The sequence below is a fragment of the Ipomoea nil genome, unplaced genomic scaffold, assembly GCF_001879475.1.
Source record: "Ipomoea nil cultivar Tokyo-kokei standard unplaced genomic scaffold, Asagao_1.1 scaffold1043, whole genome shotgun sequence".
Classification (NCBI taxonomy): Eukaryota; Viridiplantae; Streptophyta; class Magnoliopsida; order Solanales; family Convolvulaceae; genus Ipomoea; species Ipomoea nil.
Window position 1 is genome coordinate 8,283,448 of NW_017617471.1, and position 72,089 is coordinate 8,355,536.

Consider the following 72,089-nt stretch of genomic DNA (forward strand, 5'->3'; position numbering starts at 1 on the left):
TTTCAAAAATCTCTAAACCTTTAACTCAATTGCTTTTAAAAGATGCTAACTTTGTTTTTGATGATGCTTGCCTTGAAGCTTTCTGCAGATTGAAGAAGGCATTGACAACAGCTCCCATAATGTCACCGCCAGATTGGGACTTACCTTTTGAGATTATGTGCGATGCTAGTGACTACGCTGTGGGGGCCGTCCTTTGTCAAAAGAAGGGCAGGTGCCTACACCCAATTTACTATGCAAGCCGTACTCTGGATGCGGCTCAGGTTAATTATGCCACAACAGAAAAGGAGATGCTGGCTGTGGTTTTTGCTGTTGATAAGTTTCGGTCCTACATAAACGGATACAAGGTCATTGTCCATACCGATCACTCGGCATTGAAGTACTTGATGAGCAAAAAGGAATCCAAGCCAAGACTGATGAGATGGACCCTTCTGCTTCAAGAGTTTGACCTGGAGATCTTAGACAAGAAGGGAACGGAAAATCTTGTAGCTGATCATTTGTCCCGATTAGAGAATCAAAACGAAGTGGCTGAAGGAGAAAAGGTTCCAATCAATGAGTACTTCGTGGGAGAGCAACTGATGGCTCTTCGTGCTTTTATGCCCTGGTATTCGGACTTGGTAAATTATGTGGTTTGCCAACAATTTCCACCAAACGCTTCTAGGTCATTGAAGAAGAAATTACAAACTGATGCAAAATTCTATCTTTGGGATGAACCGTTTCTATACAAGAGATGTGCAGATGGAATATTAAGAAGATGCTTGCCCGAGGACGAGGTGGAAAGTGTCTTAAAGCATTGCCATTCATCGCCTTATGGAGGGCATTTTGGACCTTCTCGAACCGCGCAAAAGGTTTTACAGTCAGGATTTTATTGGCCCAGTATATTCAAAGATTCACATGCTTTCGTAGCTCGTTGTGATAAGTGCCAAAGAGTAGGCGCGGTGGGAAGGAGAAACGAGATGCCTCAACAAAGTATTCTTGAGGTGGAACTATTTGATGTCTGGGGTTTGGATTTCATGGGTCCATTCCCCAAGTCTTTTGGTAATGAATACATCTTAGTGGCAGTAGACTATGTCTCCAAATGGGTTGAAGCCATTGCTTGTCCTACTAATGATTCCAAGGTTGTTATTAAGTTCATCAAGAAGAATATTTTTGCAAGGTTTGGGGTACCAAGAGCTTTGATCACTGATAATGGGACACATTTTTGCAACAGAGCGTTGGGGAAAGTTCTTGAGAAGTATGGAATTCATCACAGACTCTCCACACCATATCATCCCCAAGCCAATGGTCAGGTGGAACTGTCAAACCGAGAAATCAAATCCATTCTTGAGAAGGTGGTCAATCCATCTCGAAAAGATTGGTCCGCAAAGCTCGATGATGCATTGTGGGCATACAGGACCGCTTTCAAGAATCCTATTGGAACTTCACCTTTCAGACTTGTTTATGGGAAACCTTGTCATTTGCCCGTGGAGTTAGAACACAAAACCCATTGGGCAGTCACGACGCTCAACATGGATTTGCAACTCGCAGGTGAGAAGAGGCTGCATCAACTAAACGAACTTGATGAATTCAGGCTCGAAGCCTATGACAATGCGAAAATCTACAAGGAGAAGACCAAGAGGTGGCATGACAAGCACATTCTAAAGAGAGAATTTGTCCCAGGAGACGACGTCCTTCTATTCAATTCAAGGATGAAATTATTCCCAGGAAAATTAAAATCCAAGTGGACTGGGCCACACAAAGTGATTAAGGTACATCCATCGGGTGCCGTGGTGCTTCAAGGAACACAAGATGAATTCACGGTCAATGGGCAAAGGTTGAAGCGCTACTATTCACCCGAGGAACCTAGGGTAAATGTGATACATTGTCTTCATCTCCCGACCTACATGTGACACCTGAAAGGAGGTACAGTCGAGCTAGCGACGTTAAACTTAGCGCTCCATGGGAGGCACCCCATGTTATCTTTTAATTTATCGCAATTTTATTTCTTGCTAATTACTTCGTTCTAGTTCGTTTTACAAAATTTGAGTGTTTTTTCTGGTATTCTGTGGCAAACAGCGGTATAGGGGATGTTTTCGGCTAAGTAAAAAGGCAAAAAATCGACTTAGGCGGGAATTTCCACACTGGAATTTTTCGACGCGTCGAGACCAAGGCTCGACGCGTCGAGCTCCCACTGGTTTGATGGAATTCCCTACTGGAATTATTCGACGCGTCGAGCCCAGTCCTCGACGCGTCGAAACCAATGCACCTCGAAAAATTTCCCTACTGGAAATTTTCGACGCGTCGAGCCCAGTCCTCGACGCGTCGAAAACCATCGCGTTTCAGCAATTTCCCTACTGGAAATTTTCGACGCGTCGAGCCATAGGCTCGACGCGTCGAGACGCGACAGAACAGAAGGGTTAAAATCGCGACCAGTGGTCCGTCTTTTCTCCCCAAACTCATAATTTTCTCTCAATCTCTCACTCGCCCAAGGTACCCCAGGTCCGAACCCTCTAGTTCTCCTCTCCATTCACTTCCTAAACCTACAAGGTAACAACAATCACTCTTTTCTACTTTTAATTTCTTGATTTGGTGGTGCATTTTTGCTCTATTCTTGGGTAGGAGCCCTACCCACGAATTTTTCCCCTGATCTTAAATTTTTAGTAGATAAATTGCCCATTGTTGATTACTAAAGATTGATTGTTGCTATATACATGTTGTAATTGTTGCATTAGAAACCATTGCACTCACATTTTGATTCTATTTTCTAGGTTTCTTCGTTGGTTGTTTAAGCTAAATTTCACTTTGTTTTGATAATGTTAATTCCTTATTTTAGTCTAGGATGGTTGTAGACCTTACTTCTGATGATAGGTATCCATGTTTTGTTGTGTGGTGAACTTGTGGGATGAATTTGATATGTCAATTTTACATAACACTAGTGTTAAAGTTCATGCCCACATGGTGTTTGATTAAATGCCCAAGTGAAGTTTGTGCCCTTGATTGAAAAGTTTGAAATCCTTGGACTCACTTTGGATATTTGTTTTACTATTGAGTCTTGTAGGTTTTTCCTATGGCACCAAGAGCCCGTCAACCGTCCAAACGGCCAAGAGCCGAATCTTCGCAGGTCCGGGAACAACCACAACGTGCTGCACAATATGAACGTTTTGTAACAGACGCAGCGGCTCAACGGTACCATCAGTTGATATCTGCCCGGCCCGTTCTGAAAGAACGTGGCGCACATATAGTGGTCCCGGAAGCGTGGAATTGGGCGCCCCGATTCCTTGCTCAACCCGGAGATGCATTTACCAATTTGGTGAGGGAATTCTATGCGAATGCAAAGGATGGCCTCGAAACCAATGTTTGTATTGTCCGGGGCGTTCCGGTCGACTTCTCGGCAGAGGCCATTAATGCGTACTATGGTACGCGTAATTACATGGGCGATGATTACTTTAACCGAGATTTGCGTCGTGGCCACATGGACCAAGAGTTGCTGAACCGTATTGCACAATTCTTCCACCCGAGGGCCGAGTGGAATATCAGGGGGGGTGTAGCCTCCCACATGGACTACAAGTATTTTCAGACTGCTGACAGGGGAATCTTGGACTTCATCAAAGCGAGGCTTGTCCTAAATTCTCACAAGGGGACTGTCCGAAAGGACTTAGTGCTCCTTACCTACTGCATCCGGCAACACAAGTCTATTGACATTGGCCATATCATCAACGGCAATATCCGCGAAGCTGCCTATGCGAAGGGTCGATTCTACCTCGGCCACTCCTACCTCATTACGCATCTTTGCCAGCTGGCTGGGGTTCCTATTGATGAATCCCAGGAGGTCAGGTTAGCTCCACAAGCCTTCATATCCGAGCATTACCTAGAGAAACGCTACAAGACCGGTCAGCAATTCGGGGAGGAGGAAGACGATGAAGATGATGAAGAAGGCGATGATGTGATTGCCCCACAGATGGCTGCACCCGCCCCTGCACCTGCCTTCCCTCATGATTGGCAGGATTTCATGCGCAGAACTGATGAGGTGAATTGGTTCATGGGCACCTCCATACACCAGCAGAATCAGGCCCATCTCGGCTTCCAGCCGAACTTTCCACCACCACCACCTTGGCTGCAAGATCCTCGGTACATCCCGGACTTCTATCGAGGATACTACCCACCACCACCACCTCCGGATACCGACCAGTAGAAGGTTCTACGGCAATACTCCAACTCCTTTTCCTTCACTTAATTTATTACATTGGGGACAATGTAGTTCTCTAAGTATGAGGGGGAAGGATTGAAGTATTTCCTTTCTTTTCCTTAGTCTTTGCACTTTTATTTTATTTTCCTTGCACTTTAATTTTATTTAGTCTGTTCTCGTATTCCATTTCGCTCCCTTCACTTGAATTCTTGCTTGAATGACTCATGTGCCTCTATTTCCATTAAACTGTTGGTCTTGATACTTAATTGCTCTCGCTCTCTCGTGTCGGGTAGTGGTCTGTTTTGGTGGAACTTGCTGCATCTCATTATGCCATGGATGAAATCATAGTGTAACACTTCAGTGATTTATTTCCCTTGCTAATATACTTGTCACCCACTCATAATCGGACTAATTTCTTGATCTAGTGGTTAGTGCATGTGCTAGTGAAAGTTTATGTGGAATTCCGACAATTAGTTGGCTTACGAAGGCTTGTCTCATTACTCCTCAGGTTTAGTCTAATTTTCGCATATATTGAAATGATTTAGGCCATCCTTTGTAGCTCATAGCCTTTAAACCTGTCCCTACGTATGTGTTATCCTTTGTGTCCCCTTTGAGCCTCTTATTTTCTTTATAATAAGTGCTAAGCACTTATTACCCCTTTGTGATTGTTTTTTCTATGATTTACCCCATTATCATAACCCTTAGCCCTTGGCCAAATATTTCCCATCCACCCTTGAGAGAATGAAACTTTTATCTTTATCTTTTCCGTAAGAAGAGTTTTATGGAGTTGTGCTACGATAAAAAGCAGCTAGTGTTACAAATGTCCAAGTGTGGGGGTCATGAAAGTTTGGATTGAAATTATCTTGCTATATCCAAAAGATGTCCAAAGACAAAGAAAAGTAAAAAAAAAAAAAAAAAAAAAAAAAAAAAAGAGTGATTGAAAGCTTTTGAGTTTGGATCCCCACTTTACCAAAGAGTTGCTAAGTTCTTAAAAGGAAGTTGCTCCTTGGAATTATGATTATCTCATCTCTTCCAGATTTTGAAAAGCTATAGATAATTGTGTCATGCTCTCCCTTTGTTATCATTCCTTACTTTTTTTTTCCTATAAACCGTGACCCTTAGCCCCATTACAAGCTTAATAAAGACCTATTTGATCTCTACATGCAATGTTGGTTCTATTCAGGAGGAGTAGGAAGGGCAAGCCCAGGATGTTTTTCTGATGTCGTGTTTTGCATAAACCTAACTGAGTACGTGTGCACACTAGATTTCTCACTACTAACAATCTGGGTGCTTGTATGTTGGCTTGGGAGTAGAACGCGGGTGCCAAGCAGAGATGATTCCGGAAGCATGTGTCCTGCAGTGAGTTGGCTTGTGGTTTTGCTAAGTTGTGCACGAGAAATTGGGAGCGATCCTTGTGTTTTGACTTGCGGTTTGATTTAGTGTTTTGCTTGAGGACAAACAAAGTCTTAAGTGTGAGGGGGTGATGTTATCACATCTGTGCATGTTTTTATAGCTTTTCTGATTCATTTTAGAAACAAAGTTATTGAATCATGTCCATTTATTGCTTGTTTTCCTTGCTTTCTCGTTAGATTATGTTTTTACACTTGTTTTGAATGTCTTACGGTGTTCGGTAGTGTTTTTCTTCACCATTACAGGGTGAGCGTGAAAGCAAGGGAAGAACTTCAAGCACGAAATGATCAAAAGAGGAAGAAGCCGAAGCATCAGCAATTCGACGCGTCGAGCCCATGCCTCGACGCGTCGAAAATTTCCAGTAGTCTCAAACATCGCACAGGCTGGAGGCTCGACGCGTCGAGCAGACTTTCGACGCGTCGAGGTCGCGGGCAGCTGTTGACTTAAAGGACTCCTAAATTGATGCCATCAGGGTTCGACTATAAAAAGACCATCTTCTATCAACCCTAGTCTCTCTCTTCTTCTGCGATTTGGGTGTTTTGAAGGCAATCAAGAGCAAAGCACAAAGAGGACCAACTTGAAGATTTACAACTAGCTTTGGAATAGAGAATTAGCTAGAAAGATTTGGGAGAACTCTTTCACTCTTACTCTTATCCTCGTTGGTATTTGTTTATCTTTGAGCATTGAATTAACTGTTATTATGGCCATGAGTGGCTAGATTCTTTAGGGATTTTTTGGGTGAATTTGTTTATGAACCTATGTGCCTTGTTCGTTAGTTTCTTAATATATTTATGTTTGGTTTTATGATTTGTGTTGCAGTCTTGTCTTAACCTGTTGTTGTTGGTAATTAGAGGCCTAAATTACTAGCTTCATAGTCATATTTGTGTCACCAATGGGAATTGGGGCATAAACTAGGGCACACACGATTGCACCTAATGGTTGGTCCTTGGGAAAGGGGAACTTATTAGGGGAAGTTTATTCTAGATTGTTGCCAATCGGGAGATGGTAGTAATTAGGAATAATTGAATGCTGATCTTTGATCTTATTGGGTGTTTAAGCCATGGGAGTGGAAATTCACTAGGAATAGAGATTACGGGAGTAATTCGATTCCACTTTGCATTCCCATACAAATCTTAATTCCAAACCAAATATTACAAATGTTAATTGGCACTAGGTGATTAAACATTGTGATCCCAAGAATCCTATTTTGCTCTATTATCTACAAAACCTTGCTACTTATTTTATTTTGCTTGTTATTTTATGCAATCAATCAACCTTCAAGTTTTGTTCGGACTAGTTTCATATGAGTAACCTAGTAGCTAGTGATTAGTACATCACCTCTCTGTGGTTCGACAACCCGAATACTCCGGGTATTATTTGTTTGCCCCAAATTACACCAATCAGTAGCGAAACGGCAAAGAGGAACGTTGCATGCCTAGTAACCGTGACATTGCCGCGGTCCTTTGGCTAGAGCAGTGCTTAGAAGTTACAAAAAAGCTTTTGTTGTAGTTGATTTTCTGACCGGACCCTGCCTGATAATCCTTCAAGAGCTTCGATAACTCCTTTAACGAATTCGATGAGCCATTAACTAGGATGATGATGTCATCTGCGAAGGTCAAGTGGGAGATTAATGGACACTGCAACCCCGAGGAATATGGGGAAATCAATCCTGTACCCACTTTTAGAACCAGCGAACGTGACAAAGCCTCCGAAGCAAGTATGAAAAGAAGGGGCGATAGCGGATCCCCTTGTTTTACACCCCTTGTCGGTTGAAAGAAGCCACAGCTGACCCCGTTGACCAAGACGGATAACCTTGTAGCTTCCAGGTTGTTCAAGACTAAACCGATAAACCCGGGTGGGAATCCAAACCTGGTAAGGGCTGCCTTTAAAAAAGGCCACGAGACTCGGTCGAAAGTCTTCATCATGTCCAACTTAACTACAACATTTGAGCCCCGGCATATCTTATCAATATATTGCAGGAGCTCAAAGGCTAGCAAAACATTGTCCTGTATACTGCGCCCTTTAACAAAACTAGCCTGCTCACTCGAGATTAGCTTCGGCAAAATGGGACTTAGACGGCTTGCAAGGATCCTAGTAAAAACTTTGCTGATGAAGGTGCAAAGACAAATCGGCCTAAAGTCCGCAAACGTGTCTGGATTATTCCTTTTGGGAATTAGCACTATTTGTGCACTGGCTAGTGCTCGTGGAATCGGAACGCCTGCAAAGAAGTCCAAAGTTGCTTGATAAACATCTTCATGGATAAATTCCCAGCAGTGTCTGAAAAAGGATCTATGAAACCCATCCGGACCGGCTGCACTGTCAGGGTCGAGCATCCACATGGCCTTTTTAACCTCTTCCCGCGATATCGGCGAGGTCAAAGCGATCACATCTGAATTTTCCAAGCAAGGCGGAAGACACATCAAAAGGGAATCCATACCGGGGCAATTTTCGGCCGTGAATAGGCTGGAGTAGTACTGGACTGCCTCCGCTTGAATTGCCTCAGGGGTCGACAAAATAGAACCCGAGCTATCCTTGATGGAGTAAATGGCCTGCCTTCGATGTCGATCTTTAACCATCGCATGAAAGACACGCGTGTTCGCATCCCCCTCCCTAAGCCATTTGATCCGTGCTTTCTGCTTCCAGTAGGCCTCTTCCTGTTTGAGAGCAAGCAAGAGGTCTGCTTGGAGCTTATGGAGGGAGGTTCTGTTTTCAGCTGATGGAGAGTCCTCATAAATTCCTTCTGCTTCTGTCACAGCAGTCTCCAAATTACGAACCCGGTCAAAAACGTTCCCGAAAACCTCTTTGTTCCACGATCGTAGGGCTTGTTTAAGGCGTTTAAGCTTGAAAGCCAAAGCACGCATGCCACCCCCATCTGCAGGCTCGGCCCAGTTGGCCCGTGCGAAATCTAAGAAGTTGGGGTGGGTCTTCCACATATTTTGAAAACGGAACTGCTTTGGAAACGTCAAAGCGTTGTTCGACCCATTAAAGAGCACGGGGGAGTGATAAGATGAGGTACGACCAAACACAGAAATTCGGATACCCGTGAAGTAATCCCGCAAAGTCGAGTTCATTAAGAAGCGGTCTAATCTTTTCCAAACTGCCCCTGCGCTATGAACCCCGTGCCAAGTGTAAAGACCTCCGGTTGTTGCGAGGTCGAGTAGGCCATTATCGTTAATAAAATCAGAGAAATCTGATATGCTGCCCAGGTTTGGAAATGCATTGCCTCTGTACTCAGAGATGCTCGAAATCACGTTGTAGTCACCGCCCATAAGAGTAGGCCTGTTTACATTTAGTCCTGTTGCAAGTTGTGCCCATAGCTGTGCCGGTTCCAATCTCGTATGCTTCGCATAGATAGCTATGTAGTCAAAGGTAAACTGCCAGGGGGAGTAGCAAGCAGTACAAGAGATAAATTGTTCACAATCCTGGTCAATATTTATTTGTAAAGAATCACTCCATAGTAAACAAAATTTTGAATTTTCTGAAGCATAGCCACCTACAAAGTTAAACTCTTGCATGTAACTGTGCAAACGATCAGCTGGTAAAAAAGGTTCAATTATTGTGACCAAATGGATGCCCTCACGACAAATTATTCGTTTCAGCCTGCGCCGTGAGGTGATGAGGCCTCTAACATTCCAGATGAGCAGATTCATTTGAGACGGTGAGAGAAGGATACTCGAGCGATTTTCCCCGCAGCTAGTCGGGTGGTTACTGAGGGGGTATTTGCAGAGTAGTCTTTCCGAGCCCGACTCTTTTTCTTGGTTACTGTTATATAGTCATCCGGGCGCGATCTCCTAATCTTGGAGGCAAAAACTTTACTCGCTTCCTTCCATGACCCTAGCAACGATTTTGAGAAGCTTTGAGCTTCGAAGACTTCATCACCCTCCGATAGATGTCCTGGCTGGGAGTCGAGATGAGGAGCGGACACCATGATCGTCAATGAGAACTGGCCCAAGCGAAGCGTTGGCATCTGGGATGGACTCTGGTAACGCAGAGTTCCCTGAGTCATTTAAAACTGGTTCAGTTGGTGCATTTGCAGAAACATTGTCTTGGGGTTCAGCTATCAAGATCTCAACTGGTCGCTAGCGTTTTCTAGGAGGAACAATATGAGGTTGACGGGCAGGTAGAGTGATTGTTTGCGGGGGATCCTTAGGGGGTTCCCGATATGGTTCTTGCGGGCGATCATCAACGTAGTTGCTTCTACAATCTGACCAAAGATGCCCAAATTTTCGACATCCCATGCAATATGGTGGGATGTATTCATAGGTTACTTTTTGATTGAATCCACCGTAAGATCCATTTGTGATCCAGACCTGATTCGGAAGGCTTTGGCTAACGTTCAACTCTACACAAACCCTGGCCAACGACGGTCTGTTGTGCAAAAGAGTTGAAGAATCCACCTTGAGCGGGGTTCCTATGAGGTTGGCGATAGAGTAAATAGCCCTTTTATCCTGCAGGTGAGCCGGAAGTCCATCGAAAGCAATCCATACAGGAACGATTGGGGATTCTATATCTAGTCTGAAGTCCGGTGACCATTTAAAGATCCTCATGATGAAGCCTCGAACTGACCAAGATTTTCGGAGCCAACACCTCTGAAAGTTAGTTTCTAGATCAAAATTGATGAGTACATGCCTTTGATCTAGAAGACCGAGTGAGAATGCTCCACCAAAGCCAATCTGATCGAAAGTCATACGAAGCTCAGCCATAGATGGACGTCCTTTAGAAAATTTACCCACCAGCGCAAAACGAAATTTCTGGGGAAATTGCTGTATGTCTTGATCTGTGAAAGAAATCGCTGGCATTCCTTTGTATCTTCCTGGTGTTCGTAGGGGGGGGGGATCAGAAGAAGTTTTCGAGAGAACATCTGCGAACGTGTGTGGTGGGGGCTCCGCGGTCCCCGGCGGTGCCGCCATCGGAAACGAAAAGCGTCAAAATAGCGGAGGATTTGTAACTAACTGAGAGAGAGCGTTTTTTGTATAATAAATTCGCAGTGTTTTGATTTAGAAACACAATTTATATTCTAAAGGTTTATAATTCCAATACTAAAAACAATTTATACGTTGTCTAAGACCAATGTCGACCTTACAACAAGGTGGACCTAGTCCATGGTATAACAACCCCTATTTACTTCAATCGTTATACCCTACACCACGACGCGCGTAGCACTGTGCGCCGCGCGCCTCCCAAAACGACGTCGTTTTGGGGTCGTTTTGGGAGGGGCGGTAGGAAGTTGTTGTGATTATGTATATTTGTTCACACAATTATGTATATTTATTCATACAATTATGTATATTTGTTCATACAGTTATGTTCATTTTTTATACAATTATGTACATTCTTTTTATACGATTATGTACATTCGAATCAGAAAATTTGTGTGTATTATGTTAAGAGTTGATGTGTATTATGTTAAAAGTTTATGTTTATTATGTATTATGTTAGATTATGTGTATTATCTTTTAAAAAGAGTATGTATATTTTGTTATATAATTATGTACATTCATGTATACAATTATGTGTATTCTAGTATAACATTATGTACATTTTTGAAAATGGTTTTTTTTTAAAGAAAAATTAACTGTCATACACTGGGGCGGGAAATTTCAAAAAAATTAAAACGACGTCGTTTTGCATCTGGGCGCACAGTGCAACGCGCGCCGTGGTGTAGGATATAAATTGCCTACTTACTTCTTTTGAGCAGCACACACTAGTCATTTCACTTAATGGGTCGCAAAGTCACAGTGAGTTACACTTTCACTATTCTGTTGGGCTGGAGAGTGCAAATAGTTGGGCTAGAGAGTGCAAGTTCTGAGGGCGAGAAAATTTCACCTTTTGTTGCAATGTAATCTTTTTTTTTTTTCCTTTTTATATCTAAGAGATGGCCAAGCCCTTTGTCTTATATATAACACCCTATAATGATTTCTCGGTTACATAACATCCCAACCTTATTCATGGGATCTTTTGGGGTTCAATGAAAAATTAATGACCTATAATAATTGGAGTGTTTCGTTGTCTTCCAATAGATATATTTATAGAAATACAAAAAATATCTCCAATTAGGGTCCATTTGGAAAGCAGAAAAATGAATTCTGGAAAATGAGTCATTTTTTGGAAAATATTTTTCTTTTCTCGTGTTTGGTTGCATTTGGAAAACTGTTTTGGTGTGTTTGGTTCATTTTTTGGAAAATGAGTAGAATTGTATAATTAAATATTTTAATTATTTTATTTTAGAATATAAAAATACATTATATATGTTTGAAACTAAAAAAAAAAAAAAGAAAAAGGGTTCGGGTATGCGTTTGGTTTCCGGCGGAACTAGTTTCGCGGTGGTTTCGGCGCCATTTTGGCGGAAGTCATTTTCCGTCGAAATGGGCACATTTTTCCCAGTCAACGGAAATGTTTTCCATTGACTGGATTTTCCAAGTGTTGCCGAACACCAAAAATTCGGAAAATGATTTTCAGAAATCATTTTCCGGGTTTCCAAACACAGCCTTAATTGAAAATGATAACATAATCTGATTGAAGTTGATGATTTTATTAAACCAAAATCCATCATGTTGTTGGGGTAAAATTGGTAATGAATCGCAACTATTAAATAAATTATAGAGGTAATTTCTAAAATGTTCCTCCGACTATGGCATTTTCTCAAATTTTCCCTTTGACTTTTAATTTTTTCAAAATGATTCTCCGACTTTTGAATTTTAAGCCAAAATGGTCCTTCGTTAGCTTTGGCGTTAAGTTGGTGTTAAAATAAAGGGTAAAACTAGAAATTTAGATTTTCACTCCAATTTAAAGCAATTTATGATTCCTTTCAGTAGTCTGCGCACATATTTCATCAAATTAGGTTTTTGTTCTCCTAAATCTGCAATCAAAATGTGGGATAATCAACTAGAAGGCCAGAAATCTTTGCCTTGAGAAATTTATGGATGAAGTTGAAGATGAACTTGTTTGGTCTTCTAGTTGATTATCCCACATTTTGATTGTAGATTTAGGAGAGCAAAAACCTAATTTGAAGAAATATGTGCGCAGACTGGTGAAAGGAATCACAGATTACTTTAAATTGGAGTGCAAAACTTAAATTTTCAATTTTACCATTCATTTTAACACCAACTTAACACCAAAGCTAATAGAGAACCATTTTGGCTTAAAATCCAAAAATCGAAGGACCACTTTGAAGAAATTAAAAGTCAAGAAATCAATTTGAGAAAATACCATAGTCGAATGACCATTTTAGAAATTAACTCATAAATTATATGTTGGGACACAAGTGCTCTTTCAATATGTAAGAAATAATATTGAACATTCAGAATATAATAATGTTTAAAGGGAAATTGAGATCTTCTATTTATAATATTTATAATATGTGATAGAGCAAGTAACTTTCAAAAAAAAAAAAAAAAAGTTAAAAATAGCAAGAAACGAGTGAACAACAAACTCTAGAAATCACAAACTAAACATGCATTACACAATTGTGATTCACTACTTTCCCTTTCACACACCCGTTGGCTGCCCTGCTTTTACCAGCGCGAACTCGCGGCCAGGCGCGGGGTACCAATCGGGCTGCCCCACCAAACCACCCATTTACTGATTTACCCCTTCTTTTTATTATTTGCACATTGGACCCTATAATTTATGTTTTCCACGCAGTGACCCTTAAACTTTCCCTCTTCTTCACCTTATACACCATCTATGTAGTCTTTGCACTCTCATCTTCTTTATCTTTGATCCTTAGCCTAATTCACTCCTCTAGCGCAAATTATGTCGTGGAAACGTGTTCACCATGCTTGGTGAACACGTTTCCAAACGACGTCGTTTTTGGTGTCTTTAAAAAAAAATACAGTGTTCTATTAACGGCTTTAGCACCGAGTTTAAAGGCAGTTCTGATTTGGTAGTTTCACAATTCCTTGCGGTTGATTCGATCCGACATTCGCGATTCTTTCCTATTCGCGATGGAGGAGACGGAGGTTCGAGGAGAAGATTCCACCGATCTGATTTCTGCGATTCCAGGTTAGTTCGATTTTATGCGTTTGATTTCGTTTGATTTATGAGATATAGCATGTTGAAGATTTAGTTGTTTTTATTGGTATTTGTTCAGTATCTATGCAGTTTGAATGTTCATAATGTCGTAATTGTGTATTAGTACCATGTTCCTGTTATGAATTTTACAATATGAGATATGAGATTATGTATTTTCTGTTACGCAATTATGAATTTTGATACTCTGTTCATGCATGTGGTATGAATATTCATAATGTAATAGTACTATGTTCATAACATATTAACTGGTATGTTACACTGTTTGCATATACTCAGTGAATGAAGACTTTGTTGGTGATTCAATAAGCACTGATCAAGCAGAGTTAAACATTGACATTGCTGGCTCGTCTTCAAGTCCAGGTTCTTTTTATTAGTTTGTGCATCATGAATGTGGTTTCTGGTAGTTGTAGGTACTGATTCATGGTGATTATATGCAATTTGAATGTCAGTAATGTTGTGATTGGTATTAATACTCTGTTCATGTTATGAATTTACAGTTTTGAGGTTATGAATTTTCTGTTATGTTGTTATGAATTTTCTATATGAGATTATGAATTTTATGTTATGAGATTATGAATTTTATGCTATGAGCATATGAATTATGTGTATCTGTTATTGATGGACAATATGTTCTTCTTATGTAGAGCATGGCTGGATTTATTCGGCATTCCCCGTCCCCCCTCTACTTAAATGAATAATATATTTCCATCAAACTTATTTCTGTTATGATATTTTTCACTATCTATGCATCTTTGAATGTCCATAATGTCACAAATGTTATTGATACTGTCTCTGTTATGAACTTTCTGATATGATATTATGAATTTTATTCTGTGTGATTATGAATTTTCTATTGTAGCATATTATATTCATTATAGGTGAACTGCACATTAATATTTTAGTAGTTGGTATAGGTGTGGTTATATTTTTGTTGCAATTGCAGTTGATGAAGACTTGGTTGGTGTTGTAGTAAGCAATGGTGATGAAGCTTTTGAGTTATATAATGGATATGCATACAGAGTGGGTTTTAGTGTGAGGAAAGGCCAACAACGTTATAAGGCATCTACTAAGTCAATTCAGATGAAGAGGTTCTTCTGTGCTAAGGCTGGGTATAAGGAGAAACCAGATAGTGGTGTTAAGCTTTATTCAAAAATTGATACAAGGACCGGTTGTGGTGCACTTGTTCAGTTTGATGTGGGGGGTGATGGGATGTGGACAGTTACAAAACATGTGAAAGAGCACAATCATGAGTTATGTTCATTTGGCAAGAGTCATCTGCTCCGTTCGCATAGAAGAGTGGGAAATAATCATCTTGAATATTTAAAAGATATGAATAATAGTGGTGTTGCATTGGCGGATGGTATGAGGTTTTTGAAACATCAGTCAGGGGGTTCTCCATTGGTTGGCTTTACCAACCGCGATGCTTACAATTCGATGGCTTCTGAGAGTTTGAAGTGTTTGGATGGAACTGATTCCAATTCTTTGATTGAAATATTCAAGAGGAGGCAATCTAATGAGACTGATTTCTTTTTTGATTTTGAAGTTGATTTGGATGGAAGATTGTGTAGTTTTTTTTGGAGGGATGGTCAAATGAGAAGGGATTATGAGGTGTTTGGTGATTTGTTAGTGCATGATACAACATATCGCACTAACAAATATGATATGATTTGTGGTCCTTTTGTAAGGATGAACCATCATTGCATGAATGTAATGTTTGGATGTGGTTTTTTGATGAATGAGAGGATAGAGTCATTTGCGTGGTTGTTTAAAGCGTTTTTAAGATCCATGGATGGCAAGTGTCCACAGATTATCATGACGGATCAATGTTCAGCTATGGCTGCTGGCATTTCTATGGTGTTTCCTACATCACGCCACCATCTTTGCATATGGCATATTGGTGAGAATTCGAAGAAGCATATCAAGGCATTAAGGAATCAATCATAAGGATTTTCTGGATATGTTCAATTGTGTGTTGAAATACACCGAGACTGAAGCTGAGTTTGAAGTTTATTGGACAAGGTATGTTATTATTTACTTTGTTCATTGGGTACAGTATCATATTTTGGTATGTTTAGTCATTTATTCTGTGTATTCAACAGGGGATAAAAATTATGAATTTACATTATACAATTCTGAATTTTCTGTTATGTCATTATGTATTTTCTGTTATATGATTATGAATTTTTTAATATGAGATTATGAATTCACAGTTATACAATTCTGAATTTTCTGTTATGTCATTATGTATTTTCAGAATATGCTTAGTGAACGTGTGTTTTAACTTTTTCAGGATGGTTACAAAATATAAGTGTCATAAGAATACATTGCTAGAGAAGCTTTATGACTGTAGGGAGAAGTGGTGTCCAGCATTCAACAAGGATTATTTCTCCGGGGGTATTTTATCTTCTCAAAGGAGTGAAACTACAAATCATTCAATTTCTAGGAGGTTGTCCAAGACTGCTGGTTTATGTGATTTTTATTCATCCTTTGTGAGTGTTATTTCTGAATGGAGAAGTAAGGAAAATGGTGAGGATCTCCGGTGTTCTCAAGGAGTACCTGCCATGATGATGGATCATGTGAAACTCCTTTCACATGCTAGAGAGGTTTATACGATTGAGATATATTTTTGTTCGAGGAACAATTTATGAAAGGTAGCTCTTGTTATCAAGAAATGGTGTTGAATGATGGATGTAAGTGCAATTATCACGTGTGGCGACCAGACATAGATATCATAAGGCATGAAGTAACTTTTAAGCCAATCAATTTGGATATATGCTGTAGTTGCAAGCTGTTTTCAGAATTGGAAATACTTTGCTGCCATTGCTTACGTATACTTCATGTGCACTGTGTTTCTAGTATTCCCGATAAATACATTCTAAAAAGATGGCTAAAAAGGTTGTTGAGGGTAGAAATGTGGACATTGCATCCGTGTTTTATAATGGTGGTGTCCCTTCTTCAATTTGGGCTGTTGAGATTAGTAGGAAATTTCAAAGGCTTATTGTTTGTAGCCAAGATAACAGTGTTGCTAGACAATTCTGTGATGAAGCTATTCAGAATGCAAGGAAAAACATTGAAGCTGAGATTGGGGATGTGAATATTGAGGAGGGTGCTGTGTCTTCGTCAAGTGGTATTGTCCAAGACCCTTCAAGCCGGAGGAGTAAAGGTGTGAGAAATAAAAGGAGTAGTAGTGTTATTGAGAAGAAGTACAATGCAGCAAGGGGGAGAAAGAGTGTTGCAAACAAGCTTGCTTCAATTACAAAGGGCTCTGTCCAATCATTGGTCTTGGAAAATATTTCAGAGATTGCTCGTGATGGATATCTCGTACATCCAAGCTCTGGGGGTTCACAATTTGTTCATTTTAATAAGAATGTAGACCACAATGTAGATATAGATTGAGATTGTGTTAATAGAACTTCATATGTTTAGCAGTGATGTGATGAATACTATGCAAAATATTTAGATTTGAACTATATAGTTGCAATATGTTTGATGTGTACATCTGCAGTTTTGCATTATATGTTTCAGATTATGAATTTTCCTGTATGTCATTATGAACTTACAGTATGTACTTATGAATCTTATGATATTTAGATTTAAATAGAATTATATGTGTCAGATTATGAATTTTCCTTTATCAGTTTATGTATTTTTCTTTATGTGATTATGAATTTACAGAATGTACTTATGAATTTTATGCTATTTAGATTTTATGAGAATTATGTGTTAGATTATGAATTTTCCTTTATTTGATTATGAATATTCCTTTATGTGATTATGAATTTTCCTTGTTGTCATTATTAATGTTCCTTTTATGTTATGTAATAATGAATTTACAGTTATGATTGACAACTATACATTCATAATACGATAATAGAAAATTCATAATTGCATAATAGAAAATTCATAATTGCATAATAGAAAATTCACAAATCAATATGATCCATATGTAATCTGAATTAAGAGTAATAGATTGTATATTCACAGGTGCAAAATATCTGTGCACAATACAAAATGAGAGATTCTTAATCTAGGGTACCAACAGTCAAGATTTCTAAATGAAGTATTGACAAAATTAATGCTTCATGTTCGCAACATTTTAAAACACCAAAAACGTTTTAGTTTCATTTCTTCTTTGAGAGATCCTTTGCTGCCTTCATAACCCGTGATCTTTCAGTGTTCCTACCCCATGTGATAATATTTGACGCATATTTAGCTCTAAGTTCCCAAATGAAGTCAGCCTTAAAAAAAACATTAAAACAATCAGTTTAATGGGATGTTAAAAAACAAAAAAAGTAAATCTAAGTTGAAATTAATATATGTTATACTCTTACATTTACACGGGTGTTTCTCTTGAACCCACTATTCCCAATCTTGAATATCCCCCTTGTACGATTCCATGTGTCGCATGACATATATGCCACAATCGAGGACATTGTCAAGCTGCTTCCAGTGAAGGGCCAAGTATGATACAGGAAGCTTTTGTATCTTACGTAGTAGGGGTGATTTTTCTGCAGTCAAGTACTCTTCCAAAGCAGTCATCTGGACAAAATGAAACTAGTGTGATAATGATTCATAGGAAATATATAACAAATGATTGGAAATTCAAGTTTAATGTTAAGTTACCAGTAGACTGGGGTAATCTCTATATTTGTCAGCTTCGGTAACACCAGTAGGCAGGGTCTTGTTGTCAATGATTTCAAAACTTTTTGTGATGGTGTTGATGCAGACAATAAAGTAGTGTCCGTGTCGAAGCACGGGGAAAAATATCTAACGTCAAAAGAAGAAGAAGTTAGAATAGAGAAGAAATATGTCATTAATGAATAAAATTTGAATAAAAGTTATAAATTACCAGATCAGCATCATTGATGTCAAGATTTCTAAATTTGGAAATTTTATACTGTAACCGCTCATTGAAATTCTTCTTCCGCTTTTGAAGCGGAAGATCCTTCAACCACTGTTCAGTCGGGTCAAGTTGAAGCTAAGGGGAAAAAAATACGTATTAACGATAAGTTATGCAATATGTGATGACAGTCATACATAATTCATAATATCAAAATTGTAATTTCATAACTCATAATAGAAAATTCATAATCTCATATGAGAAAATTCATAATCTCACACAGAAAATACATAATCTCACATCAGAAAGTTCATAATATCAAAACCGTAATTTCATAAACTCACAATAGAAAATTCATAATCTCATATGAGAAAATTCATAATCTCACACAGAAAATACATATTTGCATGACATAAAATACATAATTGTTTAACAGAAAATTCATAAGAGAACAGAGTAAAATTTTTTGGTCTGAACTTACATGTACCAACGTGCTAAAATAAATGCATTTTGATTTCCTCAATGCGCGTTTTGTGTTGAGGAGTGTATGCCTCAACGCCCATACATCAATGAAGGTGCTAAAAATTTCACCGCTGCTTAGGATGTGGAAATCTCCCCGTGTCATAGAGAAATCATCAAAGCTAAATAGAGTTTCACTACATCAACAAAAAAGTTAGATAAATAAGTAAATAAATTAATACATGTTTATAAATGTGATATATTCATGAAAATAAAAAGTTTATTAAATAGTCAAATTCAAACATACTCTATTGGATGATTTGTAGAAGCATCCATGAAGGCATAGTTTTATACGGCCCTCTCTGTGACACTAGCATTATGGACAAACGGTGCATTCTTTGTCCAGAAAGGTGACCTCAAATTCAGCGGGATGTTTTTGTATTTTTGGATTGGTCTCTTTCGGACGGTGACATCCTCAACATCAGATTCGCTGTCCAGAAATGCTCTGTAAACACATGAAGCTAGTTAACATTATCATAATTGCATAATCTCATATCAGAAAATTCATATTTGGATAACAGTAAATTCATAATGGCATAACTGAAAATACATAATTGCATATCAGAAAATTCATAATATCAAAACTTTAATTTCATACTCACAATAGAAAATTTATAATTCCATATGTTAAAATTCATAATCTTTCAGAAGAAAATTCATAATATAATATCAGAAAGTTCATAATGACATAATATAAAATTCACAATTTCATAACCTCATTAGTTTACCTATCAATATCATCAAGGTTAGCAGCAAGTGTAGCAGCAGGTGTAGCAGCATTAGCAGCACCAGGGACATCTTTGGGGAATGGCACCCTAATCAATGGAGTTATTTCTTGGGTTTCAGAACTTGGAGCAGTAGGGGTAGCAACAGGGGTTTCAGGAGTTGTAGCAACAGGGGTAGCAGCATGTGTATCAGCAGGGGTAGCAGCAGGGGCAGCGGTAGGAGTAGCAGCAAGTGTAGCAGCATCAGTAGCACCAGGAGCATCTTTCACAATGTTTTGAACAAGGGCATCCAACTGATCTTCATCCAACGCGCCCTGCTCTTGTGGTTCTTCAACCAATGGCATCGGGGTATAAGAAATTCCTAAGTCAAACGATGGAGGGTGAAACTCCATTTGCCTGGTTGTCTTTTGGAAGGCATCAACGGCCTTTGTGAAAGACTCCTGGCCGAAGAAGATGTCATCAAGTTGAGAGGAGGTTGGGGTTGGTGGTCTGTCTATCGTACTTGTCACGCCAATCATGGTAGAAATTCCAGAAAATGCAGCCCTCATAACATCCACAGGGGCATTTTGCTTGCCAACTTCAGCTATTGCCTCCCCAAACTCCAAGACATCAGCAGCAAGGCGCTGCAGCACTTGTGTGACCCTGTCAACACTGGTTGGCGGCACAGAGATTGTTGGGACCGTATGATGAGCATCAGGAGCAGCTGGTTGGTTTGAAGTAGAAGCAGTAGCATGAGTGGTAGAGTCAGCAGTAGGCTTTGCAACACGCGGGATAACTTTCCCTTTACCATATCCACCCGACCGTTTTTCAGCAGAAACTCTTTGTCTTGCAAGCTTTTTTGTCCATGCAATTATGCTTGGATATGTTCTCTGAACCCTCATGCCCTTGAATTGGACCCGATCAAAGTAGAATAGCTACAATGTTCAAGAAAAATGTAAAATAAAAAAGTTATAAGCATAATTCTATAACTATAAATTCATAATATCCTAACACAAAATTCATAATTACATTACAGAAAATTCATAATACCATAATAGAAAATTCATAATCCATATGAACAGTATATTCATAATATGAACACTATATTCAACTACCATATTATGAATTTTCTGTTATGCAATTATGAACTTTCTATTATGAGATTATGAATGTATACTTGTCAATTCATTATTACATAACATTAAAAGAACATTCATAATGACAACAAGGAAAATTCATAATCACATAAAAGAACATTCATAAACTGATAAAGGAAATTCATAATCTGACACATATAATTCTCTTAAAATCTAAATAGCATAAAATTCATAAGTACATACTTTAAATTCATAATCACATAGAGTAAAATTCATAATCAGATAAAGGATAATTCATAAACTGATAAAGGAAAATTCATAATCTGACACATATAATTCTCTTAAAATCTAAATAGCATCAAAATTCATAAGTACATACTTTAAATTCATAATCACATAGAGGAAAATTCATAATCAGATAAAGGATAATTCATAAACTGATAAAGGAAAATTCATAATCTGACACATAATTCACAATCTAAATATCATAAGATTTATAAGTGGAACTAGAATTTACCAATATGAATGTCATTTGTCCAGTAAAAAAGCTACTACTTTTCTTTTTGTACTTCTCAATGGATTTGATCAGAGAGTTGTAGGTGTATCTACACCAGTTGTACTCCTTTATCTCATCAACATTAATCAATGAGTTGAGGATTCTGTTGTTGCAGTAGCGTCTCTGAAATCCCCGCATCATGCATGAAACAGTTAAGACCATGAAGTCCCTCTTAAACTCATCACCATAATCTCCCCTATTACCTATCACATCCCCCATCTTGGTTGTGATTGGGGAACCAAGGTTAATATTCCACCTTTGCCTCCAGCTTTGCAAGAGAGCCCTGTACTCTGGTGTTCCCTGTTCATCATATTTTGGGGCCTCAACAACAACCCTTTCTCCTCTTGGAATGCCAAGAGTGTACTCAATGTCCTCTTCTTCAACAGTGAGCTTGTCATTCTCCAGTTTGAAATGTGTTTGGTAAAGCTCAAAGTTGTTCAGCAAATACTGTACTAATTGTGACTCATTTGCACACAGTTGAAGGTCCAACAAGGCTCCAAAACCGATATCACGGACAGATTGTTTTTGTTCTGGCGTTAGTTGTTGTACAAGCCTGAACATGGTCTTCGGCCCCATCTGTGTGCTGAAGTAGCGAGTATAACTCCCTTCTGCATGTTCACCTTCATCTGTTTTGCCCCTATGTCTATCATTTATTTGTTTTGATCTTTTCTCTCTAATTACTTCATACTGGAGCTGGTCGTCAAGCTGCTGATGGGATGGTTCAGCAGCTTGCGAGTCTAGTACGGCCCTTGTTGTTCGTTGTCTTTTCGTTTTTGTCTTAGTTTTGACTACCTGTTTTGTTCATCTGTGGGTTGAGAGGGCTGTGATGGTTGTGCAGCTTGAGAGCTTAAGATTGCCTTTGTTTGAGAGCGTGTTCTCTTGCGTTGAGCAGTGTCCATTGCTTTTATTAAAAACGTTAGAAAGCAAGTAATTCATATACAACATATAATATAGCACAAAACTGACATGAGTTTGATGGAAATATATTCTTTATTTCAGTAGAGGGGGGAAGGGAGTGCCAAATAAATCCAGTCATGCTCTACCGGAAAGAATATATTGTCCATCAATAACAGTCACACAAAAAATTCATAATATCACAAAGAAAATTCATAAATGCAGAACAGAAAATTCATAACTGCAGAACAGAAAATTCATAACTCAAATTAGAAAACTCATAATCTCATATGAGAAAATTCATAATATCACAAAGAAAATTCATAAATGCAGAACAGAAAATTCATAACTACAGAACAGAAAATTCATAACTCACAATAGAAAACTCATAATCTCATATGAGAAAATTCATAATCTCACACAGAAAATACATAATCTCATATCACAAAGTTCATAACATCAAAACCGTAATTTCATATAGTCACAATAGAAAATTCATAATCTCATATGAGAAAATTCATAATCTCACACAGAGAATACATATTTGCATGACATAAAATACATAAGTGTTTAACAGAAAATTCATAAGAGAACAGAGTATCAATAACAGTTGTGACATTATGGACATTCAAAGCTTGCATAGATAGTGAATAAACAGCAGTAAAAACAATATACGAATCAATTCATAATGGTTAATCTACACATACATAATGTTACAAATATACACTCATAAGTTCATAACATTACATTCAAAACCCCATTTTTAAATTTCAAACTCTGTACACAGAATACAAAAACGCTAAATTATAAACACATCAGGTACAAAATACATGTAAAACAAGTGAAGCAACGTTGAGAATGAGCGATGGAAAGGCTGTCTCCTTTGATAACTACGGGAGGACGCGAAGTTTTGTTCGAGAAATGCGAGAACGGGGAAATGGAACACGAGAGTAGAGGGAATGGCTGTGGAACAGAGAGTTCGACAATGATCGCAGCAAATGGCGCTTGGGAAGACGAAGTGAGAGCAGAGAATTCGAGAGTAGAGAGCAGAGAGTTCGAGAGTAGAGAGCAGAGGGATGGAGGTTGCGTGGAGAGGAAGTGAAACCGGTTTAGTGGGAAAGTGAAACGTATATGGCGCGTTTAATTTTTTTTAAAAAAAAATGTGATTGGTGGGAGTTAACGGTGCCACTTACGGGCACCGTTACTCCCACTTATGTAAAACGGTGTCGTATGGAACCGTATTCACCATCCATGATGAACACGGTTCCATGGCATAACAATTGACTCCCCTAGCTCTCTTCCATTCTTACATAGGTTATCAAACATTGCTCACAAGTTCCAATCATTTTTTGGACCTAATTAATCCTTAAACCTTCGGGGTCCAATCGGCTTTGGACCCACACCCCCAATCGTTATGCGTTGGACCCGTGTCCAATCGGTTTTTTTTTTTTTTTTTTTTTTTTTTTTTTTAATTTCAGACTACTTTGTTATAGGAGTATATGTTAATAATTTTATTACTATATGTTAATAATTGTACATTCATAACTCCATAACTGTACATTCATAACTCTATAACTGTACATTCATAACTCCATAATTGTACATTCATAACTCCATAATTGTACATTCATAATTTTCGAAGTTTTATGTTCACAATTTTAGAGCTCTATGTTCATAATTTTATCACTATATGTTCATAATTGTAAGTTCATAATGTTAGAACTCTTTGTTCATAATTCGATCAATAACTGTACATTCATAATTCCATACTGTAGATTCATAATCTCATAACTGTAGATTAATAACTCCATAACTGTAGATTCATAACTCTATAACTGTACATTCATAACTTAATAACTGTACATTCATAATCTTCGAAGCTCTATATTCACAATTTTAAAGCTCCATGATCATAATTTTATCACTATATATGTTCATAATTGTAAGTTCATAATGTTAGAGCTCTGTGTTCATAATTTCATAATTGCATAACTGTACATTCATAACGGCATAACTGTACATTCATAACGGCATAACTGTACATTCATAATCCAAAAAAAAAAAAAAAAAAAAAAAAAAAACGCGCGAATTTTTTTTTTTTTAAACTAAATGACGCGTTTTTTTTTAAAAACGACGTCGTTTTGAGCCCGTGTCCACAATACACGGGTCCAGGGCATAATTTGCCCCCATTCCCATGTTAGAAGTAATGTAATACATTCAGAAGAGAAACTTGGTATTTTTTGGACAAAAACAGAAATTACTCTAATCTGATAGCTATGTATAACTATAAAACATTCATTAATGGAACTCTATCATACATCTATATTAATTTCACTTTTAGTCCCACGACTTTTGAGTTCTTATCACTTTTGGTGCACAACTTTAAATTTTTTCAATTTTGGTGCCTAACTTTGTTATTTTTATCAGTTTTGGTCCTTCTAGCCAAATTGACGGTAAAATATTTCCAGATTTTATATTTTAGGGGCAAAATCGTCATCCCATGGAAAGATCTTCAATATTTAAACAAAAGAAAAATCATATTAAGAGGAAAAGAAGAGTTTGTCAATGGTCGAAACTATAAATTCCATAGATCTGTCTGGTTTCTGCCCATCTTCCCCATTATTCTCATCATCAAACACCTATAGATATGATTTTACGGTGATTTTGTTTAGATATTGAAGATGTTTCCTTGGGATGACGATTTTACCCTAACAATATAAAATCCAACAACATTTCGCTGTCAATTTGGCCGAAAGGACCAAAATTGATAAAAATAACAAAGTTAGGCACCAAAATTAAAAAATTTTAAAGTTGTGCACCAAAAATGATAGAACATCAAAAGTCGTGGGACCAAAAGTGAAATTAATTCTATTCGGAAATTAATCCTAAACTCCAAGGTATATGTGGTAAATGGGCCGGCCCAGATCACATAGTAAAATTTGCAAATTATAAGTTGTTTGCAATTTGGAGAGACGGATGAAGAAATTGAAACAAAAATTTTGATTTGTGGATTTGAAGAAGAAAATTACAAAAATTTTAATTTAAAAATGGAAAATAGAGTACGAAAGAACAATTTCAATACCTCAAATTATTAACATGAACATTAGATTCTTCAATTTTTTATAAGGTAACAATTTTGATTTCTTTTTTCACGAGGAAACAATTTTGACAGTTTTAATTTTTCAACTTGTTAATAAAAACTTTAATTGTTTACAACTTTACAATTATAAAATACAATTTTGTTCCTATGGCTCCACTCCACACATACAATTGCAAAAGTAACGAACTTTAATACTATATGTTAATAAAGGACCAAAACCACTATACCTTATAAAAAAATTAGAGGATAAATAATGCTTCCATTAACAATTAAGAGATTAAAATTATTATTTCAAATAAAAATAGGAATGAAAATGCTATTTTCTCCACAAAAAAAAAAGAAATATCATCATCATGATCGTTCAACGGCCATAATTTTGATTGTTGCCAAGCCGTATATAGCCATTGTGTTAGCTAGTGGCAATTAGTATTGTTTGGTCACACAGTTGTATGGATGATGGATCATACTATCAAATAATATATATTCAGTAAATAATGTACTTTTAATATATTAAAAATGTACATTCTATTTAGAGAAAGTACATTATTTGAGTACTGAAAATATATTATTTTGTATAATATACATTCAGTATACGAATAATATACTTTCTGTTATGATCCACACCACACTGTGTAGACTATGATTCACACAATAATTTGCCAGCTAGTGGCCACTAGGCCTAGCCTAACCAGCCCATGGGCCGGACCACTGCCCAATGGGATATGGGCTGGGCTGGGCTAATCCATGGGCAATTATGCCCATTCAGTCATTTGCCACCTCTACTTCAAGAGTTAAAGGTGATACCTATAGGCTATAACTTCAAGATACTCAATTCAAAAATGAAATGAAAATATAGATGCTAGAAGAGCATTATGATAGGATTGTCTCAATCCTTTAGTATGTACACAAAAGATGCAAAGGGTTATAGATTTCTGATTTAATATATATGCCTAAAGTGTATTTCATTGAAGCACTTGCTAGTATATGATAAGGTTGGATATTCACATATAGATCTGACAAAATTCTATGGCATTTACAAAATAATGTATTGTACTTATAGAGAACTTAGAGCAGAAAACAAGTTATTGTGGAAGGGGTCTGAGATGTGTTCCAAGAGGTTCTGCAAAGGGCCTTTACCTGTAACAGCTGCTTGAGCGTAAAAGCCTAACCAGGCAACCATAGCTAACCGCCCGTTTTTAATTTCTTTCACCTTTAAATCTTCAAATGCAACAGGGTCCTTGGATAGATTCAAAGGATCAAAAAGAATGCCTCCAGGATAATTTATATCACCTGGCAAGTAAATTCCCAAAGGTTCTAATGCTTCAATCCCACAATATCTGGCATATTCCGGGCCAACCTAGGCGACATGTATCAAAAAATACGTGACAATTATAAACTGTGCATGAGTTCTGTAAAGAAGGGAAGACAAACGTGTAAATTTCTATATTTTACCATGTGTATACAAAGCACATAAATATACAATATGTCAATATACATACATACATACATACATACATACATGTATGTATGTATTTGTAGTGTGTGTATAGAGAAAATAGTGCTAGCTTTGTCTAAGGCTTCTGGGAAGATAAGTAAGAACAAATTAGGCAGATAATTGGATGATAATTGTCATCTGGTTGAAGTCTAGTTTTTTCTAGCTAGTCATTACAAGAGTGGATTTTACAACAAATGTCATTCCAAAATTTATTTACCCTCTAGTGACTAGTGGATAAATTCTTTAGCAAGGTCACAAATCATAGAACACAACATTGTGTCTCCAAAAATTTTATGCCATTGTTTCATTTCACTAAGCTATCATATGCCATATAATTCAAGAAAAATGAGATTGGGACCAAAATTTCACAGCTAAATGAGATTAAAAATGATGCAGTTTGATACTTGAAGTTGAGAGGCATGTAGACTCCACTGATTCAGTAAACCGTTTACTCTGCCTAAGTATAAATAGAAAGAAACATAAAATTTCAGCTTTTGTTTGTTATAACCCAACCCAAATTTGTTCATGCTACCCCCTCTCTCCAAGAAGCCTTTTGGTTTATCTTTTATATTGCATTTTCATTCTTATGCTTGCTTAGATTCCCATGACTTTAGTTCACACTTGTTTAATTTTGATAAGAAGTTAAATTCATTTATGTCTACATTTTTCATTTCTTTATAATATTGCAATGATAATTAATTTATAAGAAATAAAAGTTAATTCATCTTAAACAATTTACAAGAAATTTTGGTTTGGATGATTTAAAATTAAAATAAAAGAGAGAATTATAATCACTAACCAAATTGAAGGAGATAGCTGATAGCATGCAGTTTCTTAAGTAGTGTTGTTGATATGGGAACATGATATGCATGCTAAGGAATGAGAAAGAATTTTTATGATGAGTCTCACACTAGGCCACTAGGGTATAAAACATGACATTAGTTTTATTTTGTTTCTACAAGGGGTTATGAAGTACCACCATACATATCTTAGTGAGACCCATATGACTCTCACTGTCTCTGCATTATTTTGGATAGAAAATAACTTCAATATCATAATTAATAGGTACTTTCACCTTTTCGAGTAAATCCATGTGTGGAACAACATAAGTGTAAAATGTTTCCTATGAAAAATTGCTTCCCTAATAATTATCTATTGTTTCGTTGCCATCAAATAATCTCATTGAATTCTTTTAGAAAAATGCCTTATGGAATTATCTGCCTGTATGTCATTTGTGTCAAATGTTAGAGTACACCAAAGTGCCAAACAAGGGGAAATGTAATCTTTTTTTCTTGAAAATTGACTAATTTCAGTATCTAGCCATTTCCATATGTCATTGGCATCTACAGAAAAGTTATAGCATTTTCTTTTTATTTTTCTGGTATTTACCTTAGCAATGCTGCAATATGCCAAAAAAGTTCATCCCAAATACAGTTCATTTACTTCCTTTCTATAATGGGGGCCAAGGAGAAAGGAGGGGGGCATAATAGGAATGGAGATTTGCACTAAGCACACTAACTCTCTGGTATCACACAAGTTCCAAATCACTGGTTCAATGAATCAAATGAGTGAAAGTTACCTTCAACTCTACAGTTAAACAACTGCAATGCGACAAAACCTTCCTGACTCAACTTTGCAAGTTTAAAAAGTTTAACAGATTCAGGAAACATATTAGGATACACTTACCATCAGAAGAACTTGGCAAACAGCTATGACAAAGACCCCTTGGCTTCCAGCAAAATGGAATCCTGGGATCCCCAAGTAGTCAAGTGTGTCTCCCTAACAAAAGATTATAAAAGAGGAAGCATGGCCGTTAAAATGTAAGATTCAAAATCCTAGAAAAAAAAAATGATTTGCAATGAAAAGGTATTATTATTATGCCCACACATATATCTAAAATAAAAAATAAAAATTTGGCTAAAAAAAGAACTTCTTGTTATGCCAAGGATTAGTGAAAGTTGCAGTACAATTGATACCTTTAGTTTTGAATAGCCCACACGCCACCAAACAGGTTCTACAAATTGAAATGCTCCTGTCAGGTCTAACAGTTCTGGAATCAATGCACCAAGAGCAGCGAGCATAGCCCACCGTGCATGCAATATCTCAAAACTGCAATTTTATTATGTTATAAAATTTGCAGCACACAGTAGGGATTCTTCTGTCTCAGGTCACACAGGGAAGAGAGCTATCAGAAAGCATACAACACACCATCTCTTTGACTGAATTACTTGGAAACTGTTCTTTTGAATACATATTTCTACCTAATAGCACAAGAACAAAATCAATCTAAATGGTGGATATCGTCGACTGTATGTCCTCTGCATTCATATTTCGGTAAGGGAGAAGGAAACCATAAATGGTGTGAGGTCTTTTGTGTTCTTTGAATATGTGAGAGGCAAAAATGATTTAGAAAATGTTAATTACTTAAGTAAATGGCATGACATTACAGTTAAAAAGTAATTCGGAGGGCATTGCAGAAAAAATTAGCAAGAAACTGCCAATAGTAAATATAGCAAAGAGAAAATTACACTTTTGGTCCTATAACTATTGAGATCTTGTTAATTTCAATCCACGACTTTAAAAACTAACAATTCAGTACCCTCACTATTCAATTTTTATCAATTTTGGACCACCCAGCCAAATTGTCGCCGAAATCTTTTAATCCATTTTAATTTGTTTAATTCGGGGGGCAATACGGTCATTCTAGATGAAAAAAGGGGGGGAAATTCAAGAACTGAAGCAAAGGGTTGCTTCCGGCGAAACTGGAAACATAGACTACTATGCATTAATGAGATTAAGGAGGGGTTGTTCAAGATATCAAACACAAACCCGATAAACCCATGAGCTTCGTGGAAAGATGCGAGTTTGCAGACGACCAAGATGTTGATTCTGTGAGGGACAGAGCAAAGATGTCTGCTTTATTATTGTACAGATTGATTCAAATGGCTTATACTAGCTTAACAAAGACCCTCATTGAAGAAGACGCAGCTGAGAAACAAAGGAAAAAGGCCGCCGCTGAGCCTTTTTCCTTTGTTTCTCAATTGCGCCTTCTTCAATTAGAGTCTTTGTTAAGCTAGTATAAGCTCTTTGAATTAATTTGTACAGTAATAAAGCAATCATCTTTGCTATGTTCCTCACAAAATCAACATTTGATCGTCTACAAACTCACATCTTTCCACGAAGCTCATAGATTTATCGGGTTTTGTATGATATTAAGCAGTAAATTGGCTCTTTCCAGCTCCGATCTTCAACAACCCCTCCTTTATCCCATTAATGCATAGTAGTCTACAATTCCAGTTTCGCCGGAAGCAACCCTCTGCTTCAGTTCTTGAATTTTCCCCCTTTTTTCACTTGGAATGATCGTATTACCCCCAGAATTAAACAAATTAAAATGGATTAAAAGATTCCGGCGACAATTGGCCGGATGGACCAAAATTGATAAAAATTAAATAGGACCAAAAGTGTAATTTTCTCATATAGCAAATATGTTACGGAGTAAATATTAGTCACAACAATATTCTTAAAAGTCTAAGAAAATCCTATTGATTACACATTACCAACAAGAAACAGCAAAACAATGTATTTCTTATGTTGCTAAGAGATATAGAAACAAATGCCAAGCTGTGAAAAAGACCACACAATGTGAAATGAATAAATAAAAAAGTAAATAACCATGACTATACATGCTGGCACAGGTAAGTATGTATATATAGAAAAATTACTTTTATCTCACCTCAAGGAGATAACACTCTTAACTATCTCTACTTTTTTCCATTTCTTGGTCATTTCCCCCCAGTCACCTACTCCTCCTATCCTAGATCTGGTCAAATTTGGTGTCTAGTTAATGTAGTTATATTCTGTGTATGGCATTTGGAGGTGAGTTTTTGTATCACAAGTGACTGAAGGGGATTAAAAGGGCTTGGGGTGAGGAGAAAGAAATATCTGTAGTTTCATCATTGAATAGCTCAGTCGCTCAGCTCAATTAAAAATTAAGTTAATCAAGCACAGATAGATTTAGCTGAGTCAAACCAAAACACACTTCCAAAGTTCTATGTTAAGGAATACACTGTGTGAACAAAACATGACTCATCACCTATTTGTAAAACTAAACTAAATCATTGAAGGTTTGGCCATAAATGCATCTACATGCAAATGGCCAAACCCAGTCCGAAATGCAGACTTCAAATTGGCACCTATGTAGCGCATGTTTACATCAGTCAATGCATAGTGCATAGTCCTTTGCAAAACACAAGAAAGAAATTGAAAATTGGAGATCTATGTGTTCTTTGCAACAAAAAAGGAGACTGTGCATGATATACTTATATAGGGGGTTTGGTTTAGGTTATAGATCATATAACTCCAAAAATGTAAATATTAGAATGTTAAATGCCCTTATTTGGTTCAATAGAATGTGAGATCTTTTAAGATTCCCAAACTTGGTTTTTAGTTCATTTTTTGTCACATCCATGGGAATCTCATTCCTCCAAATTTCTTAGGTTACATGAGATTCCCAAGAATATTACATTACCTACAAAGATTCCTTAAACCAAACACCCCCAAGGAAAATGACATTTTACACATGAACAATCAAAGATGAGTACATACTTGAAGTACTTTTGAAGGGCTATTGGATCCTTGCTTAAACCTGCAATATCAAAGCTATAATCTCCAGGCAGCTCTCCAGTAAGATAAGAAGGATAGTCATATGGGATTGGACCAAGCCAACGAGGGCGAGCTTCTCCATACCACATGCTGCAAGAGCAATGTACAAACTCCTAATTAACAATTAGTAAATTATGTTGATTAAAAGTGACAAAGTAAGATTAATACGGAGTATCTTCATACAGATGTAACAACATAAATAGTTCCATAGGATTCACTTGGATATCAATTTGTCATTCTCTGAACAGCACAATCCTATCATCTCTGAGGATGACTATAAAGTAATTGTGTGTACCTCATGACACTATGAAAGTACATCATTCCATTAATTTAACTTATGCAGTTTATTCAATTATATTGATCTCATCACTCTCTTCACTCTTACCATTATGTTACATATCCATTGTAATTTACAGGTGTCAACCACAATATATAAAAACAATAGCCCTTTAATTATGGCTAAGAAAAGCCACTCTACAAACATCCCCCTACTCCCTTGTTTTAAAAAGGCATTAGTCACTTTCAGTGAAGTTTTTTACCATCTACATAATTAACTTGTGGTAGGGTTAACCAATTTATGGATAGTGAATGAATATAATTCAGTGGTGATACTTATGACATACCATATCATTTGGTAAAAATTTTGGAGTATATAGCATTTTCCATACAGTTTTACTAGGTGATTGCAACTCCGTCTATTAGGAGAAGGTAAAAAAAGTGAAACTAATTACCGCAAATATAGGATTACCTATCCTCTCTTGCTGTTTCAGCAAGCGCCTTAAACTTGGCAGAATCGTCGACGGCAGCCTTTTTTCTCTCCTCCAATCGTCTCCGAAGTGTCTCCCCAAAGCTACTGTTAGCTATGGCTTTAACAGCAGTGAAGGGGATTGCGGAGAAGACCAAAACGCCGGCAAGCTTCAGATCGAAAAGAAGATAGAAAAACATAATTTCATCAGGCAATGAAAAGTAAAGACTGAGAATCGAAGGGAGAGAAGAGTAGACTGCTTCTGCGTACCTCTTGCCATGAAGCTTCGATGCGTGGAAAGGATTTGGCAATGGTGCGGGTGGACTTACGAATGGAATGACCGGCGCGTCGATTGGTAGAGATGAAACTCGCGGAGTGAAATGAAGACGAAGATGACGAAAGAAGCTCCATTCAGTTTGTGTGGCTGGTGTGATCAACGGTCTCGGGCTCTATGAGTGTCTCTGGCATCTGGCAAGTAGAAAACTTATGGAGTATTTAAGAATGTCAAAATGAATAAAGCTTCTTGGAATTGTTTAAGTATGTTTGGTTCACAAGAAAATAATCTTTTGGAGGATTTCTTTCTGAAATTTGAAAGAAAAAAAAAACATATTTTACCTTTAAGGGATAAAGTACAAATAAACTATTGAACTATTTGGGAAATAGCAATTAAATCATCGAACTTAAATAATCCTAAATAAGTCATTGAATCCGGAAAAAAAGGAGCAAATAAGCCATTAATCCGAGAAAAAAAAGCAATTAACATTTTTAACATGTTAACTCCAATTTTTTTTTGAAGAAGAAGAAGAACGATACTTAATTCATTAAATCAGAAGCGAGAATCGCACCAAGATAGCTAGGAGGCGTGTCCAACCACTCTCCCGAACCTGACACAGAAACGACTTCTCGTGCTAAAGCATGCGCTGCACAATTCGCAGATCGCCTGACAAACTCAAAGCTAACCCCATTAATCATAGAGGCTACTTGTTTTACATCATCTACTAGATAACCAAAAGCATAACAGAAAGAAGCTGAGTTTAATGCATGATAACATAACTGGGAATCGGTTTCAACATCCACTTCGCTCATCCCGTGCTGCTGAGCCAAGTTAGAGCCTCCCGAATGCAACACATCTCCGCCTCCGTAACCGTGTGCTGCCAGGGGACGCATAGGCTTCGTGCCGCCAAGAATTGACCTGTATCGTCTCGCAATATCCACCCCAACCCCATAACATTGAGTGTGTGATCTAATGCTGCATCTGTATTCAACTTCAACCTCCTTGACACCGGTGATTTCCACGTTTGTGTGTCCGTTTGTACCCTGAATCAAAATAGTTTTGTCTTGTCAAGATATAATTTATTTATTTATTATTATTTTTTAAACAGAAGATCAAATGAAAAATAATAATAAATAAATAAATCAAATCTCAAAAAGACAAAACTATTTTGATTTTAATTACTTTAAAATATAATATTGTCCAAGTGGATAATATTAACAACAACAATTATAATAAACGTAAATAAAATAAACATTTGACAATCCAGTCAACAAAAATTTGAAGTTAACCTGTTAAAAATGTTAATTGCTCTTTTTCTTCGAGTTTAATGGCTTATTTGGAGTTATTTGAATTTGATGACTTAATTGATGTTTCCCAAATAGTTCAGTGGCTTATTTGTACTTTAACCATTTTGTTAATGAAGAATTTATTTTACTAGAAAATGAATTCCTTATTTTCCTTAAATATTTTATTTTCACACCTATAGTTACCACATTAATTCTTATATTATCCCCATTTATCTCCTAATTTTATGGGTTCAATTCTTATATATAACCTGCGCTTTTGTGTATTTGTGTTATACGTTTTGTGTCTTTGTGTTATGCGTTGTTGTGTCTTGTGTTACGAAGAGGAGTTGATAAGAAGGTTGATTAATCATCAACGACAAATTTACGGTTAAAAGTTGCTACAAATCTATTTGTGGCGAGCTCACTGAGGAGGACATCATCAAATGGAGTTGCATCTGGCATTGTAAAATCCCTCCAAAGGTCAAAACATTCCTATAGCAGGCTTGCAATTCCTGCCTCCCTACAAAGGACAATCTCAGGCAGAGACATGTCAACTGCGTAGATAGGTGCAGCCTGTGCAGCAACGAAAGAGAATCCATTGTACACCTTCTTGTTGAATGTGAGTATACCAAGTCTTGTTGGAGCTTTCTTCGCTTTCACTCTCTTCACAACTCTGCAGATAACTTCCAATCTTGGCTGAGCAATACCATGGAGATCTTATCAGATGACCAATTTTGTATCTTATCTATGGTTTGCTGGTTTTTATGGAATTTGAGGAACAACATTGTTTGGAAAAATCAGTCTATGGAATCAACAAGAAGTCTGATCATCAAGGCAAGAACCTACTACTCAACCTGGTTAGCAGCAAACACAATTGAGTATACCAAACAGCAAACCACCGTCACTCAGGAAAATTGGAGTAAACCAAAACATGGCTTCATAAAGTTGAACGTGGATGCTGCTATTAACAAGGAAGAAGGTTGCATGGGTTTTGGTTGCGTTCTAAGGGATGAACATGTGCAGTTCATAGCAGGAAGGGGAGCTCACTGGAGGGGCGTTCTTACATCTAGAGAAGCCGAAGCTTTGGCTATTCGAGAATCCCTCAACTGGAACAAACCGTTCATAGTCGACAACACCATCATTGAAACCGACTCCCAACAAGTTGTCCAGAATTATATTTCAGGGAATGGAGAGTCTTCTTTTCACTTAATCTTGGCAGATATCAAAAACTTAATAAGCTCGTTTACTCATTGTAGTTTAGTTTTTATTAAGCGATTCGCGAATCAGGCGGCCCATCTCTTAGCTAGGCAGTCTGTTTCTTTGTCTGATTGCTCAGAGTGGTTCATGAACCCTCCTCCTATCATTTGTAATACCTTTTTTTTTGAATTTGAATTAATGCATTGTCTTTGGTTTTCAAAAATCATCAACGCTTCTTTTTGAGAATCCAAAATACTCGGATCCACATGTCAAGGCTAATGCTCTACTGCAAGCCCACTTCTCTAGGCAGGTGGTATGTGGAAATCTTGCTGCTGATCAACAAGAATTTAAGCATCAATCAATCACTCTATTATTTATATTTATATTTTGGCCATGTTTGGTAAAATAATTAGCCTATTAATCAATTTTGACTTATTTGACCACTATTAATGGTTTAAAAAAAGAGTTAATTCCAGTAAAGGTCCTCTGAGTATAGTGATTTTCCACATTTGGTCCTTGTCTTTTAATTTGGACAAATGTGACACTTAACTATCAAAATCTTTCCACCATTAGTCCTTCTGTTATCTTAGTGTTAGTCAACTGTGAAGTTCAAGGGTAAAATTGTCATTTTGTTGCCTGGGTTTCTTCTTCCTCCTCGTTTCTCTCTTCGTTCTCCTCAGAAATAAGAACAACAATTTTGTGAATTGAAAAGCTTCATATCACTACGGCAATGGCTTGGATATGGACAACAGTAGTAATATCCACAATTGTTTATCTTCTCCGTTAGCTGTTGAACATTAAGAAAAAAAACCCCTCATGGCCCAAAGGGTATTCCCATTTTGTGATATCTTCATTTGCTGGGCAAAACTCCCCACCAAAATCTTCATAAGCCAGCCAAGAAACATGGTCCTATTATATATATGCGTTGGGGTTTTGGTTCCTATCGTCATTGTTTCTTCCCCGGAGATAGTTGAACTAGGGCTCAAGACCTGCGATCATGTTTTTGCTGATAGGCCGTACCATGAGACTTTCATGCGCCGCTGTGGACGGCGCTGCTGTTGATCTCAGCGTCATGGTTTCGTCGTTAAGCGGACATGAGCTTCCTAATGGTAGTGGGGAAGAAGTATTTTTCTGAGGAAATTGGGGAGAAAGGATTCGTAGATGGGGATTTTTCATTTGTGATCAATTTTTTTTACCCTTCCGATACCCAAATACAATGCAAGCTGATTGCAGAAAGAGTGATACAGAGATGTCCAAACTAGATTTCACTGTTGGCATTCATAATCACTAGCTTGATTTATGAAAACAAATTTTGAGTGTTCAATTCAAATGGTTCAAACAGACAGTAAATTAAAAAACCGAAATGCAGAAATAAAATGCAGCTCTTGTTTTCTTTGATTAGCTCTTCTTTCATCCTCAAGATTTTTGCTTCTCTCTCCATTTTCTCTTTCTTTTCGTCTTGACATAGTGCGATCCAAACATGGAGTTTATCCCTGGACTGCCAGCAAACGAAGGCACCTAGTGACATCGCTAAGAACGTCGCCATTTTCACCATTTTTGTCTCACTTCTCCGATAATCTATCCTCTGCCTACGAATCTACGATCAATTGAAGAGGGGAAGGAAGACAAAGAAGAAACCTAGGTAAGAAAGGACGATTTTACCCTTAAACTTCACGGTTAAGTAACACTAAGATGACGGAAGGACTAATGGTGGAAATGTTTTAATAGTCAAGTGTCATATTTGTCCAAATTAAAAGTCGAGGACTAAATGTGGAAAATCACTATACTCAGAGGACCTTTGCTGGAATTAACTCTTTAAAAAAATTAATATAAGTATTTGTTTAATTAGCTTTTTGTAATTTTAAAATGTTAAAATTCAAAAAGCTGCTCAAAGTAACTTTTTCAATTAGTTTTTTTGAGAAAAGAAATTATACCAAACATCTTAAATAACAGTTAATTTACCAAATATCTTTTACAATCAGCTAATGTTATCAACTAGTTATACCATTTAATTAACCAAATCAGCTAATAGCTAACAACAATTTGCAGTGCGTGAATGAATTTTTTGACGATCATGAATGACTTTCTGGTGCATTAACATTGCAACAAGATATTAATGATTTTCTAGTATCCAACTTTTTTGTTATAGAACAGATATATCTCTGTAAGTAGACATTATTATATTGGATAAATGTAAGTATGGGAGATGAAAGTTTCATGTTTTTTACTGATCAGAGTTTCATCTTGAAGAGACAACACGGAGGAAGAGGAAACCAGTTTCTATGGTGAGGGGTAACTTTGTCTATTTGTAGAAAGTGAATTTTATCAATTTGTAAAAATTGTCCATTCCTCATTAAATCAGCTCATTTCAGTCAAAAAGCCCTGTATGTTGATACCAGATTTAGGGTTTTGATAGGTGTAGCAAATTCTTTTGATTTGATCAGCAATATAATCCCTAATTCTAATTCTGAGCCAATCGTATTCGGATTGGAAATGGCGGAGCACTTGGTTTCGATTTCGGGAACAGAGAAAGGCCGCGTGAACTGTCCTTTCTACTTGAAGATCGGAGCTTGTCGTCACGGCGATCGTTGCTCACGTCTCCACAATCGCCCCACCGTCTCCCCAACTCTCCTCCTCTGCAATCTGTACCAGCGGCCGGACATGAGCGACCCGCAAGGCCAGCCCCTTGACGCCGGCAGGATCCAGGAACATTTCGAGGATTTCTACGAGGACATCTTCGAGGAGCTGAGTAAGTTGGGCGAGATCGAGAGCGTGAACGTGTGCGACAACCTCGCCGTTCACATGATCGGCAATGTTTATGTTGAGTTCAAGGAGGAAGAGCAGGCGGCCGCCGCCTTGCAGGCTCTGCAGGGTCGGGTCTACTGTGGACGCCCTATTGTTGCGGAATTCTGTCCGGTAACGGATTTTCGCGAGGCGAAGTGCCGGCAATTTGAGGAGAATTGCTGCAATCGTGGTGGGTTTTGTAACTTTATGCATGCGAAGGTGATTGGTAGAGGGCTCCGGAGGAAGCTGTTTGGGAGATCCCGCTGGTATAGGGGAAGCCGGAGCCGGAGCCGGAGCCGGAGTCCTCCTCCTCCGGTTTGCAATTACAAGAGAGAGAGAGACAATGATGGTGGTGAAGACGGAGGATTACAGGCAGGGCAGGGGAGCCATGTAAGCGTAAGGGAAGGGAGTGAGGAGCGTAGAGCCAGGATTGAGCAATGGAATGTGGAGAGGGAAGGGAGGCAGTCTTGAGACTGCTCATTGTAATTCTCTTTCCACACTCAAAAGTGGCTTCATTTTCTTCACATATCTAACAAATTATTTTCTATAATTAATATCTTCTATCAATATATCAATTAAATTTTGGTCAAAACTTGTGTGAGATGGTCTCACGGGTCTCAATCCGTGAAATGGTCGGTTCTTTGATTAATGAAATCAAATTTAACCCATTATTCAAAGATTTGACTCATTATGATGTGCATACTGATGCAAAAACGACGTCGTTTTGATTAAAAACGTGCATTCCACTTAAAAAAACCAGTTTCGATTCCCAGCAACATCATTATGTTGTTCATTTATGTAATTCTAGATTTATAATTATGAAGTTATGGATGTGTAATTATGCATGGTGTTAGTTATGCAATTCTGGATTTATAGTTATGAAGTTATGGCTGTATAGTTATGCAATTCTAGATGTATAGTTATGTAATTTTGGATGTATAGTTATGAAATTATGGATGTGTAGTTATGCAATTCTGGATTTATAGTTATGCAATTCTGGATGTATAGTTATGTAATTCTGGATGTATAGTTATGAAGTTATGGATGTGTAGTTATGCAATTCTGAATTTATAGTTATGAAGTTATAAATGTGTAGTTATGCATGCAATTCAGGATTTATAGTTATGAAGTTATGGATGTGTAGTTATGCAATTCTGGATGTATAGTTATGAAGTTATAGATGTGTAGTTATGCACACAAGTGTTATTCTTCATCAAATTATTTTATAAGATTTGACATAAAATAATTTTTATTTATGAAAATATTCAAACAAAATTTTACTACTTAAAAATTTAAAATAAATATTATGTATAATTATTTATCTAAATTTAATATGAAATACAAAATATACATTTTAAGTAAAATTAAATATTTTATTTACATAACAATAATTTAATAATAATAATAATAATAATAATAATAATAATAATAATAATAATTATTATTATTATTTTTGAAATGGAAAGAAAACAATGTGATTGTCTGCAGGGTCGCGGGGATAAACAAAGCGTATAGCGGGTGATTTTTTCGAGGAGGAGGAATCCTGACGTGGGATTCGTGACAAGGAAATGTAGAGAGTGGATACGTAGAAGGGAAAGTCTCTTTGCCTTTGGCGAGATTGACTTCTGGGTATCTCGCCTTTCCCTTAGGCGAGGTAGTGTTTTTCGTTAATTTCGCGCAGGAGGCGGAGTAAATACGGTAATCCACCGTATTTACTCCACCTACAGTATTTATTGCATCCTCTTTAAAAAAAAATTTTTGAAAATTGCATTGAGATGTTCCATCCAGCAAGCTGACCTAGGCGACACAAGTTCCCAATGTACACACATTCCAGCCATCATAAATAATACTCTATATTATGGTGCTTTCATATGCACGAATTCCATTAGTCTTTTTCAAATCATTTGAGCCAAACTTTCATCTCCCTTTCCTCCTTCTTCATCTTCTCAAAATTTCTTTTTATCCATTTTTTTTTATTATGGTCCCTCCTTTATATTTCAAGAAATTCATTGAACATTGTGGTCCCAAATTTGTTGATATATTTGTAGTTTCGACTCCATCTTGGTGGGACAGATTTACTACGAAGACAGCGATTAGTGGAGTACAGAAACAAAAGTCAAGTCAGTGTAGGCCATAGTATTATATTTTGGAGGTAATAATACATGTTATTTAATTTTAGTTGTTTAAAACGTGAGGATTGCTTATGCATTATTATTTTTATTTGCTTACAAGTATTGTATAGACTGTGGAGTAGTTATGTATTGAGGTTGTGAAGTGTAAATCGTAGGTTTAAGATATTATAAAAAGTTAATCTTTAAATTTACAAATTAAAAAGGGTTAGTGCTCTCGTCAAAAAAAAAAAAATGTTAGTGTTATGAATCCAGGAAATTTGTGTATGTTTTGTATTGATTGATTAATGTTTAAGGTTTGCTGTGGTTTTGGATGGTTGACACAACGTGGGGTGCATGGTTCAGAATGAAAATTTGTGTACGTTTTTTTTTTTTTTTTTTTTTTTTTTAAATTCTATGTTACAAATCATTACTTATTAATTGCGTTAATCATTATTCATAGAAAATTTTTTTAAAAAAATCTGTTTTACATTGTGTATAATTCTGTATATATGTATTTCATTCTGTATAATTGTACATAAATGGCTTTTTTTCTGTAATAAATAAAGTTGTTTTTACCAAAGACAACTTCTCTTTTATTGAATCTCGCATTTGTTAAAGACACTTTCCTTGTTTTGTATTCCAATTTAGGGATTTTCCTTTTTTGAAACCCGTGCAAAAATATTTCCCCGTCCAGTTAATGATTCGCGTATAGAATTAATTTCACTTTTGGTCCCACGACTTTTGAGTTCGTATCACTTTTGGTACACAACTTTAAATTTTTTTAATTTTGGTGCCTAACTTTGTTATTTTTATCAGTTTTGGTCCTTCCAGCCAAATTGAAGGTAAAATATTTCCGAATTTTATATTTTAGGGGCAAAATTGTCATACTATGAAAAGATCTTCAATATTTAAACAAAAGAAAAATCATATTAAGAGGAAAAGAAGAGTTTGCCAATGGTCGAAACTATAAATCCCATAGATCTGTCTGGTTCTTGCCCGTCTTCCTCATTATTCTCATCGATCAAATAGCTATAGATATGATTTTACAGTGATTTTGATTAGATATTGAAGATGTTTCCTTGGGATGATAATTTTACCCCTAAAAATATAAAATCCAGCAACATTTCGCTGTCAATTTGGCCAAAAGGACCAAAACTGATAAAAATAACAACGTTAGGCACCAAAATTAAAAAATTTTAAAATTGTGCACCAAAAGTGAAAGAACATCCAAAGTCGTGGGACCAAAAGTGAAATTAATTCATTCGCGTATATAGCGATGTCTTGGAACAATATAAATGTGGTTGGAGTGGGTTAGTCTCCTTCCTCATTCCTGAATTCTGAAGTGAAGTAAGAGGTTCATTTTAAAGTTGAGAGAGAAAGTATGTTAAACTGCCAACACCCAAAGTATGGCTTCATGGTGAACAAAAGCTTCCGACTTTCATCTATGGAGAATGAAGCATCTTTCTTTCTAACCTCATAACTACTGCAAATAGCTATGACGATGAAAAATGGCGCAGCTGCAGCCAAGTCTTTTGAAAGTTGGGCCCAAGGCATATACATTTGCCGCCAACTCGCCAGCCGTTATGCGGCCCACCTTCAACTCTGCTCCTCAAACATTCACACCCCTGCTGCGTCTTCTCTTGCTACAGCCATCCATGCCAACATGATCACCTCCGGCTTCAAGCCCCGTGCACACATCCTCAACCGCCTCATCGATATCTACTGCAAGTCCTCCAACCTCTCCTACGCACGCCACCTGTTCGACGAAATTCCCCAGCCGGATATTGTTGCTAGAACCACCATGCTTGCTGCGTATTCTGCTTCCGGGGACCCCAACCTCGCTGCAGAGATTTTTGATAGAACCCCTTTAAGCATGCGCGACACTGTTTTCTATAACGCTAGGATCACGGCCCATTCGCATCAAGATGACGGCCATGCTGCCATACAAGTCTTCAATGATATGAAAAGAAACAACTTTCAGCCTGACCAGTACACATACACTAGCGTGCTTGCAGCCTTGGCACTTATAGCCGATCGCGAATTGCACTGCCAGCAGCTACATTGTGCTGTTATCAAGTCCGGGACTGGGACGATTACGTCTGTACAGAATGCCCTTTTGTCAGTGTACGTTAGGTGCGCATCTTCACCCTTTGTATCTTCGTTGCTTTTAATGGAATCGGCTAGGAAGTTATTTGATGAGATGAGCAAGAGGGATGAATTGTCATGGACAACAATCATTGTGGGTTTTATAAGGAATGATAATGTTGATGCTGCACGAAAAGTGTTTGATGGGATGGATGAGAAGTTAGTTGTGGCATGGAATGCGATGATTTCAGGGTATGTGCATAAGGGTTTAGTCTCTGAAGCGTTTCAACTTTGTAGACAAATGTACTTGCTAGGAATTAAACTGGATGGATTTACATATTCAAATGTCCTTAGTGCCTGTGCTGATGCTGGATTCTTTCTCCATGGAAAGCAGGTGCATGGTTACATAGTAAGGACCGAAACAACACCTATGGAGCATGCTCATGTGTCGGTAAATAATGCTTTGATTACATTGTATTGGAAATGCAGTGGAGTTGATGATGCTGGGAAAATTTTTGATCAGATGATCACTAAGGACCTGATCTCATGGAATACGATTTTGTCTGCATATGTGAGTGCTGGACGGATTAATGAAGCTAAATTGTTTTTTTCCGAGATGCCAGAGAAGAACTCCTTAACATGGACAGTGATGATATCTGGATGCTCACAAAATGGGCTTGGGGAAGAAGGTATAAGGCTATTCAACCAAATGAAATTAAATGGGTTTGAGCCAAGTGACTATGCTTTTGCAGGAGCCATTGCATCTTGTTCAGTGCTTGCTGCGCTAGAAACTGGACGCCAGCTCCATGCTCAGATTATACGATGTGGATTTGATTCAAGCCTCTCTGCTGGAAATGCGTTAATTACATTCTATGGAAGATGTGGAGACATTGATTCTGCACAGTGTCTGTTTCTTCGAATGCCATTTCTCGATTCTGTGTCTTGGAATGCAATGATTGCAGCCTTGGGGCAGCATGGACATGGTGCTCGTGCTATAGAACTCTTTGAAGAGATGTTGGAAGAACGTATATCTCCTGACAGAATAAGCTTTCTTACAGTCCTATCTGCTTGTAGTCATGCCGGGTTAGTTAAAGAAGGACAACATTATTTTGATTTAATGCATAGAGTGTATGGCATAAGCCCAGGAGAAGATCACTATTCTCGCTTAATTGATTTGTTGTCTCGAGCTGGAAGGTTCTCAGAAGCTACGAATGTGATCCAGACTATGCCCTATAAGCCTGGGGCACCCATTTGGGAAGCTCTTCTTTCTGGTTGTCGACTTCATGGAAACATCGAGTTGGCAGTGCAAGCTGCAGATCAACTCTTTGACCTAGTTCCACAAAATGATGGAAGCTACATACTTATGGCAAACATGTTTTCTTCTGCAGGCAGATGGAGTGATGCTGCCAATGTACGGAAATTAATGAGGGAACGAGGGGTCAAGAAGGAACCTGGGTGTAGTTGGATTGAAGTTGAAAACAAGGTCCACGTGTTCTTGGTGGATGATACTAGGCACCCTGAAATCCAAGCGGTTTACAACTATCTGGAGGAATTAGCAGTAAAGATGAGGAAAGCTGGATATATTCCAGATACGAAGTATGTGTTACAGGATATGGAAACCGAACAAAAGGAGTATGCTTTGTCAACTCATAGCGAAAAGCTCGCTGTTGTGTTTGGGCTCTTGAAGCTACCTCATGGTGCCACGATTAGGGTCTTCAAGAACCTTCGGATATGTGGGGACTGTCATAATGCATTTAAGTTCATGTCAAAGGTAGAGGCAAGAGAGATTATTGTGAGAGATGGAAAGAGATTTCATCACTTCAGGGATGGTGAGTGCTCATGTGGTAATTACTGGTGAGTGTTGAGCAATCCAACTATCAGCTTAGGCTTTTAGTTGAGATGGAGCACATGCTTCAATCACTCAGCGCCACCCGTACGCGACTACGGTCCACGTGATCCAACTAAATCGCAGTGCCTGAATATGAATGAGAATATTCGACTTAGGGACAGGCCGACTTGGCGGTGAGCTCTACTATTGTTTAAGATTCAACTCAATTCCATTTGCATTCATTTAGAATCAGTTTCTCTGTTGTGATTTTGGTTTACACAGTTTAAATTCAACCAAGAATTTGGTATTCTGAACTTGGAAAAGCTGAAATTTGCCCTTCCAGAGGACACCATTTGCATCTTTTCACCTATTTGCAGAATCCAGAGAAAGATGCAGAGTAGAGGACACTACACTTAACAGACTGAAGAGATGCTAAAAATATGTGAAGAAAGACTACACCTTGGCCGGCCTTCTAACTATAGACAAAGGAATTCTAAGAAGGATTAGTGAAAAGCTTTGATGTCTTCCAATTGGACATCTACATACACAATGGAATGCTGTGCTTAAAGTTGTAAACTGCTAAAACTGCTTTTATTATATGTATAATAAATTTCCAGGAAAATTTTGGTGCAATTTTTATGAGCGTATAACCCTAAAATTTGGCAAATATTATAAGAGAAGATTTTTATGATTAATGTTAAAAGTAAACGTAACAAAGTTGTGCCAAAAACAGATTAAGAAATCAGAAGGGAAGAGATCAGATTTGGGAGACAGAAGAGAAATTTGTAGAGAAAGAGAAGGAGAGAGGACTTTTACAAAATGAGTCGAGTGAAACATAAGATACGTAATCTATTGTAGTCTAGTTGGTTAGGATACTAGGCTCTCACCTGAGAGACCCGGGGTCGATTCCCGGCAACGGAAAATACTTTTTTAAAGGTGAAAGGAAAATGAATTCATTCAATACTTGAGGGGCAGACTAAAGTTAATAACAGAATAGATTATTGGCCATGAACAAAGATCTCGATTTATCCTTTTTTTTTAAAAAAAAAAAATATTTTTATTATTATTATTATAATTCTTTACGTCACACAAGAGATTTAATATAGAAAATAGAAAATTTGTTTATTAAAATCATGTCTTCAATTGTCTAATTTCTCTCCATTCTTCAATTTTATGTATATTTTCGGAGAACTTTAATTTAGACTTCTCCAAATGAAAGATTGGAGAAAGCATAGGTGAATAATGATCCCATTCTCCAACTTTATATATGTTTTCGGAGAACTCTAATTTAAACTTCTCCAAATGGAAGATTGGAGAAAGCATAGGTGAATAGTGATGGGTGTTGTGAGGTAGCATAGGTGAATAGTGATGAGTGTTGTGAGGTTGACTGTTTGATTCTTGTTGTGTACACTTATTTTTGCTTGCTTTTCCACAGCTTTTTTCCTATTAACATGCACAATTTTTTAATTTTTTTTTGAGTACTATTGACTCTGTTACAACTTGCAATGTAGTATTGCACAAAGAGCCAAATGTTCCCATACATACTTTCTCAACCTACTGAAACACAAAGAGTAGTATTGCACAAAGAGTCAAATGTTTCCATACATACTTTCTCAACCTACTGAAACACAAAGAGTCAAATGTCCCCACTGAGATTTGAATTTGTGACATCTCAATTGAGAGAACCACAGTTATGCTGCTCGACCACAAGGTATTTGACATCTTTTTTATATTTAGTATTAGTGTATTGAATTTTTTTATGTGATGAAACGAATTATAAAATTATTTTTGAGAAAATCATATTATATATATATATATATATATATATATATATATATATATATATATATATATATATATATATATATATATATATATATATAGAGAGAGAGAGAGAGAGAGAGAGAGGGAGAGATCAAAAAATTAAAAAAAAAAATTAGAGGAATGTGGAATGAAAATTAGAAATTGGAAAAAAAATGAAAAATTTGAGGAATGAAGAAGGAAAATTGAAAAATTGGAGAAATGGAAAACTGAAAATGAAAAAACAGATAAATGAAGTAAATGACACTTTTAAAACATGTTTGATTTACGAGATGAATATAAAAAGAATACTATAAGTAAAGAATAAACACCCTCCACATTGATATATACTAGAACAATGCTTAAGATAAATCATTCATATAAATGTTATATGTAGATTGTTAAGATGTTTAATCGTGCATGTAATAAAAATTTGAAGTGATAATGAGTACTTATATGTATCATTAAACTTTTTAAATTACAAAATTTCTCATGATGTTGACATTTTACATGCACTAATGTTGTAAAAAAAATATCATTTTTTTTTTGTTGTAATAAGAATATACTCTAGATAAGAAGCCGCCGGTATATTCATAACTAAACAATAATTTATTCGTATGTATTTGTCTTCCACGTCCTTTCTAAGCTATATATTTCTTGAAATTATGTTATAAAATTTACCTAACTACACATACAATGCATTATAGAATCATATAATGAAATATGTTTGATTAGAGTCGACATAGAATTTTAATTTTAATTTTATATATGTTATGAATATATATATATATATATATATATATATATATATATATATATATATATATATATATATATATATATGGAAGTCCAACAATATTATATTGTACATTTTACCAATTTTCTTTTTTCTTTAAAAAAAAACAATTCAACATATTTTTTTCTATGCATTATATATGGCCAAATATATGGTATTCCATGATATACTTTTTTAGCAACATAATAATTAAATACTTTAGCAACATAATCCCCTAAAAATAATTAATATTTTTTATGTACGATTAAAGTCTATAATTACTACCTGAATGTGCACAATGGATAAAGCCCATTTTGTATTCCTAATCAATAATCAAAATAATAATACTACATGTACTCTCACTTCTCCCTGCCGAGGTGTCATCTTTTGATTGATTTAAATAACAAAGTGAGACATGCTTTTATTCATTCACTTTTATTTTACTCAATAAAAATTGTACACGTGACAGAAGTTATATTACATACAAGTATATCATTTTCGTAATCAAAATCAATATATTGGCATAAATGCATAATAAGGAGTAAAGGATTTACCAAAGAAAGTCGGAACCCAATTGGGTTAACAAGTTAATTTGTGATTTAGAAGGGCATTTATGGGAATATACTATAAGCACGAAGCGCGTCGGTTTTGAAATTCAAAATGTTGCCGTTAACAACGAGCAAAAAACCCACCCGCCGACGACTATATAGTGCCTCTGCGAGAGAATTCACAGTGCAGATCGGTTACTCACAACTGGGGAGAGAGAATGGAGAGCAAGAATGCTACGGCGACGATGAGCATGGACGCCGGCAGGAAAACTGTCGGAGCAGGGATGTCGGCGATGGAAGCGTTCGAGAAGCTGGAGAAAGTCGGAGAAGGAACTTACGGCAAAGTTTACCGAGCGAGGGAGAGAGCGACTGGGAAGATTGTGGCCTTGAAGAAAACCAGGCTCCATGAGGACGAAGAAGGCGTCCCTCCCACCACTCTCCGCGAGATTTCCCTCTTGCGGATGCTCTCTAGGGATCCTCATATCGTCAGGTACTCATTCCCGCTTCCAGAGAATTCTATCTAATTATCAATTTATTTATTTTTTTTCTCTGGCGATGTTTCCTGATTCAGGTTGTGCTACTAGTGTACCTATAACCTAGGGTGTTTTTTTCTGAATGGCATTCAATTTTGTGGTAGTTCTGTCTAGATCCTTGAATTTCCTTTAAATTTTAGCATGTTTTACATGCTTTTGAGTTTTGAACTTCAATTTCAAGGTCAAATGATTGTTCTAGTGGATTGATTTAGATTGCTGCAAGCAAGCTGCAAAATCTTTTATTTATTTCTCTATGGTTTCATGATAATGCAGTCTACATTTTGAATTGATAAAAGTGAGTTTGATTGCACTAAGGCCTGATTCCTTTGATTTTGGTGTAACTACAGCATGCTATTACAGTCTTGTATTATCATGAAGATTTTACTCACTCTAAAGTCTAAACACAACTTTATTGTTGAATTTGCTTCTTATCTTGATAAACAGATTGATCGATGTGAAACAAGGACAAAATAAGGAAGGGAAGACGGTTCTGTATTTGGTGTTTGAGTATATGGATACTGACCTCAAGAAATTTCTCCGTAGTTTCCGTCAGACTGGAGAAAGCATCCCTCCCAAGACTATTAAGGTCAGCAATTGACTTGTGGAGTTGTGGATGATCATTGATTCCTGCTTTCCTTACCTTCATGGCGTAACTAACACGATATCTACTGTGTTTTGAATTCTTGATGCAGAGCTTGCTTTACCAGCTTTGCAAAGGAGTTGCTTTCTGCCATGGCCATGGTGTTCTGCACAGGTAATTCCAGGAGTTCAAAACACATAGCAAAGTGCAAGTGAAAATGTTGATGGAGTTGTTAGTTAATTCATTTACCTTTCTCGTTGTTGTTTCACCAGAGACCTGAAGCCCCACAATCTTCTGATGGACCGCAAGACATCAATGCTTAAAATTGCTGATCTGGGGCTTGCAAGAAGCTTCACTCTGCCTATCAAGAAGTACACTCATGAGGTGTCTAATTTTTTTTTTTTTTTTTTGTGTGAATTCCAATGCGAAAATATATTGAGAATGATGAATAATAAATACCATCCTCTCCTGTTCCAGATATTGACCCTTTGGTACAGGGCTCCTGAGGTTCTTTTGGGAGCTACTCACTACTCAACAGCAGTGGACATGTGGTCTGTTGGTTGCATATTTGGTAAGCTTCACTTTACACACTGAATTCTGAAATTTCTTGTTGCTATTTTGCTAACCTTTTTTCCCTTTCTTTTATATGACCTCAATTTCAGCTGAGCTAGTCACACAGCAAGCTCTCTTCATGGGAGATTCTGAGTTACAACAACTGCTGCACATTTTCAGGTCTAGATTATTGCTTCTTTCTTCTTATTCATGGGGTTTGGTTCAATTTTCTCCCGGGTCGTACTGATATTTTTCTGATGCACAGATTGCTGGGTACACCAAATGAACAAGTCTGGCCAGGAGTGAGCAAGCTGGTGAATTGGCATGAGTATCCACAATGGAAGCCCCAACCACTTTCATCATCTGTCCCCAATCTGGATGAAAATGGCCTTAACTTGCTAGCTGTGAGTTTGTTTCTTTTGTTTTTGTTAGAGAACTTGACTGTGGTCTGCCTGTGGCTATGTAAACATCATATTTACAGTCTCTATAAATTTGTGATGCAGGAGATGTTGCATTATGAACCAGCAAGAAGGATTTCAGCAAAGAAAGCCATGGAACATCCTTATTTTGACGATTTAGACAAATCGTATCTTTAAACAGCAATCCGGCTGGGTTGTTTTATGATTGTAGTGAGCAAGTGTTTATCGTGACTTTAGGGTAACCCTCAAATTGCTTGCCTTAAGCATATTACATTTTTCTTTAATCTCTTGAATGAATGTTGTACTGCTATTGGGTTTAGTAGGTGCACTGAAAATGTAAGGCTGCCATTTAAGGGCATATTAAGTATGTGACAATTCCTTCTACAGACTACAATGACTAACTCCAATCAACACTTCCTAACTTGTTCACCTTTCCATTAACCGACAACATCGTGTTGAAGACCTCTCTCTCTCCCTCAGGGAGATACCAGCCACATAAAGAATGTTGACCACAGAGTAAGGGAGATAGAAGCCAATCCATAAGCCCATAACATAATCACTGAGCATTCACTCTCACCAGTTCCGAACAATTGAGTCATGGTGCCTGCCATATGGAATAATTTCTACCTTAGATGGTGCCTCTTTTATCAAACATTGAAATATATGCTGTGATTTTCTAAAACTGAACGAGATAGTTGCAACAGAAAATATCACAAACTGGTAATAGAAAGGAATATGTTATTAGAGTGATGGCAACATACCTATGTTCATGGCAGGGGGAAGTGCAAATTGAATAAAGAGAACAAACTGATATAACGGATCATTGCCAACCAAGCCAAATTGGATTGCTCCTTTTACAACAGCTATGCCTATTATAGGAAGGGCAATGTATCTAACAATAATGATCCCAATAATAAGGGACTTATCAATTCCTGATCCCCTCAAGCCTGAAAATAAGAAGAAAAAAAGGGGTAAAGATTAAGGATATTTTAAAAAGTAGAGTATAGCTGTTGCAGGGCTTTGTACCTTTTAAAAGGTTTCCTCCCATTATGAGTGTGACAGCTGGGATTGCACCATCCCTGCAATTTAATATTTATTTTGAAGGTTATGGTTCAATGTTGCAGCCCCCAAGGACTTGCTGAAATGGAATTATACTATTACAATTCAGAACCAGAATATTGTGCTCAAAGTATTGTTGTAGGACAAAATAGCACCTTCCAAAGCTTTTTTATTTTTCGTGGTGTCTAAGTATTGTTAAAACAATTATCACGGCTAAGAAACAAATGCTGGAAAGGCTTCACAGATTGTAATATGCCTACTATTTGTTTATGTGAATTTCTTTTAGGGGGGTGTATTCAATCCAGACTTTTAAAGAGTTTTAAAGACTTTTAACGACTTTCAAAGTTTGGTGGTATTCAATTTAGACTTTTAAAGACTCTTTAAAAGTCTACCGGTATTCGATTCAGACTCTTTAGTTTGTTAGCTGTTGAATACTCATGCCTCTAATGCACATGTATGACATCAGTCCAAATTTGATTGCCTTTGGAATTATATCCTACTCGGGTCAAAATAACAAACAAAGTTTTTATCATACCCAAGCAACATGGCAGTATCTTGGATCACATGAAGAGGAGCTGTATCACCGATCAGCAACTTCCTGATTTGAGGTATAAGGCCAACCACAAATCCTACAATCTGCACAAGAACTAGACTTCTTAAGAACAAATACACTATACAACTCCAAATAGACATGTTTTTGTCCATTTAGTTGGCAAATATCAGGTGAGTGATGCCCGCAACGTCTGAAACAACATAAGCTACAAAGGAAGCTTTTTTTTCTCCACCACCCCCACCCCCCCCCCCCCCTCTCTCTCTCTCTCTCTCTCTCTCTCTCTCTTCCCTTTGAGGGAGGGTGGAAGGGGGTGCATGTGTAGAAATAACATTGCTGGGGTTTCAAATATGTCACAGTAAAAGAATCATACCGCTCCAATGGTTGAAGGGGCTAATAACCTCTTCAGATTGATCTTCCTTGAAAGCTTCTCTATGTACTGTTTTATTTTAGTTCCAACAGATGCCTGTCACATTAGTACAGAGGCAATATTTAATCTCATGCATAACTCTACTAGTCAAGCTGTGGAATTGAAGCTCATAATCATTACAAGTTATACAAATTAGAATGAACCGTATATGAAAATAGTAGAAAGAGAATTGGAAAGCTACAATGTCAAGAAGCAAAAACCTGAGATTTATCCTTCAACCTAGTGGAAGGCAGAACATTTTGCTCTGAGTAATCCTCTTCTGTGCAGTCATTTGAAGGAAGTAGCGGTTCTGTGCAACTCCCATGTTGTAATCTGGATCTTTCCCCAGAAGACTTAATGATTGGCGAGTCATTTATTTCAACATCCTTTGAACTACTACTTGATGATACTCTAATGATATTGTACACATAGGCCCAGAGATATATAGCTCCTACCTGAAATCCAAGCAGTAAGGCATAATTAGACTGAATTTCCCATGAAAAGATGTAAATGCTCTAGTCAAGGTACACGAACCTATTATTTGAAATATGTTATTTAAATATATGATTGTTGTCCTCTACCCATCAAAGCATGCTTTCAGTTTCATTGTTTGCACATCGGCTTAGTAATTATTTTAGGAATCTTATGTGTCGTGAATTAAATAGCTGGCAAGTGTGTAAACAACCAAAGAAGCTAAGTCTATTCTTACTGCCAAGGAAAGTGAAGCATAGCTCATTCCATATGTATGACAAGCGTCAGGATCTCCAAATGGGCTGCCTTTCTCTTTACAAACTGCAGGAATTATAATAAGAAGCATGTTGCCCAAGTTCCCTGCTCATATGAAAGCAAGAATTTATAAGTTATCATGCACACTCTAAAGAATTTTGATGATTTGAGAAATTATATCATATTTGAATGAAGCAGTGAGTTGAAGACATTATCCATTTACAGTAACTCTGTGTGAAGAAAAAGAAAATGATACTTTGTACTATGGCAGTGATAGTGAAAGATGGGCAGGCAATATTATGAGTTGTCATGTGGAACTCAACAGATTTGCATGAGGTATCAATAAGAATTCCCGATATCAAGGCTAAGGCCAGCACAGTACTCAGATGTAGCTTGTAAAACTGACATTAATTATCATAATACCTGCGGCACAACAGCCCACAATAAGTCCTCGTAGATGTTGGGGAGCTCTTGCAACCTGAACAACAACCCACCCAAGAATTGAACCAATCACAAATGTGACAAAGATGTTGAGAGGCATGAACCACCTGAGAGTGCAACAGACTTAAGAAAACTGGAGGAGAGACATTCGACAAAACAGACAGAGAAAGCTGTGAGAAATAAAACAACTCACATTTTCATCATGCTTTCATATGTAATCGAATTGGCCAAGTTGCTGGAGACAAGCGATGGATTGAATACAAAAAATACAATCTGTTCCCAACAGAATAATACACGACAAGTTAAACTATGGGCAGTAATGGTAGCAATAGAATTGTAGCTTGTAATCAACACAAAACATACATTATTTAAATGCTTCCTTGCTTCCTCTCCCAACAAATCATAACGTTCCAGCGCAAGAACTGATCCGAGTCCCGTCACCAGGAGCACTTTGAGGACTGGCATTGATGCAGCAACGAATAGATCCAAAATAGCCCCCATATCTGGATTCTCTCAGCAAGCTAGCTAAATATTTAAATTCTCGTCACAACTGATCCAACTGCTAGCTCCACTCAGCTCAGCTCAGCTCAGTCCTAACAACACATAATAATTCAGCATCCAAACAAACTCAAATCAGTAAATTAAGTTTGAAATAGGCAGTCCCTTGAAACAACCAAAAAATATCCAACTGTGCTTGAAACTGAAGATTTAACCAGATAAGGAAAAGTAACAAATAAGCTATATATCATTAACATCACAAGCAGCTAGAATAAACGCATATAATTTTTTTTATACACTAATATTTTTATTTTATTTTGCAGTTAGGTTTTAGGCCCAAATACAAAGTAAGTAGAACTAACAATAAACTACATGATTTTCAAAAAAACAATAAACTACATGCATGAATTCGAAGAGGAAGAAGAGAAATTCATACATAATTAAGGAAACTACAGATACTGATATCTGCCAACCAGCAGAGTAGGAACTAGGAAGAGGCGAAATTCAAATTCAATCTCATAATTTCCTAATCAGGCAAGTAGCAGAGTGCAAAAGGATAAGAACAGGCAGAGCATATATTCATTCCTATTTATAGAAATCCCAATTTGAGATGGAAAATACACTGATACACATACATAAATATACATCCGTATATACATACAGTAAACGTTTCTAAAGAGAGAGACAGATATCTGATGCATAGTAGCATACAATAGGAAGAACGTCCCAGACAGAAATGCGCATATCTTCCAGAAGTGCATGCATATATGAATATTCAGCCGGCGGCGATTCACTCCTTCCTCCTCCTCCGCCAGTTTGCACGTCGGAAACTTAAATGTAAATCCGGCGAATATATTGTTCAACTACTGACGAATCATGCTCAAATCACACCTTCAATCCTTCTTATTATTGAAGTTTATAAGAATAACTTTCTTTGGAAAAAAAGTTTATAAGAATAATATAATGCTAGTTTAATAACAAAAGTAAGGAGGACACGCTTTTTTGAGAACTTTCTTCCTAAACGGCATAAAGAGTGCAAAAGTTCAATTTTAATACATTTACTTTATCCGTCTCATCTTATTTTTTTGTTCATTTTCTTGAATATTATTTTTAAATTTAATTTTTTATTATATAATATGCCTTTTTCATGTACTTTTCAAATATATAATTTTTGTATACTTACTCCACTATAAACACAACACATGAAATAGAACAAAAGAAGTATTAAATATAACAGTTTCTAGCCAAAAAAAAAAAAAAAAAAAAAAGAAACAAAGTTAATAAATTTTAACATGTTATATCAAAAATTACTATTTTCCTTCTTTAATTTATTTAGGATGTGTTTGGTTCATGGGTTTACACATTAGAAATGAAATTTAAAATCATAGTTAGGGTTTGGTTGACAACTTTTAAGAACACAACTATAAAATTTGATTACCCTTTTAATTAAAAGTCGCATTCCTTAATTAAAAAATCATTTCTTCTTATTGGTAATATGATTTTTAAGTTTGGATTAGTGCTTTTAGATTTTTGTTTTGATTTTTTTTTTTTATATTGGTGCTTTAGATGTCATTATAATATGATCAATTGCGTTGATATTTTGTTTTTGTATTTTAAAAACCTTTATTCCCATTATAAGGTCATACATAACCAAACATCAATATTGGTAATCATTTCAATTTCACCATACTACTAGACATGCAAAATATATTCACAAAAATCATATTATTATTAAGTATTTGATTCTTATTTTAATTCCGATTTTCATGTGCGAATCAAACACATTATTTAAGAGTGAGACATAACGGAATTTGTCTATATCTTTCTTTTTATCATTTTTATTATATTAATATGGTGACCAACATATGAACTTTATGAGTCATGAGCGGAGATTCTGTTTTCAAAAAAAATTGCCACTTGTGCAATGCGATGGTGCCAAGATCAACATCTTTTAAATAGTGTATTAATTAGGGCCGGTTCTGAACATGTCTAACATAAACGATCGCACAGGGCCTTCAATTTTTGGGGGCTCCATATTTTAAAAATAAAATTATATGTATATATAGTAATAATAGTATATATATATATATATATATATATATATATATATATATATATATATATATATATATATATATATATATATAAGGACAATTAGGTCAGACTATAAGGACATTACCAAAACTGCAATTCGGCAATTAAATTTCCTAATTCGAAATCTCAATTAGGCAATAGCATGTTAAGAGTATAAGGAATTAAAGACATTGTCAATTCCAGAATTTGGCAATTCGAAATCCTATAAATTATGTACCAGCGCCCCAATAAATTGGACAATTCACAATTGGCAATTCGGCAGATTGCAGAGCGCAACTCAACTGATTCTTCAATTTTTCTTGATCACACAAACTTTCAAGTTCTTCAACTCCCTTAACAGGTAAATTACGTATTTTTCACAATTTTTGTTTATTGTTTTATTGACATGACTTAATAATTCTGAATTCAAAATAATATATTTAAGATTTTGTTTATAGATCATTTATTTATTTATTTATAGAGTTTCTAAATAAATTCTTTTTTTCTATACGATTTTATAATTATGTCTTCTAGAAAATATTCATCTGGGTCTGATAAGTGTAAAAAGAAAAGAAGAATTAAGCAGCTAACTCAATCTCAAAAGGGAGCTCTTGAAAAATTCATTACAAAACAAACTCAAATAGATGAGCAAAAAGATGATGCCAAGGAAAAATTGTTAGATGCTAATCTTCATATAGAAGATCAAGATGATTGTGAGATTGGAAAAAATTTGAATGATAGTGTGCACAATAATGATATGAATCACAGTGATAATGAAAATAATATGAATGATGATAGTTGTTTAGATGATGTTTGTCGCAAAAATAAACCAAGTGATTCGCTTTTATTTGACATATATGATCCAAGAAATTGGGATGCCATTGATTCTAAATTAATAGATATTCTTGCGAAACATGGTCCTAAAAGAGATTTATCAATAAATAAAGGTCCTAAAGATAAATTCTCTAGAATATTTTTGTCAGCATTTTACACAAGGTATTTGCCAAATGAAGAGAAGTGCGATCGAGATTGGCTTGTATATTCAAAAGAACTTGACAATGTGTTTTGTTTTTGTTGCAAGATTTTTAAAAAGGTATAGGAAAAGGTGTTATGGTCAATGAAGGTTTTAGGGACTGGACACATCTTGGTGTTAGACTTAAAGAGCATGAAACGAGTGTAGATCATATAAAAAATATAACAACTTGGATGGAGTTGCGTCTTATATTACAAAAATAAAATAAAATGAGACAATTGATAAAGTGGCTCAAGAACAACTTTTGAGAGAAAAAGAATATTGGAGGCAAGTACTATTTAGGATTATTGCAGCTGTGAAGTATCTTTCTAAATATAAATTGGCATTTCGTGAAACAAATGAGAAGTTGTATGAGAATAACAATGAGAATTTTTTGGGTCTAATTGAAATGTTTGCTGAGTTTGATCCTATCTTTCAAGAGCATGTTTTACGTGTTAGAAATTATGATATTCATCATCATTATCTTAGTCATAATATTCAAAATGAATTGATACTTATGCTTGCAACTGCAATTAAAACAAAGGTCATCAAAAAAATCAAAGAAGCAAAATATTTTTCAGTGATTTTAGATTGTACTCCTGATGTCAGTTACCAAGAACAAATGTCTTTGATTATAAGATGTGTGGATATATCAACATATCCAATTAAAATAGAAGAGTTCTTCTTGGAATTCTTGGTTGTGAATGACACTACTGGTCAAGGTCTTTTTGAAGCATTACAAAATGTGTTGATATCACTTGATCTTGATATAGATAATGTAAGGGGACAAGGTTATGACAATGGGTCAAATATGAAAGGGAGACATCGAGGTGTACAAAAAAAAGACTCTTAGATGTAAATCGTAGAACATTTTATACTCCTTGTGGTAGTCATAGTCTTAACTGGACTTTATGTGACATTGCAAACAGTTGTGGGAAAGCAAGAGATTTCTTTGGAGTAGTGCAACGTATTTACACAATATTTGTTAATTCCACAAAGAGGTGGCATATCTTGAAAAGTAATGTAATAAATCTAACTCTTAAGCAATTGTCATCTACTCGATGGAAAGTCGCGTGGAAAGTGTCAAAGCAATTAGATATCAATCAGTGATATTCGAGAAACCCTACTTCAAGTGGCAGATACAGACAGTGATTCTAAAATTCAAAGTGAGGCAAGATCTTTAGCTACAAATGAGCTTAGTAACTTTGAATTTTTGCTAGCCACCGTCATTTGGTTTGAAATCTTATATGCGGTTAATTTAGTTAGCAATAAATTACAAGCAAAAGATATGCTTCTTGATGTTGCTATTAATCAAATTAAAGGGTTAGTTTCTTTCTTCAAGAATTATAGAGAAAATGGTTTTTCTAGTGCCATGGATAGTGCAAAGGAAATTGCCAATGAATTAGAAATTGAACCAGTGTTACCTCAAAAGCGAAAAATTCGTAAAAAAAGACAATTTGATGAGAGTGTTGATGACACTTCATTATCACTCGGAGAATCTTTTAGGGTTCATTATTTTTTATACATTGTAGATCAAGCTATTATTTCATTGACCCAGAGGTTTGAGCAATATGAAGTATATGAAGGAACTTTTGATTTTTTTGTTTAGTTATGACAAGTTACAATCGATGACTGATATTAATTTGAAGTCTTGTTGCACTTGTTTAGAAGCAGCTCTTAAGAGAGATGATCAGTGTGGTGATATTGATGGAAGTTAATTGTATTTGGAGCTAAAATTGCTTAGAGAGATTTTATCAAAAGAAAAGATATGGGTAGTGAGTATATTGAATTCATTGAAATAGATGAGTTGTTTTCCAAATGCTACTATTGCATATCGAATATTATTGACTATCCCAATTACCGTTGCTTCTGCAGAAAGGAGTTTTTCGAAGTTGAAATTGTTGAAATTGTTGAAATCTTACTTACGATCAAGTATCTTGCAAGAGAGACTCAATGGATTAGTTTTAATCTCCATTAAAAATGAGCTTTTGGAAGAAGTTTATATTAAAAGTTTGGTAGATGATTTTGCGTCTAAATGTGCACGACGCGTGTCACTTTTTTAGATGTATTTTTTATGCAATGTTTATATGTTGATATGACTTTTTGAACAGCGTAACTATTATGTATATATAGAAATTACTTATTAAAAAGGGGCAAAATTAAGATATTACACATGGCTTAAATTTTTATTAGAACGGTCCTGGTATTAATGTATTTGGATATAAGCTAAATTAAACAATTATATGGATTATTATCTATCTTGTGTTTGATGAGTTTTATTAACTTTTTTCGTTGTTTGAAAAAAAATGATTAACTAATTTTTACAAAAAATATTTACAATATTGTAATGAAAGTGTCGATGGCTAAAACAATAATATGAATGTGTTCAAAAAGATAATATAATATAATAAATTAGAGTTAGTTTTTGAGCACGTACGTATTTATATGGGTAAGTAAACAACTTTAAGTAAGGAAGTAAACAACTTTAAGGGAGGGTGCGCTCATGTAAAAATGAATGTCGACAAAAGAACTGAGAATCAATTGCAGTCATCCACGTATCCATATTTAATGGATCATATGTAAATATTTTTTTAAAAAAATACAGTGACATTTTTGTAAATAACTCAAACTTTAGTATAAATAACATGTGTAAAAAGTGCAAGTAACTGGTGTAAGTGTGTAAGTAAAAAGTTCAAGTAAAATCACTTAAAAGTGCAACCATTTTCACTTAGAGCAACCCCAACAGGGGGATTGTTCACGTTTTTTAAGAGAAATTGCCACCTTGGATGAGAGAGGAGCATGTGAGAGAATGCTAGAGGTCTTCCAACTAATTTGGAGATTTTGTCAGTTTGTGGCAGTTTGTGGGGCCCAGCTGTGAAAAGGAAGAGCCACACGCCATGTGTGTGAAGGATAATTCGCGCCCAGTGCTCGCATGGGCAGCTCAACTAGTCTTAGAGGTGAAAGTTAGAAAGAATGACCAGGGATCGAGTCTCACCAGCGGTAGTGTGGAAGCAACCTCTCAAAGTGATGGGGCTCCTTGTGCGGAGTAAGCAAAGGTCTAGCCTCTGTGGTTCATGTTCAGTTGAACATTTTGGAAAGAATAATTCGCGCCCAGCGTACACTCGCCAGCTGGGCGCGTTAATTATCTTATTACTATTTTTTCGCGTTAATTATCCTATTTTTTTTCCTAATCCAGTTTTATTTGTTTTCTTTTCCCTATTTTTTTATTTCTACACATTTTCTCTTTCCGAATCAAATTTACAAAAACTCTTCAAAAACCACACCAAAATTTCCACTATTGAGAATGCCCTTAATAGTGCAAGTAATTTACTTTTTTAACATTAGTCCACCTAATGATAAGTTGATAACGTCTTTCACTTTGGTGCACTTAATGATAAGGTTTGGTGCAACTAACGATAACGTACGTTAGGTGTACTTAATATTGACGCTCAATGTACATTATTTGTTGCTCTTTTAATACATTTTATTTGAACTTAGGTGCATTATATGAAATTGTTACTTGCACTTTTAACCTAATTTACTTGCACTTCAAAGTTCAATTATTTACGAAAATATAACTGTATTTAAAAAAATATTATTTTTGATCCGTTAGAGCTGGACACGTGGACGGCTCTGATTGATTTTCACATGATCCGTCTCATATATATATATATATATATATATATATATATATATATATATATATATATATATATATATATATATATATATATAAAAGCTAAGGATCCTGTGAGATCAGTACCATAGAAGAGAAATAATAACTAATCTCAGTCTTATATATGTAAAAATTTGACGAATCTGATCAGATTTTTAAAAAATACAGTGACGTTTTCAATTCGTAATTATCATCAATTTCACTGTATAAACTTGAACACTTAAATATAATATAATGAGAGAATATTAAAAGAGTAAAACTAAATGTAACGATATCATAATACTCAATGACTAAAAATAAAATTTATTTTTAAAAAAAATACAAAAATGTTTCCAAAATGATATTAAAAAACAAATTGTAGTGAATTTTTTAATACCCAAAAAGGTGCGAAACAGAACACTCCTCCATCATGGGGATGATTTAATCCAATTTGAAGTCGTATGTTGAGACGTAATTGAATTGTATAACAAAGTTTGACTAGTGCCTGCATTAAGCAGTCATATTTGACTTTGGTCATGCCATCAAGGGATAATTATTATTCTGTGGATGTGGACTATACTATCAAATAATGTATATTTAATATACAAATAATATAATTTTAATATATTAAAAATGTATATTGTATTTAGAGAAAATATAAGAAAAATGACACTTTTTCCCCTTGAGTTATATACTTATAGCACTTTTTTTCCTGAATTATCCAAGTGACTGTTTCTCCTGAAATGTTAAATGGACATATTTACTATTAAAATAATAAATATTTCATTTATTTTTCTTTTCCAACAAATTATGACCACAATTTGGTTCAAACCAAACATACACTATAGCAACCAAACCGAAATATTCTAATTACAATTTAGAATCGAACTATTTAGAGTTTATTAAAATCGCGAACCGGGGCGGCTGGTTCATGTTCGGAACTGAAAAAAATAAAATGCATGTATTGTTGAATTTAGACTATTTTAAAATTAAAAAATAAAAATAAAATAAAGACGGTTCAAAATTGCGAATCGGATACGGTTCACGGTTCAGGATCCAGTTTTTTCGATTCATAATTTTAATAAACTGAAATCCAAATATTGGGTTCTGTATTTGAATCATAACCGGAAACTTTTTATTCGATTCCTATAGTGTACGGTTCAATTCGAATCGAACCGTGGTCATCCCTACGTATACAGAATAATTTGTTGGAGAAGAAAAATAAATAAAAGGGTTTATTTTAAGGGTAGAAATGTGAATTTAATATATCAGGGAAAAAATGCAACTTTTAAAATAATTGAGGGGGCTAATGTGCTTACATTAATAATTCATGGGAAAAAAGTGCTATAAGTATATAACTCAGGGGAAAACGTGTCATTTTCCCGAAAATATATTATTTGAGTACTGAAACTGCATTATTTTGTATAATATACATTTATTATGTGAATAATGTATTTTTATATATTAAAACTGAACTTTTTGTTATGATCCACACAATAATTTGCCACCAACGATATAAGTGTAAAAATAATACACGTTAAACACTTTTATGTTAGTTAATTTAATTGACAAAATAATTAGAATTTATTTTGAAACTAATCTGTGGACCATGAACCGTAGCCTATCAAGGGTAATTAATTCCGTAATGTCTACAATTTATTTTCTATGGCTTTGAACATTAATTATGGAGAAATATTATGTGGCTTTAAAATGATTAAGAGGAAACAATACGTGTGGCTTTGATATTTTGGTTGAGTATGGAAGTCTTCACTACATGGAAATTAACAAGTGGCTCTGGAATATTCAAGAAGGGAATTATTATTTAATTTGCATGGGAAAATGACTAAGTGGCAATTTTTTGAATGAGTGGACCACATGGTTTAAAAGAAATGATGGCTGCTTGGTTTTAGGCTTTACTGGTGTCTGGTGGTCCTTTCGACAGTATATAAGGCGCACGGTTGGAGTTCAAAACACACAGATTTTGAGTGCACAAAATTGATGAAAGGTTTACTTTGCTTTTATATATATATTAATTAATTTCATCTCCCTACATACTAAAGCTACACGTACAGTACAAATTCAGTGAGTGGATTTTGAGGATTAAATTAGCAATACGAAACAGCATATTAAATGAGTGAAGGGATGATTTTTCATTGTTGAGGCTTGAAGATTGAAGTGTTCTTTCGGCATGCACGTAGATTATAGTTGGTTGTTGTGGTTGTGTCCTTGTTGTATTCAATTTTCTTTGTACCATATCTTTATGTACTATATAATGAATATTCTGAAGCCTATGGATTCAGGTTTATACTGAGACTCAAAACCTAGACCTCCCACATAAGGGAGGGATCCGATACCCATGGATCACAAGCCACTTGATAATCCAAACCACTTAATAAGTCTAATCAATTTGCACCAATTAATTAAGGCCCTAATATATAATATATATTAAGATATATCTTGCGTTCAAGATTCACGACACCTTTTCAAACGGGATGGCTAGCGTTTGGATTGATTTGCAAATTTTCTAAAGACTTTTATTTTTTAAATTCTTCTTCTTACTTTATTTGTTCTTTTGAAACATTCTTCTTCTTACTTTAGTTCCAAAAAGAAAAAAAAAAAAAAAACAGAAAAGATGCAGATATATTATGGAGTTTTTTTTTTTTTCATTTTATTTTTTAATTAATGTGTGATTTAGATGAAGTCAGTTGTAATTAATGTGTGATTTAGATGAAGTCAGTTGTAAGTTCTTTTATATATTAGTAAAGTGCAGGGCCGTATTTTAAGTTTTTGTGGCCCTGTTCTAGTAAATAATGTGGCCCTACAAAATCACAATTTTGAAAATCAATACATGCAAGTTTTGAACCTTTGGCCTCCAAGTTAAAATACAATAAATACACATGTTCACCATCTCTTCATGAAACTTTTTAAGTTCAATTGAAAACTTTTAATTTTTATTTCTAAACTAACTATGTAAAAATTAAATATTAGTTTATCTAACAAGTTGTGAATATTAAAGACTTTTAAAATTTTAAAATGATGAATTTTAAATGATTTTTGTAGAGTTTCGTAGAGTCTTTTAAACTTTCATCAACTTTGTAAGATTCTATAAAAATATGTATGACAAACATTTAAAGACTTTTAAAGTGATAGATTTCAAATGACTTTTGTAGGGTTTCTTAGAATCTTTTAAACTAGCTTTCATCCAACTTTAATTTGTAAGACTATAAAAATTCGTATAACAAATACTTATAAATTTTTAAAAACTTTTTCATATTAAAAAGTCTACAAAAATCATTAAAACTCTAAATTGAATAATATGCACTTACAAACATTCTATAACTTCTATTAATATATTATTATTTATAATTTTCCTACAAAATTATATTTTTATATACTTTTGTTTGGAATTGTTCTACGATGTTCTGTTGGAACTTGAAACCTCCCCCATGAGTTTTACCTGAATCTTTCACTGTCAGGGCACCTGCGTTTTAAAGGGTTTTAGATATTCCATAGCTATATTTGATTTTGAGGTTTTTGTCCCAGATTTCATCAAATTCAATGTCTGCAAAGTTATTTATAGCCTCAGGATTTCCCTAAAATGAATCTTTGTTTATGGATGTTTTTCTTAAAAAAATCTTTGAGAAATTTGCTGTTATCTTGAATACAATATATGTTTGCTTTGACAAAATTGAAAAGTTTGGGGGTTAAATTTTATCTATTTATAGTAATGAAGAAAAAGTATACACAAATTCTATTATGTTAGAGTCTATGAAAATTGATAAGTTTTTAAATGAGTTAATACCCAAAATCGTCCTCGACTATAGTGGTTTTTCTCAATTTCGTCCTAAACGACTTTGACCTAATATCGTCCCAGACTTTTGTGTTTCGCTCAATTTAGTCCTCCATTTGTTATTCAGTCAAATTGGTGTTAAATAAAGGGATAATTCAGTAATGTCAATATTGATATCTCTTTACTTTCAACTTGTGAAGTGCGAAATTCCTCTTTCTTGTACGAATTACACCCAGAATTACTCCCGGACCTGCAAATTAAATTTTATATTCGCAGTTTTAGGAGTAATTCTGGAAGTAATTCGTAAAAAAAAAAAAAGGGATTTCGCAGTTCACATGTCTATGAGTAAAGAGAAGAGATGCCAATATTAAAATTACTGAATTGTCTATTTATTTAACACCAAATAGACAGAATAACAAATGAGGGACTAAATTGAGCAAAAACACAAAAGTCTGGGACTAAATTGAGCGAAACACAAAAGTCTGGGACGATATTAGGTCACCAAAGTCGTTTAGGACGAAATTGAGAAAAACCACTATAGTCGGGGACGATTTTGGGTATTAACTTGTTTTTAAATACTAATAGACTTTTAATACCAGTATACTTTTAAAGACTTTTGAAAAATCTGAATCGAATACCGGTGGACTTTTAGGGAGTCTTTAAAAGTCTAAATTAGATACCACCAAACTTTGAAAGTCGTTAAAAGTCTTTGAAAGTCTTTAAAAGTTTTGATTGAATACACCATACCCCCTTAGTATGGCATAAACAAACAAACAAAAATTGGAAAAAAACTATTTGATCCATAAAATAAGAGTAATTTGTAAATTTAATCCTTCAATTATATTATTCGTAAATTACTAGTAGGATTTGAATTTTACATGATTATTTTTAATCATGAAATTAAGTTAGGCGACGAATCACTACATATTAAAATTTTAAGTGATATGATGATAGTGGTTACAAGTTAGTTGTAACTATACATTTTTGTTTCTGGTGTCGTGGTAGTGGTTAATTCTATATTAAATTTTACGTACATTTTGATTTTTTATGTTGCCTCTATTCAAGACAAAAAATAACAACCGTGACATAAAAATCAAAATAATTACTTTAGAGAATAATTAATTAAAAATGATATTTATAATACATATGACTAAAATATTGAATTTATAAATATTATTAATGGGTCAATCTTGTTACTCCGTATTTTGTGTAATAATCAATTTGATTCGGCACCGGAGCCGCTTGTACCATGTACAAGTCAAAAGTTTTAACAAAAATTTTAAGTTTATATTGGATACTGTGAGAACAATCTATTACATACTTCAAATTTTTATCATTCACTTTGATATGATATCGAATACAAAATGCATCAATATTGATCAACACTTTAGAATCTTCATAATGAAAAGTAATTTTATTCAATAAAAATATTTTATAATAATAATAATGATGATGATGAGGAGAATGAGGAGATTGCCATCAAGTGCATTAGTGCAACAATGATGTTTTCTTTTTTTTTTTTTCTTTTTTTTTTTTCAATTTATCTTTTTTATTATGTTTTCATAATTTTAATATGCAATGTATCAGCTATTAGCTTTGATGACAATCTTACCGATTTTACTTCTCTCCTATGCTTTACTTCTTTTTATGAACGAATAAATATTAATAAGGAGATTTTGTGATGTTATAGCCTAAAAATTACTTTGTATTAAAAAGCACTAATAATAATCTAACTGTTGTAAAACTTTATGTGAACATTATTCTAGCTTTATATTTATGATAGAATTCTGAATACTATAGGATTCCTAATATATAAGAGTTCTCAAGGCTATTATGATAGAGATATTATATATACCATTGTAATGCTGTAGAGAGTTTTTGATGATAATAAGAATGATAATAAAAATTACTTTTTTCTGTTCCTTATTCTCTTTTCCTACTATTATTATGTTCTTCACGAGCTAAAGGCATACAGACAAATCTGCAATTCAACACGTTATCAGCACACTCAACTCGGGTGAACAATAAATTTTACGAGTTTTCAATTATATTTATCTCTGCCTAATTGCTTATACCGCATTATAATCTTTACATTCAAATCAATAGATTTGCGTAAATATTCATATTGATTTGTATATATATATTTGCGTCCCACATATGTGAATTATTATGTATATAATTATATAAATTAAATTTGCATTAGTTTTGACACTATGTATTTCGCATTTGCATATGCATATGTGTCTAATTGGTACATCAAGTATAATAAAATACAATAATTAGGTATTTGGTATTAGAATGTGGTATACTGGTTATTTGATATATTATGTTCGTACAATAATTAGGTGTAAACCCTATCTATATGGTGTTTGGTGATATTTGTCAATTCATGGATGACGTGCAAGAAGGCTTTGATTATCCAAACAAGAATTCATCCGTACAAATGCTTTTAGAATGTTTGCTGTCATATTCATACAATAGTTATGCTCTGCAACCGAATGCACCATGCGCATGGTGCATACGATGCAAAACGACGTTGTTTTGATTAAAAACGCGCATCCCACTTAAAAAAAAAAATTCAGGTTCGATTCTCGGCAATAGCATTATTGTGGATATATAGTTATGAATTTGTGGATATATAATTATGAATTTATGGATATTTAGTTCATTCATTGTGGATATTTAGTTCATCCATTGTAGATATTTACTTCATTCATTCACTGTGGATATATAGTTATGAATTTCTGGATATATAGTTATGAATTTGTGGATACATAGTTATGAATTTATGGATATTTAGTTCATTCATCGTGGATATTTAGTTCATTCATTGTAGATATTTACTTCATTCATTCACTGTGGATATTTAGTTCATTCATTGTGGATTTTTACTTCATTCATTCACTGTGGATATATAGTTATGAATTTGTGGATATATAATTATGAATTTATGGATATATAAAAATACTATTGTCGGGAATCGAACCTGATTTCTTCTTTAAGTGGGACGCGCGTTTTTTTTTATAACTAAAACGACGTCGTTTTACATCGAATGCACCATGCGCATGGTGCATTCGGTTGCACAGCATAATTTGCGATATTCATATAATGAGGATTTTAAGGTATCTAAGTTGTATGGTAATTTTATGGTGTCTAGAAAGAATGATCTTCATACATAGTAATTTGAAAAATTCTGATCGGTGCAGTTTGAAAACTAAATTTGTGAAAAATACTTGTTGAATTCCTTTTGGGCTGAATTTTTTTTGGAGAACCTAGACTTATATTTGATGTCTGTAAAAATATTTTGTTAAAAATATGTTTTGGTTGTTCCAGAAAAATTTTGTAAAGTTTTGGCAGTGTGCTGCCAATTATTTTTCTGTCTAGTGCAGTGTTGACTGTTGAGAAAAACTTTCGAGAAAAATACTTCTAAACTTTGGATCGGCTTGAAATTTTTTGTGTACAATCTAGACTCGATGTACTTCTTATCTGATAAATTTTGTGTCAAAATGTGTTATTGTTTTTCCCTAGAAAATTCTGCAATCCAGGTCAAAAATTCTGAAAATTTCTGCCGGTTTTTCAGCTTGTATATCTTACTATTTTGTGTTGTTTTTATGCTTTATGAAACTATGAAAAATGAGAGCTTGCTTGGAAAAGTGTTGTTTTTGACTCATCGAAATAGGAATGAATGGGCCCGGCAGCAAACATGTGCTCATTATCCTTCGACACATGGTACTTCTCTCATTTTATTTTCTAGTTTATGAATTACTAGAATATCTCTTTTCATGTCATGTCTTGTCCGTACCAAATATGATACTCTTTATTTAAAATAGATGTGCATGACTCAATTGAGTTTTTAGTGTCCAAGACATAAGGGACAATTATATACATATTGAATATGCTTCTCCTTATTTGACAAAATTTAGCATATAATGTCTTGATTAGGCTCATATAAGAGAATTTGTTGTCTCTCTTGTTTGCAATTAATTATTTGCTATAGGCCACTGGAAACATGGTTTTGTTAGGTTGCACCTGTTGTTGCTAAATCTTAACTTGTTCTTGTTATAACAATTACATGATATGAGCCTGAATATTGTGATATAACTCACACCCTACGTTTTAAGAGAGATTATAGCTTCAATTTTTTTTTAGACATAGCATTGCCAAGAAGGCGACAAGTCATAGCACTAATTAGAATATAACAGCACTAGGGCAATCTCCTAATGAAAATTGACTTGGTATTTATTTAGAAGTCAATTGATTATTTGTCCAAGTTTAAGCTTATTTGTCTTTAGTTTAGAAATCTATTTACATGAGTCTCGGACATTGAAAATAAATCTCAAATCTGAATATCCAAACAAGATGATAGTGCCTAATTTTTCGATATAGTTTTTCCCAGAAACTAAACACTAAGAGCACTAATTTTTATTTGTCACCTTTTGGTCTAAACCCTCGGTTATGAATGTTTGATCGAAAAAGATTCATAGAGCCTAAGTTGATTCCTGAAGGATCGTATGATCCTACGATCAATAAATTATTACCATCCATTAATGCATAGAATGCATGATCTGAGAAGTTAATTCTCGTGGGTCACTCAGAATTATTTGACAATTCAGAATTTACTTCTCTATGTTTAATTTATTTTCTGGACGGATTTTATTTCCCGGATGGTACCTTTCGAATGGTACATGAATCCGTTGTACTCTTGTAGAAGTACATAACTAAAATTATTTTAAAATAGTGTGGGTCTCATTATCATATGTGATAGTCACATTGTACTCTTGTAGTAGTACATGACGAGATTATAATAAGTAGGGAAAATGGTCAAATAGACCCTCGAACTTTAACTTAAAAGTCAATTAGGTCCCTAAACTTTTTAAATGTGCAATTACACCCATCAACAATTCATTTAGGTGCAATGAAGCCCAAAAACAAGTTAATGACCTGCTATCACAGGTCATTAAGGTTCATGCCACCTTCCGGCGAAATTTCCGGAAAAAAAAAAAATGTGACCGGCGAAATTTCCTGCAAAAAAGTGATCGCCGGCGACCGTTCGTCAGTCGCCGGACACTTTTTTTTTTTTTTACCGGAAATTTAGCCAGTCATTTTTTTTTTGTCGGAAGGTAGCCTGAACCCTAATGACCTGTGATAGCAGGTCATTAATTTATTTTTGGGCTTCATTGCACCTAAATAAATTGTTGATGGGTGTAATTGCACCTTTAAAAAGTTTAGGGGTCTAATTGACTTTTAAGCTAAAGTTCGAGGGCCTATTTGACCATTTTCCCTAATAAGTATTTTGAATGTTATTGATTTTTAAAAGACATCAAAATTTTCATTTTTTTTTTTTGTAGGATTGTACTTTATGAGTTTTAAGCCTTTCCTATTTGGTAATGTGCCTAGTCATAGGACATGTTATTAATAAAGGTCGGGAAGACCTCTAATGGGATTGATTTTTGGATGACTAATGACTCGTGAAAAAGTCTTGAATTTCTATCCTTAGTGTTGTGCTATTCAATTCAAAATATTTTATGATCATGTCACAAAGTGATCATGATATAGTTATTTAAAATGCTATGTGTTTGAAAGCTAGAAGTAAATTATGTCATAATAATTTGCCTGAAGCAAATTAGTTGTATATATTTGATGACGATGACTTCTCATATGTTTATAAAATGAATTTTTGAGATCCTGAATGGTCTCACCATCTATACATCTATTTGGCGTTTAAGCTACTTAAGATGGTTGTGTACTCGTATAATTTTATTTAATTAATATGTATGCTTTCTCTATTTGGACATATATGATTGCATATACTTTTGAATACTTATATGTTGCGATTCTTTTAAAATTTCAAAGACCCAAAATTTTTTTTTAAACTATGGCATGAACAATTGGGTCACTTAGGGAAAACATAATGAGTCAGATATTGGAATTTCTTACCCATATATGAGTAAATTATAAAGCATGTGTGAATGAAAAATTACCAAATTATCTATTTTTGGGGATATTTGTATTAATTCAAATCTGACCCACTACATATAATTATTTCTCCATACACATAGTACGTGGTAGAATTAAACATTTCCGAAACTGCGTTTCTATTCTTAGTATGCAGTTCATTTTATTGTATCACCACCTCAGCGTATCTCTGTGGGCTATAAACCTCCGTCTGTTGTTTAAATACCTAGAGCTCATGATAGGAGATCAAAAAGTAATAAGCCAAGGTATACTGACTGCATATTTTATGAAGATCGGCTCACGGCATTAGGGGAGATATGAACCCAAATTTAATGGAATGCCGAGAATTTTCATAACATGGAAATCCACGTACTAGTTAGTTTGAACTAGAAGTTCACAAGATAATCTGTCAAACATATCTATTGATCATAATGATCATAAACGAGTCACTAGGTCCATATACCTTCCCCAACTTGGACTAAATATACCTACCGATACTCCTTGACACTAGAAGTGTAGGAAACCTATCGGTGAAAAGAGATAAGAATCATAATACTAGATCTAGTAAATAAACATTGTTACTCTTGGAAAAGTTTGAATAATTTAGTCCTGGGGACGCTCGTCCAGATGACGAGAAACCCTAGTCAATTCATAGGTGCACCAAACAAACATAATACTAGGGATGCGGGACAACTAGAAGTGTAAATATGGAAGAGATCTATGAAAGTATTATAGTTGTCGACAACACAATTGCCTTTACAAATTGCTCTGTTATATGATAATCTAGATCCAGAGTTAGGCACCGGAAGTGCCATGACTATTTAACGTATAAAGGAGCAATTAAGGCATAGCTCGACTCGCTAAAATATATATTCTCTTTATAACAATATACCGTTGAGTGTTAACCCCGAAGGTTACAAATAGGTGTGTTGCATGGAAGAGAAATAAGAATAACGAGGTGATATGATTTGATCGAAGCGAGTTTGTAGCCATATGGGTTTACACAGATACCCTTGATTGATTCTAATCAAATAAACTCCCCACGGTAAATAGCATTAAGTCTCACTACATAATATTATTAGCAGAATAATAAACTTAGATATGGAACTAATATTAATTTCAAAAGTCCCCGAAGGATTTTAAGTTCTCAAAATGAGAAAAAGTGAAAATCGCAGCATTAAAATATTAAGGTCTTTATATATCCTGAAATAATTAAGAATTGGCTGAGTATTTTTTTCTCGAAGAAGGAATATGTATTTATGTGTCATTATGTACTCTTTAAAGAGTTGTGAATGTAGTTATTATCCTCATTAAGAAGGAATGATATGTAACATTATGTGCTCGATAAAGGATTGATAATGAACTTATTTATTATCTCAGTCAATATTGATAGTATAAACATCAATGAAATATCTAAAGAGCTTGATGATATCAGTTCATATATAAAGATGGAGATTTTGAAATAAAAAGCTTGTGAAAGCTAAGTATTATCTCGACTTGAAGATCGAGTTTTTCTTTGAATGAATTTTATACACCAGTTAGCCTATTTTTCACTTGTCTATATGGTTAAGTATCATAGTTTTGTAAAACTATAGGTTGCCTAATAATCTCTTAAATTAGATAAGGAACCGTTTAGACTCGGTAAGGATACCTTAACAGTCTTTTACTTCATTTGTCGTTGGAGCACTTTTTTAGAACCAGAAGTTCCATAATCGCAACATGCGTGATATTTGCGATAAAATTGCTAGCAAGATCTAGGGCTCCTTCTACAATGAAATATTAGAATAGTGTTTAATATATTCTCCGAGTTACAAAAGAGTTTGGTATTTATATGAGAAACAAATGTATGGTTTTGATAGGCTGCTGGGGTATTGACTATTATATATGTTTGATCCACGTGATGCGAAAACTCCAAACTGGTTAAACAATGAATTGCCCCCAATGTCTCAAATGAGGACAATAACACTCTAGTTGCACAAATGATATATGAGTATGTTAAAGAATATTTGACAAAGCATATATAGCGTCAAAATTCAACCAATACGAGCTCTAGAAGAGTCACAAAATTATTGTGCAAAATATTCACTCTAGTAACAATCAAGAAGATTTGACTAATCCATTTCTACAATTTTGGATATATATTTTATGTGTGGATTTGGAGATTGTCTTCTTGAAGGGGAGTATCATTTTACAATCCTGAAGATTGGATCTTGACGACAAACGACTGTACTCTTTTTTCTTAGTTAAGTTTTTCCCCACATGGTTTTTCCTTAAATCTAAGGTTTTTAATGAGGTAGCTGATCTAAAACAAGAATACACATACGTCATGCACTCTTTTCCTCAACTAGTTTTTCCCACTGAGTTTTCTAGTGAGGTTTTTAACGAGGCATGAGTATAATATAGTAATGTAAATGGGGAAAAATTGCAAAATAATTGCTTAAGTAGACAAACTCCAAAATCCTGAAGATTATGCCGATTATGCCTTAAAGTCTTATGGTTGTACTCTTTTTCCCTTAACTAACTAAGTTTTTTCTCACTGAATTTTCTTAGTGTAAGGTTTTTTAATGAGAAAACTAATGCAACACATGGTTATCCATATATCATGTACTCTTTTCTCGACTAGGTTTTTCCCACAGGATTTTTCTAGCGAGTTTTTAACAAGGCATGATTATGGTAAAATAATGTCCAAGGTGGGTATTGTAAAACCTGATGTGGACATTATTCTGACTTTATATTTATGATAGGATCTGAATACTGTAGGATTCCTAATACTGTAAGAGTCCTAAAAGCTGTTATGATAGAGAGATTATATATACCATTGTAATTTTATACAAAGTTTTTAATGATAACAAAAATGATAATAAGAATTACTTTTCTCTGTTCTTTATTTTTCTACTCTTTATTACTGTTCTTCACGAGCTAAAGACTTAC

General features: G+C 35.3%; 6 protein-coding genes across 11 annotated transcripts; 3 read left to right on the forward strand and 3 right to left on the reverse strand.

The window, feature by feature from the left end:
• Window positions 1–9,651: 9,651 nt before the first annotated feature.
• On the reverse strand, window positions 9,652–10,482 carry LOC109181225. Its single transcript, XM_019330978.1, has one exon. It carries the CDS (start codon window positions 10,480–10,482, stop codon window positions 9,652–9,654), a length of 831 nt encoding a protein of 276 aa, XP_019186523.1.
• An 11,187-nt stretch (window positions 10,483–21,669) lies between these two features.
• On the forward strand, window positions 21,670–38,238 carry LOC109181901 (splicing factor U2af small subunit B-like). 4 transcript variants are annotated; one of them, XM_019331865.1, is made up of 2 exons: window positions 21,670–21,680; window positions 37,189–38,238. In XM_019331865.1, exon 2 carries the CDS (start codon window positions 37,469–37,471, stop codon window positions 38,228–38,230), a length of 762 nt encoding a protein of 253 aa, XP_019187410.1. In that variant the 5' UTR covers window positions 21,670–21,680; window positions 37,189–37,468; the 3' UTR covers window positions 38,231–38,238. The 4 variants fall into 4 exon arrangements, with proteins under 4 accessions (XP_019187410.1, XP_019187412.1, XP_019187409.1 ...); XM_019331867.1 differs by having other exon boundaries at window positions 37,211–38,238; XM_019331864.1 differs by lacking the exon at window positions 21,670–21,680 and adding an exon at window positions 37,023–37,139.
• On the reverse strand, window positions 26,174–48,075 carry LOC109181900 (chlorophyll a-b binding protein of LHCII type 1). The gene is made up of 7 exons (XM_019331862.1): window positions 47,963–48,075; window positions 32,489–32,679; window positions 32,222–32,388; window positions 31,417–31,563; window positions 28,788–28,920; window positions 28,498–28,590; window positions 26,174–26,673 (listed from the first exon to the last, which is right to left on the reverse strand). The coding sequence occupies exons 2-7, from the start codon at window positions 32,627–32,629 to the stop codon at window positions 26,371–26,373; spliced, it is 984 nt and encodes a 327-aa protein (XP_019187407.1). The 5' UTR covers window positions 32,630–32,679; window positions 47,963–48,075; the 3' UTR covers window positions 26,174–26,370.
• On the forward strand, window positions 41,156–44,275 carry LOC109181896 (pentatricopeptide repeat-containing protein At1g25360-like). The gene has a single exon (XM_019331857.1). It carries the CDS (start codon window positions 41,366–41,368, stop codon window positions 43,811–43,813), a length of 2,448 nt encoding a protein of 815 aa, XP_019187402.1. The 5' UTR covers window positions 41,156–41,365; the 3' UTR covers window positions 43,814–44,275.
• LOC109181899 (cell division control protein 2 homolog D) lies at window positions 46,982–49,376 on the forward strand. Its single transcript, XM_019331861.1, has 8 exons — window positions 46,982–47,396; window positions 47,884–48,025; window positions 48,132–48,193; window positions 48,292–48,403; window positions 48,497–48,590; window positions 48,682–48,751; window positions 48,837–48,975; window positions 49,075–49,376. Exons 1-8 carry the CDS (start codon window positions 47,125–47,127, stop codon window positions 49,165–49,167), a joined length of 984 nt encoding a protein of 327 aa, XP_019187406.1. The 5' UTR covers window positions 46,982–47,124; the 3' UTR covers window positions 49,168–49,376.
• On the reverse strand, window positions 49,245–53,691 carry LOC109181897 (protein PIN-LIKES 3-like). Of its 3 annotated transcripts, none has more exons than XM_019331858.1 (11): window positions 53,385–53,691; window positions 52,539–52,768; window positions 52,369–52,448; window positions 52,158–52,282; window positions 51,718–51,839; window positions 51,230–51,463; window positions 50,973–51,065; window positions 50,585–50,685; window positions 50,017–50,069; window positions 49,752–49,937; window positions 49,245–49,594 (listed from the first exon to the last, which is right to left on the reverse strand). In XM_019331858.1, the coding sequence occupies exons 2-11, from the start codon at window positions 52,674–52,676 to the stop codon at window positions 49,467–49,469; spliced, it is 1,260 nt and encodes a 419-aa protein (XP_019187403.1). In that variant the 5' UTR covers window positions 52,677–52,768; window positions 53,385–53,691; the 3' UTR covers window positions 49,245–49,466. The 3 variants fall into 3 exon arrangements, with proteins under 3 accessions (XP_019187403.1, XP_019187404.1, XP_019187405.1); XM_019331859.1 differs by having other exon boundaries at window positions 53,406–53,661; XM_019331860.1 differs by lacking the exon at window positions 53,385–53,691 and adding an exon at window positions 53,110–53,363.
• Between the last annotated feature and the right edge of the window lie 18,398 nt (window positions 53,692–72,089).

What these genes read in the sequence shown, in the direction of transcription:
- LOC109181896 (XM_019331857.1), top strand. Translation starts at nt 41,366, where the DNA reads ATGACGATGAAAAATGGCGCAGCTGCAGCCAAGTCTTTTGAAAGTTGG.
- LOC109181900 (XM_019331862.1), bottom strand. Translation starts at nt 32,629, where the DNA reads ATGGAGCTTCTTTCGTCATCTTCGTCTTCATTTCACTCCGCGAGTTTC. An exon ending in TCGAAGCTTCATGGCAAGAG is followed by an intron (nt 32,389 to 32,488) that starts GTACGCAGAAGC and finishes TTCGATCTGAAG; the next exon opens with CTTGCCGGCGTTTTGGTCTT. An exon ending in GCCCTTCAAAAGTACTTCAA is followed by an intron (nt 28,921 to 31,416) that starts GTATGTACTCAT and finishes ATAAAATTGCAG; the next exon opens with TTTTGAGATATTGCATGCAC.
- LOC109181901 (XM_019331865.1), top strand. Translation starts at nt 37,469, where the DNA reads ATGGCGGAGCACTTGGTTTCGATTTCGGGAACAGAGAAAGGCCGCGTG.
- LOC109181897 (XM_019331858.1), bottom strand. Translation starts at nt 52,676, where the DNA reads ATGGGGGCTATTTTGGATCTATTCGTTGCTGCATCAATGCCAGTCCTC. An exon ending in TGTGGGCTGTTGTGCCGCAG is followed by an intron (nt 51,840 to 52,157) that starts GTATTATGATAA and finishes TCATATGAGCAG; the next exon opens with GGAACTTGGGCAACATGCTT. An exon ending in CCCCTTCAACCATTGGAGCG is followed by an intron (nt 50,686 to 50,972) that starts GTATGATTCTTT and finishes GTTCTTGTGCAG; the next exon opens with ATTGTAGGATTTGTGGTTGG.
- LOC109181225 (XM_019330978.1), bottom strand. Translation starts at nt 10,482, where the DNA reads ATGGCGGCACCGCCGGGGACCGCGGAGCCCCCACCACACACGTTCGCA.
- LOC109181899 (XM_019331861.1), top strand. Translation starts at nt 47,125, where the DNA reads ATGGAGAGCAAGAATGCTACGGCGACGATGAGCATGGACGCCGGCAGG. An exon ending in TCCCTCCCAAGACTATTAAG is followed by an intron (nt 48,026 to 48,131) that starts GTCAGCAATTGA and finishes TTCTTGATGCAG; the next exon opens with AGCTTGCTTTACCAGCTTTG. An exon ending in ATGGCCTTAACTTGCTAGCT is followed by an intron (nt 48,976 to 49,074) that starts GTGAGTTTGTTT and finishes TTTGTGATGCAG; the next exon opens with GAGATGTTGCATTATGAACC.